Genomic DNA, 65,059 nt, shown 5'->3' with positions numbered 1-65,059 from the left:
AGCTGCCTGGCCCACTCGGGCCCCAGGCTCTCCATGCTGTGGGAGCTCTGGTGCTGGTTGGCTGCCTTGATGAGCTCTTGCCTGTGCCCTGACGGAGGCCGGCACTGGCTGGCGATGCCCCCTGGAGCCGACCCTGGCTGTCATGCGATGCTCCCCGAGGTCTCCCTGCAGTACTCATCCCTGCTTGGGCATCTGCCTCTTAGCAGTTCACCACCCAGGGACCAGCAGCAGCAGAGCCCGGAGCATGTCAGGGGTGCAGCTCGGAGCTGTGCCACGTGCGCTACCTGGGGAGCACCTGTGGTTTGCAGAGGTGGCCGGGCTCGGGGAGCAGGGCAGGGAGGGCTGCCGGGTAGCCAGCCAGTGCCCCGGCTCCCACAGCACAGAGAGGCAATTGCCAGAGTAGGTTGGGTGGCTCCCACCAGCTTCCGACCCGCCAGCTCCTGGGACGCGGCGATGGTTCTCAAACTGTAGGGGGACACGCCAAACACTGTGAAAACCTCTGTGCTAAAGGGATGGCAGAAATCTGGGGGGAGGCATGTGACTCCATGTGCCCCCCATTGCTGTCCCATTTTTCCATCCCTTTGGCTCTGCGCCATAGGAAGCTACCCTGCTTGCCCCGCCCTGGTTATGGCCCTCTTCGGCAGCACTTGTCTCCAGAAGGGGCTCATTGGGGGATTGGTCACATCTATTTTCCACAGATCTAGGGAGGGTGGCGGCAGGAGGCTCTGTCTCTAAAAGCCTGCTCTGGTGTATTCACTCTTCAGGCAGGGTTCAGTCAGAGCAATGGAGGTAGCTGGGGTTGGCCAAGACAGGATGAGGTGAGCCTGGTTCATGGGTTGTCTCCACAGCTCCTAGCATTTCTGGTGATGAGTGAGGGTGGAGTGGGGATGTAGGAACCAGTCCCTACCTTCCATGGGGAGGGGAAAGCGATACGGTCTGATGTGAGGAGGGAATTGGGCTAGTGAATACCAGGGGGATCCAACCCTTTTGCCTTTCTTTGATCCCCCTGCCCATGTAGCCTGGATTTCTGCATTCAATCCTGAGCCACTTCCATTCAGATCAGTGGGGACTGTTAATTCTGGAACCTACAGATGACAATTTGAATAGCAACACTGCTAATATTTTTTACTGTTGCAGAGGATAAGAGGGCTATTACAGGAGAGTGGGTGGAGCGTGGGAACTGTGGGTGGAGCTACTGGCAGTCATTCCCCCAGATACACAGTGAAATATCTGTGTAGAACACCCCCCCACACACACACACACAGAGTAATATCCTTCTCTTCTCTTTCTTCACTCCCTAGGTGCCCAGAGGAGTTGGAATCAGGCAGATAAAACAACCACAGAAAAACACCAGCCTTACCTGCCCTGGGCATGTGGAATGAGAATGAGGTTGGGAGCCAAGACTCCTGGGTCCTTTACCCATCTGTGGGAAGATAGTGGGATCTAGCAGGTTAGAGCAGAGGGAACAAAGTGGTATTATTGGGGTTAGGGATAAGAGTTAAAGTTATCATTGGGTTAGGATTAAGAGTATCATTGGGTGAAGGTTATCATTGGGTTAGGGTTAAGAGTATCATTGGGTGAAGGTTATCATTGGGTTAGGGTTAAGAGTATCATTGGGTGAAGGTTATCATTGGGTTAGGGTTAAGAGTATCATTGGGGTTATGACAAAGTTTGTCATGGGGGTTAGGGTGAGGGTTGAAATATGGGATTTCTTTCTTTCTTTCTTTCTTTCTTTCTTTCTTTCTTTCTTTCTTTCTTTCTTTCTTTCTTTCTTTCTTTCTTTCTTTCTTTTGGCAGAACCAAGACAGGATGAGTTAAAGTTTTACCAAGATGGTTTGTTAATTGGCCAATGTAAATAAGACTCTCTCCCAAACTAAGGTATGTATGTTTATCACCATTTCCATGGAAGCAGCACACAGACCCATCGACCTAAGAAGGGATGGAGGCAAACCTCACCCTGACAAGAGAGGGACAAGACAGCCTGGTGTCTACACCCAGCAGGAGAGAGAAGCTCCGTCTGGAGTTTATTTTTCAGAAGGATCCATTGCAAAGATTTATTGGGTTATAAAGACAGGGGGGCTGAACCTCAAGTGATAAGCAGCTGAATCAACTGATTGCATATGGTATTCCTGCATTAGAAGCGTGTATGGAGAGAGGTCTTTTCTGAGAGCTAATGACATGCCGGTGATTAATGTCTTTGTGAAATGTCTGTAGTAACACTACAGAGGGAATTATGGACACTCATTGATATTATGTTTGAAAGCGTGTGGCCAAGCAAAGGAAGGAGCAGTTCCTGCCGAGAAAAGGAAGTGGGGGGGCGAGCAATTTACCTGTCTCTTAGGTAAATTAAGCCTGGTGGGATGAAAACAATGGAAGCCCCATGTACACACAGGGGGACAGGAAGGCTGCATCTTGCTAGATTAAGTTTTAGATTTTTATATGTGTGTTTTCACTTTTATTTCCTTGTAACCCTTCCTAAGTTTAGTCCTTTTCCATTCCCATCACTTTCCCTCTCTCCTATTGTTAATAAATGTGTTTTAGTTTACCACCCACCAGCTCAGTGCGGTGTTTGCTGGGAAGGGTGTAAATACCCCCCCAGTGAAGTTAATAAGCTGTGATGTGCTTTTGTGTCTTTAAAAGAACAAATGAACCTTACGATTTCTCTGAGCTGTCCAGGAGACGGCTGGACACTTCAGCGTGAGGGAAATTTGGGAGTGGGGTGTGTTGGGGTCACCCTTGCTGCTTGTAACCAAGGCTGGTGGAAAGCAGAGTGGGGCTGTGGGGCTGTAGACAGGCTGCGGAACCCGGGCTGCTTAGCACATGGACATTCAGGGTATGACCTGCCAGCTGAGAGGATGGACGTGAGCAGGCCAAGTTGGGAGTTACAACTGCATCAGAGGTTACAGGCCAGGCAGTGACACAACCCCTCACTGGTCTGGATTTGCACTCCCAAGTCATCTATCCCCCACCTAGACTGGGTTCCCATCCCACACCAACCATTCCTTGCTCTTGCTGTAGATAGACCATGTCACCCCAGTTACCACTGCAACAAATCCCCCCTGAGCACTTGCTATCAGACAGAGGCAAGTTTTTTCTGAGCCTGTGAAGTCCTTTACAGTCAACTGAACAGCATTTCTATTTGGTGTTTGTCTCTTTGTCTGTAACGTGGTAACTTTTGAATGCTGCATCTAATCCATCCCCAGCTCTGGTAGAGGAGTGGAGGCTAATAGTTAGAGTAGGGGGGTCTGGGAGCCAGGATTTCTGGGTTCTAGCCCCAACTCTCGGAAGGGTGTTCTGTACCCCATGGATAACACAGGGCTAATTCTCTGAAGCAGAATACAATGAGTCAAATGGGGATGGGGCCAATGTGCCTGGGTTCACTTGGGAATTCATGGGACTAGCACTTAAAAGAAAAAAAAATCTTTATCATTTTACACCAAGGCAGATTAAACAGCATCAGGAGGCTTCTGGAGCTGATGAGCCGATCCCTTCTCATTTCTGACAATGGCCCGGGGAGAAGTGTGGCCCCCTTGGCCCCAGAGGTTTTGCTAACATTCGGAGCTTTGCCAGATTCTTTCTGTAAGAAGAGGCTGATGCTATGAGTCAGGTCCATTCTTTGGGGCAATCCTTTTTATTCACAAAGGATGCACACACAAAGCCCCGCTCCCCTGAACTCAGTAGGAACAAACCACAGCAGGCAGTTCTGTTGCTCAGAAATTCCTAAGGCTACGTCTCCAGCCAGTCCTGTGCTGGAAGAAGCTCTGTCTCTCTTTCCCCTCATGCTGTCCACCACTTCTCTCACTGTGACTCTTGCCTCTTACACACAGTTTGCCCCTGCTTTTGCAGCCAGTCCCTCAGCCTCCACAGCTTCACTCATGCTTCACCATGTGGCTGGTTGCCTTGGGCAGTGGCTTCTACTGTGTCCAGCTCCCTCACGTCACAAAGAGGCTTGCTTGCAGCTTCCATTCAGCCTGAATAAAAGGTGCTTAGCATACCCATAGCTTAAACCAAGTCTCTCATTGTCCAGTTTTCATTTCATTTCCAGCTTTCTTTCTTTCTTTCTTTCTTTCTTTCTTTCTTTCTTTCTTTCTTTCTTTCTTTCTTTCTTTCTTTCTTTCTTTCTTAATCCCCTTTTATTAAGCTTTTTTTTTAAAAAACAACAACAACAATATAAATCTAGATAACTTTCAAAATAAGCACTGCTTGGAAGTGAAAAATCCAAATGTTTTGTTTGGAATATGTCAAAGAAATGGTTCACTTAAATTGTTTTTTATTTGAAACTATTTGCCATATTCAGTCTGAATTTGTGAAATATTTTCATTGACCCCAAACGACATATTTCAGTGAATAAACTATTCCTTCAAAAACCATCACTCAGCTGTGCTTACTAGCACAAGAAATACACAGCTCTAGAATGTGACATTATAGGATTAAAATATGACCAGGTAGATCATTGTTGCTACCACTATTATATAATTGCAACGAATCTTATACAAATATGACATGTAAGGTGTCAATGGAAAAGTCATGGTTTGCTGAGTCAGATTATCCTATCTGTATGCCTGTATAATTTTTGTGTCTGAAATTATGAATATTGGCCGTATACCTGTGTGATGTTGCACTCCATATGATCTTATGAAAATATGCTACTGAGTGTTAATATAATGTAACTGGAATATGCTTCATGCAAAAGGTCTGTTATAAGGTATTATTACAGATCTTATAATCTACTGAGTGTTTTCATTCCATTTATATGACTGTATCATTCTTGTATCTGAAACTAGAAATATGAAATATAACTCTGAGGTCCTATTGTAATTATGCAAAGTGTGCGTCATTAATGGTGGTTTGGAATCTTGATAGCTCCCATCAACTAGGACAATTGGTTGTAAATGGATCTGTTGACTTGCAAGGCTTCCTGTCAGTCAGGACAGGAAGAATGAAGGCTTGGGAGTCTCACAGGACATGTGACCATGTCACCTGGCACTGGAATCCATCTTAAACCTGGTGCTTTTCCATTTAGAAGGAGGGGTGGGGACCCAGAGAGACAAAAGATTCCCGCCTCATGCCAAAGCTATATAAGGGGATGGAACAGAACAAAGGGGGCTGCAGTCATGTGAAATCCCCTAGCTACTACCTGAGTTGGAACAAGGACTGTACCAGGGGAAAGGATTGGGCCCAGATTAGAAAGGAGACTAGTCTGTGAAAGAAGCTTATTGGAACATCTCTGAGGGTGAGATTTTATCTGCAATCAGTTGTTTAAGGTATCAGGAAGGGAGGGATAGCTCAGTGGCTTGAACATTGGCCTGTTAAACCCAGGGTTGTGAGTTCAATCCTTGAGGGGCCACTTAGGGATCTGGGGCAAAATCAGTACCTGGTCCTGCTAGTGAAAGCAGGGGGCTGGACTCAATCCCTTCCAGTTCTAGGAGATAGGATACCTCCATTAATTAAAAAAAAAATTAGGCTTAGACTCGCATGTTTTGTTTCATTTTGCTTGGTAACTTACTTTGTTCTGTCTGTTATTACTTGGAACCACTTAAATCCTACTTGTTATTCTTAATAAAATCACTTTTGCTTATTAATTGATCCAGAGTCAGTAATTAATGCCTGGGGGAGCAAACAGCTGTGCATATCTCTCTATCAATGTTATAGAGGGCGGACAATTTATGAGTTTACCCTGTATAAGCTTTATACAGAGTAAAATGGATTTATTTGGGTTTGGATCCGTGTCTGGGTGCTAGAGACAGGAGTACCTGCTAAGTGGTTTTCAATTAAAGCCTGCAGCTTTGGGGGACATGGTTCAGACCTGGGTCTGTGTTTGCAGCAGGCTAGTGTGTCTGGCTAGAAAGGCAGGTTCTGAAGTCCCAAGCTTGCAGGGAAAATGGGCTCAGAGGTAATCTCAGCACATCAGGTGGCGGTCCTGTGTGCGCTTCTTCACACAGCGCACAGTCAACCTATGGAACTCCTTGCCTGAGGAGGTTGTGAAGGCTAGGACTATAACAGGGTTTAAAAGAGAACTAGATAAATTTATGGAGGTTAAGTCCATTAATGGCTATTAGCCAGGTTGGGTAAGGAATGGTGTCCCTAGCCTCTGTTTGTCAGATGGTGGAGACGGATGGTAGGAGAGAGATCACTTGATCATTACCTGTTAAGTTAACTCCTTCTGGGGCACCTGGCATTGGCCACTGTCGGTAGACAGGATACTGGGCTGGATGGACCTTTGGTCTGACCCAGTATGGCCATTCTTATGTTCTTATGTTATGTAGTCCCAATCGGGTTTCTGTGACCCATCCCATCAAATCTGTATTTCAGATGTGTTTGCTCCTGGGCAACACTCACAAGGAATTTACATCCAGTCTAGGCAACACATTGTGAAGGGAATATTTAAGTTGACGGCCCATCGATGAACACAATGGGCCATGGAAGAAGCTTATGCATACCTGATAGACTTTCAAGAGAATAAAAGAAGAACAGGAGGACTTGTGGCACCTTAGAGACTAACAAATTTATTAGAGCATAAGCTTTCGTGGACTACAGCCCACTTCTTCGGATGCATATAGAATGGAACATACATTGAGGAGATATATATACACACATACAGAGAGCATAAACAGGTGGGAGTTGTCTTACCACCTCTGAGAGGCCAATTAATTAAGAGAAAAAAAACTTTTGAAGTGATAATCAAGCTAGCCCAGTACTAGCTTGATTATCACTTCAAAAGTTTTTTTTCTCTTAATTAATTGGCCTCTCAGAGGTGGTAAGACAACTCCCACCTGTTTATGCTCTCTGTATGTGTGTATATATATCTCCTCAATATATGTTCCATTCTATATGCATCCGAAGAAGTGGGCTGTAGTCCACGAAAGCTTATGCTCTAATAAATTTGTTAGTCTCTAAGGTGCCACAAGTCCTCCTGTTCTTCTTTTTGCGGATACAGACTAACACGGCTGCTACTCTGAAACCTTTCAAGAGAATGTTTTAATTAGAATCTGGGTAATGGCCCCTGCTATAACTCATTGAACCATTCAAGGGCATGTGACTAGATCATGTGATACTCAAATCCATCTTGTGTGCCTGTACTTTTCCACAAACTGTGCTGAGGGCTTTGCTTGGAACAATGCATTTCCCTCCACATGGGAGAAGCTATAAAAGGCCCTGGAACCATCTCTATTTTGCCTTTTCCCTGCTCTGATCTCTGGCCACCTGATGTACTGGGGTACCACTGAGCCCGCCTGTTCCACCACTCCCTTACACTGTCCTGCTGAGCCAGGCCCTCAAGCCTCCTCCAACACACACACAGGTAGGGACACACCCAGTTGCAGAAAGATACAGACACTGAGATCAGTTCTGTGTGGGAAGACTCAGCTAGGAAATTGTATTGTCTTGCTCTGCATTGAAAACTGTACAGCGTAAACTCATGGAATTCGCCCCCTCCCTCAATGTGGAGGAAGATATGCACAGCTTTTTGCCCCCCCCAGTTATGAATTCCAGAAACTGGTTTTAGAGAAAGCAAAAACAAGTTTATTAACTGCAAAGGATAGATTTTAAGTGATTATAAGGGATAGCAAATAGATCATAGCAGATTACTGAACAAATAAAACAAGCACATAAACTAAGCTTAATACAGTAAAGAAACTGGTTACAAGTAGTAATTTCTCACCCTAAATGTTGTTTTAGGTATTTCTTTCACAGGCCAGACTCCTTTTCCAGCCTGGGCTCGGCTGTTCTTCCTCACTTTTGTCTTTGTTTCTTAAATGTTTCCAGCAGTCATTGTGGGCAAGGATTCAGTGAAGACTGAACACTGATTAAGTCACTCCCCTGTCTTAAATTGGTTTTACATATGGCAGGAACCCTTTGTTTGCCAGTGTGGTTCCCCTCCACCCCCAGTGGAAAAATACTGGTATTCTATCATGGAATCCAGTACCAGATGACTTAATCACATGACCCTGCAGTTGCAAAGCAGCCATGAATCAAAGGTTGTTTCTAGCATCCCAGGAAGCATCTTTAAAGTCCTATTCCTCCCCCTAATGGCCCATCTAGGGTGATTGCATTCTGTCTGGTGGGTGTTCCCCAGGTGTAAACCCACTTGTAATTATTAAATAGTCAATATTCCTAACTTCAGATACATAAATGATACTTGCATACAAATAAGATAATCATATTCAGCGAATCAAAACCTTTCCAATTATATCTCACAAGACCCATCTTGCATAAAATACATCTTCAATATGCTATAATCATATTATAACAATATTTCTATGAAGAATATGGGGTGTAGCATCACAATTTTATTAAAATGTTTATCAATTACCTGGAAGAAAACATGACTGATAAATGTTGCAGATGACACAAAAATTGGGGGAGTGGTAAATAAGGAAGAGGACAGATCACTGATGTGTGTTTCAACGTAGCTAAAGGAAAATGTGTCCATCTAGGAACAACGAGTGTTGGCCATTCTTACAGGATGGGGGACTCACTCCTGGGAAAAAGAGACCGAAAAAGATAACCAGCTGAACGTGAGCTCCCAGTGTGACGCTGTGGCCGAAACAGCTAATGTGATCCTGGGATGCATAAACAGGGGAATCTCGAGTCGGAGCAGAGATTTGATTTTACCTCTGTATTTGGCACTGGTACGACCACTGCTGGAATCCCGTGTCCATTGCTGGCGCCCACAATTCAAGAACAATGTTGATAAATTGGAGAAGGGTCAGAGAAGAGCCATGAGAATGATTAAAGAATTACAAAACCTGCCTGAGAGTGAGAGACTCCAGGAGCTCAGTCTATTTAGCTTAAGAAGGTTAAGGGGTGACTTCACCCCAGTCTATAGATACCTACCGGGGGAACACATATTTAATAATGGGCTCGTCAGTCAGGCAGATCCAATGGCTGCAGGTTGAAGCTAGACAAATGCAGACTGGAAATAAAGTGTACATTTTTAACAGTGAGAGTAATTAAGGTTTGGAACAATTTACTGAGGGTTGTGGTGGGTTCTCCCTCACTGACATTTTTTCAAACAAGACTGGATGTGTTTCTAAAAGCTAGGCCCTAGGAATTACGTGGGGGCAGGTCTCTGGCCTGTGTAATACCAGGGTGCGACTGATCACAGTGGTGCCTTCTCACCTTAGATTCTAGGAACCCTCCATGCTAACCTTACCCCCGTTACAACCTTAGCTCTGCCTGGGCACTGTCCTTGGCCATCTGTTCTTGACACATTGAGTTGCTAACAAAACAGGGAAGTTAAAATCAAAATGGGCCTCCCCACCGTAACCTTGACCAATGCACTTTTTTGTTGGTTTTCCAGGACGCCTATATTGGGGCAATTCCAGGCAGAGCAGAATGAGAATGGCCGCGCCCTGTTTGCATGCAGAATTTAGCAGCCCTTGTTTCCTTGAGTGGCTCATGAGGGGATGGGTCACACCTGTTCTCTCTAGATCTGGGGAGGGCGGAGGCAGGAGCCGTGTCTATAACTACCTTCCCCGGCACATTCGTTCCCCAGCTGGGCTTTGGTCGGAGTGATGGAGCCAGCTGGGTTTAGCCAAGACAGGACCAGGCAAGGCTGGCTCATGGGGCATCTCTGCTCCCTCCTGGCCACAGCACTGCTGGCGACGAGCCTGGTGCAGGGTGAGTGTGGGGTGCAGTGGAGATGGGAGATGGGGCCCTACCTCCCATGGGGAGGGGAGAGAGAAACAGGGTTGTGGGGGAGGAAATTGGGCTAGTGAATAACAGGAGGATCCCACACCTTCACCCTTCATAGATACCCCTTCCCATCTAGCCCCTATTTCTGCATTCACTCCTGAGCCACCCCATTCAGATCAGTGGGGATTGTTAATTCTGGAACCTACAGATGGTGAGTTGAATAACGACACTACTAAGACTTTTAGCTGTTGCTGTGGATAGCAGGGCTGTTTCAGGAGACTGGGTGGAGCCTCAGAACTGTGGGTGAAGCTATTGGCACCCATTCCAACAGACACATTGTGTCAGACACCAGGGATGATTGTATAACCCCCCTTCCCCACAGGCACACAGTAATATCTTTCTTTTCCCTTTGTTTGCTCCATGTGTGCTCCAGTGAGTCAGAATCGGGCAGGTAAGACACCCACAGCAAAATGCTAACCTTACCTGCCCGGGTCCTTTGGAATGAGAATTAGGTTGGGAGCCAGGACTCCTGGGTCCTATCCTGGCTGCGCAAATGGAGTGGGCCCAGTCTCATGTGTTAGAGCAGGGGAACAAGGTGGTATCATAGGGATTAGGAACAAGGGTTAAAGTTAACTTGGGGTTAAGGTTATTGTGACGAAGTGGGAATGTTGTTAATAAAAATAAATAAAATAAAATAAAATTAATGGTGATATCCCATCTCCTAGAACTGGAAGGGACCTTGAAAGGTCATCGAGTCCAGCCCCCTGCCTTCACTAGCAGGACCAAGTACTGATTTTGCCCCAGATCCCTAAGTGGCCCCCTCAAGGATTGAACTCACAACCTTGGCTTTAGCAGGCCAATGCTCAAACCACTGAGCTATCCCTCCCCCTGCTAGCCCTTCTCTGAATACTGTGTGTGTGCCTCAGTTTCCCCTATGCAGTTCTGAAGTATCTAGGTGGTGGGGTAAGGGTGTGTGATTGTTGCAGAGCCTTGTGTGAAGCTGTCTGCACAGAGAATGGCCGACACCCTGTCTCCTGGCAACTGATGGCCTCGGCCCCTCCTCTGCAAAGGTACCAACTGAAGGTGTTGGAGAACAAAGACATCAGGTGACCTCCTGGCCTGGGAAAGAGACAAAGGCCAGAGGAGGGGCTGGAGAGTTTCAGTTTGGAGCTGGCTGGGGAAATGGAGGGAGGCCCAGAGGGGGCTCTGGGCTCCCTGGCCCCCCAAGAGGGACTTGTCTGAGGGGTCCTGTTCTGTACCAACAAGCTCTGTTTTAGACCCTGTTCCTGCCATCTAATAAACCTTCTTTTTACTGGCTGGCTGAGAGTCAGGTATGACTGTGGAATTGTGGTGCAGGGCCCTCTGGTTTCCCCAGGAGTCCCACCTGTGCGAACTAGCTGTGGGAAGTGCATGGTGGAGAAGGGGATGCTGAATGCTCCGAGGTTAGACCCAGGAAGGTGGAAGCTGTGTAAACTTCTTGCCCTGGAGACAATCTGCTCACAGAGAGGAGACTCCCCCAGAGTCCTGACTGGCTTCGTAGGGAGTAGTTCCAGAGCATCGCCCCGTGACACTGTGACAGTTATTATTGGGTTAGGGTTAAGGGTATCATGGGTGAAGCTTTTAATTGCGGTTATAACAAAGTTTATCATGGAGGTTATCATTGTCTAGTTTTCATTTGATTTCATTTCCAATTCTTTCTTTCTTTCTTTCTTTCTTTCTTTCTTTCTTTCTTTCTTTCTTTCTTTCTTTCTTTCTTTCTTTCTTTCTTTCTTTCTTTCTTTCTTTCTTTCTTTCTAGTGGCAGAATGAAGACAGGATGTGTTAACTTTTACTGAGATGGCTTGTGTTAATTTATTTAATTGGCCACTTTTATATTTAAATGACCTTGTCCCCAATCCCATGATATCTTTAACCTAACCTCCATGGTAGCCTGAACCCCAATAATCCCAGTCTTGCCTGCTCTTTCTTCGCTCCCTAAGCGCTTGCAACATAGACTTGCCCAAACTCACCCATCCACATGCTGGCAGGGACATTATATCTATGTCCGACCATGCACACTGAAAGGGCCTCGTGGGGTCTCTGAGGCTCAGCTGATTGTCGATTATTGTGAGATGTTTATGTGGTGAATGAGTTTAGACCTAAGTGACGTAGGCTGTTGTGTTCCAAATCTGATGTGACGTCTGAAAACTGGTAGGGTGACCAGATGTCCCGATTTTATAGGGACAGTCCCGATTTTTGGGTCTCTCTCTTATATATGCTCCTATTACCCCCCACCCCCTGTCCCGATTTTTCACACTTGCTGTCTGGTCACCCTAGAAAACTGGACGCCTGTGGATACAGACTCTGAGTACTGTCAGCATGAGATGCAGGCTGGAGATTCACAAAGGCAATGAACCTGCAGAGTGTGGGGGGTGAAGTCTCAGGAATGGTAGATCCCAGGTTTCTGGGCTGGACAAGGGCTGGGAGAACTAACCGTTGAGTGAGTCACACCCTATCAGACAGGACAGTACCTTGTTAAGAGGTACAGGCTGTAGACTGTGTTTTGTTTTTCTTCCACCTGTAACCTTATGTTTCCTCATCACGTTCCTTGCCTTTATTTTGAATCTCTCCCTCACCCTGTGTTAAAACAACTTCACTTTGGTTTCATTGCAGACAGGTCTGTGACATACTCAGGGCACAATCCAGACTAATGAGTAGCCGAGTCACCCTTGCCCTGTAACCTGGGGTGCCCATTACGATGCCTTGCTGCTGTAGCCTCCAGTCTGGCCTGCTCACAAACAGCCTCCAACTTGCAGGTCGCTCCCAGCTATGTCTGTGTGTGGGCTGCAGCCACACCTGGGCTCTTACCAGCCGTAAAGAGTCCCATCGGGTGACCCCAACATACCCCCAGTCCCAGATTTCCCCCAGAAACATATGTGCTGCCCAGCCCTCTCCTGGGAAGTGCAAACATATTAAGTCTGTTATTCCTTTAAGGGAATACTGTGCTGTGATTGGGTGTACCCGGCCCTGCTGGAGGCCTTACAGTCCTACCACACCCCACCCCAGAGAAGAGGAGTAGAGGTGAATGTATGGGTGGGGAGACAGAGGTTGGGGATGGAAGACAGGATAGAGGCTATGTGCCAGGCAACCAGGAACCAGGACTCCTGGGTTCTAGCCCTGGGTCTTGGAAGGGAGTGGAATCTAATGGGTTAGAGCAGTGGGGCCTGGGAGCCAGGACTCCTGGGTTCTCTCCCCAACTCTGGGAGGGGAGTGGGGTCTAGTGGGTTAGAGCAGCGGTGGCTGGGAGCCAGGACTCCTGGGTTCTATTCACTCTTTTCCCCACCTTTCTCCTCAGCTTGTGAGCAGCCAATGGGATCTCCCCGCATTGTGGGGGGTAATAATGCTGAGAATGGGGCCTGGCCCTGGCAGGTCAGCATCCGTGAAGGCAGCAACCATATCTGCGGAGGGTCCCTCATTGCCGAGAGCTGGGTGGTGTCAGCAGCTCATTGCTTCAATGGGTGAGTAACCCAGGCGGGAGCCATCACTGTGCGGCTGTTCCCCAACTGCCACGTCCCAGAGGCAGCTGCTTCTCAGTGCCAGGTGAACCATCCCCCTGCAGCGTCACTGTACGGCCACTCCCGAGCTGTCCCACCCCAGAGACGACTGCATCTCATTGCCAGGCGAGCCAGCCCTGTGTGGTGTTATGGGCTGCTGTTCCCCAGCTTGTCCCAGAGGCAGCTGCATCTCAGCCTCAGGCTAGCCATCCCCATCAGTTGTACAGCTGGTTCCCAGCTGCCCCACCCCAGAGTTGGCTGCATCTGACTGCTGGGTGAACCCCCTTTCTATTCCTCTTGTATCTAGGAACAAGTCTGCCTATCATGTGAACCTAGGGGAATATCAGCTCCAGAACCCCTCTGAAAATCTAGTATCAGTTTCCATCAAGGAGATTTACCACCATCCCAGCTACACCAATATCAGCTCCAGCGGTGACATCGCGCTGGTGGAGCTGGAACGAGCTGTGAGCTTCAACGAAGTTATCCGCCCCATCTGCCTTCCGGCCTCCTCTGTGGAGTTCCCCGCGGGCATGGAGTGCTGGGTGACCGGCTGGGGTAACACTAAGTATGAAGGTGAGGGGGTGAATGGGGGATTGTGGGGAAATGTTAGGACTTTGGCGGTTAATGGGGGAGGAGGTTCTTGGGGTCCCCCGGATGGTGACTGGAAAACTCGTTATTCTTTGATAGGATAATGAGTCTTGTGGATAAGGGTGAAGCGGTGGATGTGGTATACCTAGACTTTAGTAAGGATTTGATATGGTCTTGCATGATATTCTTATAGATAAACTAGGCAAATTCAATTTAGATGGGGCTACTATAAGGTGGGTGCATAACTGGCTGGATAACCGTACTCAGAGAGTTGTTATTAATGGTTCCCAATCCTGCTGGAAAGGTATAACAAGTGGGGTTCCTCAGGGGTCTGTTTTGGGACCGGCTCTGTCAATATCTTCATCAACGACTTAGATATTGGCATAGAAAGTACGCTTATTAAGTTTGCAGATGATACCAAAATGGGAGGGATTGCAACTGCTTTGGAGGACAGGGTCATAATTCAAAATGATCTGGACAAATTGGAGAAATGGGCTGAGGTAAACAGGATGAAGTTTAACAAAGACAAATGCAAAGTGCTCCACTTAGGATGGAAAAATCAGTTTCACACATACAGAACGGGAAGAGACTGTCTAGGAAGGAGTATGGCAGAAAGGGATCTAGGGGTTATAGTGGACCACAAGCTAAATATGAGTCAACAGTGTGATGCTGTTGCAAAAAAAGCAAACACGATTCTGGGATGTATTAACAGGTGTGTTGTGAGCAAGACACGAGAAGTCATTCTTCCGCTCTACTCTGCGCTGGTTAGGCCTCAACTGGAGTATTGTGTCCAGTTCTGGGCACCACACTTCAAGAAAGATGCGGAGAAATTGGAGCGGGTCCAGAGAAGTGCAACAAGAATGATTAAAGGTCTTGAGAACATGACCTATGAAGGAAGGCTGAAAGAACTGGGTTTGTTTAGTTTGGAAAAGAGAAGACTGAGAGGAAACATGATAGCAGTTTTCAGGTATCTAAAAGGGTGGCATAAGGAGGAGGGAGAAAACTTGTTCACCTTAGCCTCTAAGGATAGAACAAGAAGCAATGGGCTTAAACTGCAGCAAGGAAGGTTTAGGTTGGACATTAGGAAAAACTTCCTGTCAGGGTGGTTAAACACTGGAATAAATTGCCTAGGGAGGTTGTGGAATCTCCATTTCTGGAGATATTTAAGAGTAGGTTAGATAAATATCTATCAGGGATGGTCTAGACAGTATTTGGTCCTGCCATGAGGGCAGGGGACTGGACTCGATGACCTCTCAAGGTCCCTTCCAGTCCTAGAATCTATGAATCTATGAACAGCTTTGGGGCATATTACTACCATAATCTTAACCTTAACCCCTAACCTTACCCCTAATCCCTAATACTCCCCTGAACCCTAATGCTACTTTGAACTGTAACAATAACCCCAAATCAAAATCGAGCACAATGACCCACATATAACCTAAACCCAAAGCAGAACCCTAACCTCCACCCCAACCTAAAACTTAACCCTACATTTAATTTAAATGCTCACCCTACAGCTAAAGCTGAAACTCTATGCTAACCCTAACCTTTAACCTAAACCCTATCTCTATCCCTTAACCCTAACCCTAACCACTAAATCTTAACACTTAACCCTGAATCTAACCCTTAAACTCAACCCTAACCCTTAATTCTCACCCTACACAACCTTAACCTCCACCCGTAACCCTACCCCAACACTAAACCTACCCCTATCCTTCCCCCTGCCAATAACCCTTATCCTTAATATTCAGATTAACAGTTATGATCACCCTACACTTAAAGATAATACCATACTCTAACTCCCACCCCCATCCTAACCTTTATGGTCCCTGATCTAACCTTTAAATGTAACCCTAACCCTTAACCCTTACTTCTAAACCTAACACAACCGTATCTCCAACATAATCCTGAAACCTAACTATTAATCCTTAACTATTAACCATAAAACTTAAGTCTTAACTTTAACCCTCAATCAAACTCTAACATTATAGCACAGAGACATCCTTAAACCAAACGAGAACTGTAGCCCTACTGTCAACTGAAATGCTAGCCCTAAATCAAAATCTAGCATTGTACCCCTGCTATAACATCAATCATAACTATAAACCTAACCTTGCTGTTAACAGCATTGCTAACCGTAAATTAAAATCTAGTGCTATACCCCTGTTATACCCCTAACCCTATCCCTAATCTTATTTTTAACTGCAACACCAACCATAAATCAAAATCTAGCATTATACCCCCACTGTATTCTTAATCCTAACTATAACCATAACCCTACTTTACCTGCAATGCTAATCTAAATAAAAATCTAGCTCTCTACCCCGATATACCCTTAACCCTAAATATATCCCTGACACCAGCCCCAACCATAAAAGTTAACCCTAAATTTAATGTAAATGCTCACCCTACCGCTAAAGGTAAAAGTATACACTAACCCTTACTCCTAACCTTTACCTTAATCTTGTCTCTAGCCCTTAAATTTAACCCTAACTCTAACCACTAATCTTAACTTTCGACACTGAATCTAACCCTTAAACTCAACCCTACCACTGAATTCTCACCCTAATACAACTTTAACCTCGAACAAGTGTTAGGGTAATCTTAACACTTACTCTAGCCTTACCCCCTACTAATAACTCTTTCTTAAACTTCAGGTTAACAGTTATGCTCACCCTACAGCTAAAGATAACACTGTGCCCTAACCCTAACCCCAGTCCTAACCTTTATGGTCCCTGATCACATTTAGGCTTGGCAGAATTTGAGTTTTTTTATAATTTAGATGGACGATATCAATGTTTATTTTTAAGCATTTCCCCCCATTTTATCAATTTAAATGTTCACAGTTGTGGGAAATTGTAGGGGGAGAGTCAGACAATAATTATTTAATTCCAGTAGATCGTAAGATTCAAAAAGTGAAAGCTTTATGATCACTGCATAATTATCTGCAGCACGTGCTCCGGTAATGCAGCACCAGCTGTTTTAGCAGAACTGTAAATACATGCTTTATGTACCATTCATGACCACCTGCTTTATACACATTAAGGTGTGACTACCATACGTTCTCAAGCCGCACTTTTCTTACGTTGCCTATATGTAAATTTCCATTATTATCAGTAGAAATGTTTTGTCTTCAGTTTGTGCGTGCGTGCTGAAATTGACATTCACCAATCAAAACTGAATCCTTCCAAACCTACCTAAATCAAACCTTTACACTTAACCCTAACCCTTAATTCTAACCTTAACACTAACACTTTAACCCTTCCCTATTCACCATGAAACTTAACTGACCTTAACCCTAACACAAACACTAAATCTTGCTGTACCCCACCAATAACCCTCACCCTTGACCTTCAAGTTAACAGTTATGCTCATCCTATACCTAAAGATAACCTATACTCTACCCCCAACCCTAACCTTAACCCTAACCTTTAAAGTCCCTCATCTTGCACTGGGTGAGAGATTGTTTTAGTTTTAAAAAAGCAACAGAGGGTCCTGTGGCACCTTTGAGACTAACAGAAGTACTGGGAGCATAAGCTTTCGTGGGTCAGAACCTCACTTCTTCAGATGCAAGTTTTGTACATCTTCCTGTGGGAAGATAACCTGTTAGTGTGTCTGTTCTGTGCATGAATCCATAGCAGGCTAGCCTGTTGCTAGCCAATTTCCACCCTCATTCCTCTTCGGGCTTTGGACCCTCCCTTCATCCATCCAGTTCCCACCCCTGCTTTACCCCTGTCATGCATTCAGTGTGTCCCTGCGGTATCGTGGCAGATCCTGCTGTGGTGCTGTTCGCATGATCGTTGTACGCATGGATTTGTAGCCATCTAGTGTGCTGCTGGCATACGCCTCCCGTATTTCTACCTCTTGGATATTACCCCCATGGATTCTGCCTTTGGAGAACGGCTGCTTTTGCTTTCAAATGTCGCTCTGCATGTGTACCCTGGAGCTGTGGCGGTCTAGCGCAGTTTGGTTTTCAAACTTTTTTTCTGGCGACCCAGTTGAAGAAAATTGTTGATGCCCAAGACCCAACGGAGCTGGGAATGAGGGGTTTGGGGTGTGGGAGGGGCTGAGGGCTGGGGCAGAAGGTTGGGGTATGGGGGTGATGGCAGCGGGATGGGTCCAGGATTGAGGGGTTCAGGGTGTAGGATGAGGCTTTGGGCTGGGCCAGGGGGTTGGGGTGCGGGAGGGGGTTAGGTCTCTGGGCTGGGGGTGCAGGCTCTGGGGTGCGGCTGGGGATGAGGGGTTTGGGATGCAGGAGGGGGCTCTGGGTTTGGGGGGGCTCAGGGCTGGGGCAGGGGATTGGGGCACAGGATTGGGGTGCAGGTTTACCTCGGGCGGCTCTCGGTCAGCGGCACAGAGGGGGTGCTAAAGCAGGCTTCCTGCCTGTCCTGGCATTGCTTACCGCTCTGTGCCCCGGAAGTGGCCAGCAGCAGGTCTGGCTCCTAGGCGGAGGTGCACAAGCAGCTCTCGCCCGCAGGCACCACCCCCCGATCTCCCATTGGCTGGTTCCCGGGCAACGGGAGTACGGTGCCAGTGCTCGGGGTGGGGGCACCACACGGAGCCCCGCGGCCCCCGCACCTGGAGCCGGACCTGCTGCTGGCTGCTTCCGGGACGCAGCGCGGTGTCAGAACAGGTAGTGACAAAGCCTGGCTTAGCCGGGCAGCATCGCCGACGGGACTTTAAATGGCCCGGTCAGCAGTGCTGATGAGAGCCGCCGGGACCCACTGCCTTCCATTCCATGACCCAGTACTGGGTCACAACCCGCAGTTTGAAAACCACTGATCTAGCAAGTTGCTGGTGGAATTTCCTCTGTCATCCTTCCTTGTCTTTGAACCCTCCAATTTCCACGCCTAGTTTATGGTCCCTGTTTTTGTATTGGGTGAGAGTCTGTGGCAGCTTTGCGCATACTGCTGTGGTGCGGGGTTTTGCTGGTGCCAGGGCTCTGCGGATGGATCTTTAGTGATGCCAGTGTCCTGCGGTTTGATGCCCAAAGCGGGTCCCTCTGCTGATGGGGAGATGGGAGCAACTGAGGTGGTGGCTTTGATCCTGTAGTAATAACAAATCGCTGGCTCGTACCTACTTCTTTCCATCCCGTAGATCTCCAAGCGCTTTACAAAGGAGGTCGGGATCGTTATCCCCATATTACAGATGTGGAAACTGAGGCAGGGAGAGACCTTTTCCATTCCATGATAGCCAGGGGCGGTTCCAGGCACCAGCGCCCCAAGCACGTGCATTGGGTGGCAAGTTGCCATGAGGGCGGCAGAGTCAGGCAGCCTTCGGCGGCATGCCTGCGGGAGGTCCGCTGGTCCCGCAGCTTCGGCGGTAATTCGGTGGCAGGTACGCTGAAGCCACGGGACCGGCGGACCTCCTGCAGGCATGCCACCGAAGGTTGCATGACCACTGTGTTTGGGGCGGCAAAATACATAGAGCCGCCCCGATGACAGCTCTGTGGGAAGGTGGGGAGTTCGGCTGACCCACAGCTTGTGTCCCGTGGAGTGTCAACCTGTGCAAGTGTGAGGGTCAAGGGCTCCCTCTGCTGGTCAGCATGGAGCGGTGCTGGTGCTGGAGTCCCAACAGTGGCTGGGATGAGCTGTCCAGCAATACTCCATCGATTGATCTCTGCAGCTGTGGAATGGCTTGTTTCCATGGGGGTGACTCAGCTCTGTGCGTCTGTCTGTCCTCAGAGAGCCTGGAAGCCCCCCAAACGCTGCAAGAGGTGCAGGTTCCCCTGATAGACAGAGACACCTGCAACAGCCTCTTCAACACCAGCTCATACCCAGACGACCCTCAGGGGATTGATCCCATCAAGCAGGATATGATCTGCGCAGGGTATCCAGAAGGGGGGAAAGATGCGTGTCAGGTGAGACCCTGTATCCTATTCTCTGACTCCCTCCCCCCATACGCCAGTCAATCCCAGAGTGGAGCCGGTGCCCCCCAGAAGGGAACAGGCTCCATGTCCCATTCCCCACCCACCCTGAGCCAGTCAGTTCCCCGCCTGGGGCTGGAGCTGATGCCCCCTAGAGGGGAAAGGTCCCATGTCCCATTCCCTGCCCCCCTGAGCTGGCCACTGCCCTGGGGCCAGTGCCCTGGGGCCGGATCAGAGCCGGTGCCCCCTAGTGGGGAAAGGCCCCATGTCCCATTTCCCATCTCTTTGAACCAGCCAGTCCCTGGCACTGGGGCTGGATCAGAGCCAGCGCCCCCTAGAGGACATACCAGGAATTGACTCCATGGTTCTGCTGTCTGCAGGGTGACTCTGGGGGACCCTTGGTCTGCGAATGGGACAACGCGTGGCTCTTGGCCGGGGTGGTGAGCTGGGGCGTGGAATGCGCGAGCCCCAACCGCCCAGGGGTCTACATCCTGCTGCCCCCCTACGCCGACTGGATCCAGGGCTATCTCCGCACCATACCCGTCACTGTGCCTGGCATGTCTGTCATGCAGCCCAACAGTGCTGGTGCTAGCCTAAGGAATATTTTGGGGGCCTCCCCCACCCACACAACACTAAACCAGGCAAAGTGGATAGGGGGCCCCCTTGGGCTGCTCGGGGCCCTAAGTTATTGCCTAGTCTGCTTATGCCTAGTGCCAGCTCTGCCTGTCATGCTTCTCCTAGCTGCAGCTGTCCCCATGATCCTGTGAGATTCACCCCCCCATGCCCCAGCGCATCCCACCAGGCCCCCATCAAAGCCCCCTCCAGATGGGGGTTCAGTTCATCACTGCCTCTGACGGGTGCACGGCCCGGATCCCAGCTTGTCCTGCGCAAACACTGCTAATGCTAACGAGGATGCAAAGGGTTCTGATTTCCTCCAGCAGGAGGAGCAGGGACACATGCACACACACACATGCACGCACACGCATGCACGCACGCATGCAAGCGGTCAAGCCGTAGCCTCCCTCTCCCATTTGCTTCAATGCCAGATTGTGTCCTTATATCCTTCCATTCTCCACCCCCACCTCTTTATCCCTCTCTTGGGCTCTTTGCCAGCCACCCCACAGGCTCCTTGGAAGCCTCTTTACCCTCCTCTTCTGGCTGCCAAAATATCTCTCTGCTTTCAGGAAGGGGCTGTTATTTCCTTTTCCTTCACTCTCTTTAATTATCTTTCCCTGGCAGCTCCACTTCTCTGCCTGTTTTTCCCTTTCCACATTCTCTGCCTCAGTTTCCCCACCACACACCTGGACACCCTCCAAGACACTGGCATTACATTGGCTTGTGGGGGGACCCCATCCTCATAGCCTCACTACCATGTGTGCTGTTGCATCAGCTGCTGCCCCATTGCCTCATCAAACCTCTGAGGCAATAGGCTTGTGCCTCAGAGAATGAGGAGTGGGTGCTGCATGCACAGATCCTGGGCAAGCCCATGGAGATAGGGGGACAAGATGACTTATCCCTGCAGTGCCCCCATCTGGCTGTGCTGAGAATTGCAGACAGTGACCAACCCAAGCCCCAAGATAATTTAAGTCCCCCTCCATCCCTTAGGGATCTGGGAGGATTTGAACCCATGGCAGGGATGGTGCTAAGAGCACAGCCACAAGGGATCATTGCAGTCCTCCAATCTAGCCTCATGCACGGCACAGCCCAGATGGCCCAACCCAGGCCTCCCTCCCTCCAGCCCATATGTGATGGCTGAGCTAGCACATGACTCTTAGAAAGGGTGTCATAAATATAGAGAGAAGAGCAGCATAAAATCCCTCTTGGCAGCTGTACTGAATCGCCTTACCTGTAAGGGGTTAAGTAGGTTAAATAACCTAATTGGCACCAGACCAGAAGGACCAATGAGGAAAGAAGGTACTTTCAAATCTGGGGGGGGGGGAGGTTTTGTTTGTGCTCTCTCTTTGTTGTTCCCTCTCTGGATGGAGGGAGAAGCCAAGCAGGTACAACATCTCCTGAAAATATACCTGGAATAATCCATGTAAAATCACAGAAATTGGAAGCAAGGCAAGGAAATGCATTACATAATCTTTTGGTTTAGCTTGTGAATTTTCCTATGCTACAGGGGTAGTTTTATTCCTGTTTTTGTAACTGTGAAGCTGAGCCAGAGGGGAATCCTCTGTGTTTTAAATCTTTTAATTACCCTGTAAAGTTACCTTCCATCCTGCTTTTGCAGGTGTGATTCTTTTTATTTTTCTTTATAAATAAAGTTCTTCTTTTAAGAACCTGATTGATTTTCAGTGTCCCGAAAACAAAGGGTCTGGTCTGGGCTCACATAGCTAACTAATTCATTGGTATATTATTCTCAAGCCTCACCAGGAAAGGGGTGAAGGGAGTTGTGGGATATTGATTCCCAGTGACCCGTCCCTGAAATTTTGTGTAAATCACTTGGTGGTGGCAGCAACACCATCCAAGGAGAAGGAAAGGATTTGTGCCTTGGGGAAGTTTTAACCTAAGCTGATAGAAAGAAACTTAGGGGGTCTTTCATGTGGGTCCCCACATCTGTATCCCCAGAGTTCAGAGTGTGGGTGGGGGGACCCTGACAAAGGGAATCCTCCATCCAAGCCCTACCTGCTAGCTGAGCTAGTGTGTGTCTGTTACAAAAAGGAACAGACCACCCCATATCTGATAGCTGTGAGGTCATAGGGGTCTAAGTCCATTAATGGCTATTAGCCAGGATGGGTAAGCAATGGTGTCCCCAGCCTCTGTCTGTCAGAGGGTGGAGATGGATGGCAGGAGAGAGATCACTTGATCATTGCCTGTTAGGTTCACTCCCTCTGGGGCACCTGGCATTGGCCACTGTTGGCAGACAGGACACTGGGCTGGATGGACCTTTGGTCTGACCCAGTACGGCCGTTCTTATGTTCTTATGTCTTGAACCCCAGTCCACAGAGGGTCCAGGAACAATCACACTCCAGTCTTCCACCAAGTAGCTTGCAGAGAGCAGCTAGGACTGGGGGCCATGAACCCTGACTGGGGTACAAGCTCCGCCCCTGCGCTCTCTCAGAGAGATCTCTAAGGCTCCTGATTTGGCTGTGGGTCTCTGAACCTGACCTGGTGTTCTTGGTAATAGACCCTTGATCCCTGTCATTTGGTTTCTCTCTTGATTCTCACTCCTGGCATTCCAGCCTGGCCTGGTTCCTCTGGCCCACGCCCAGTGCTAACTTCTAGCCTGCGCTCTCCCCGGCCTTTACAGCAGCTGGGCTAGCATGGGTCACTTATAAAGGGAATCGAGGGGTTCCCCATCCAGCCCATATCTGATAGTTGAGCTGGCATGTGGTTTTAGAAAGGGAATTCACTCTTAATTTCAATACTCCAAGAGCTAGAGAATCCATGCGCCTCCCCACATAGGAATTTCCCCCAGAGATTAATGCTCCTCCCTTTTAAGGTGTTAATCGAAATGAAAAGATGAAAAAGTATGGAATAAAAAGCACTCTGACCACACAATTTATCTGATGTCTGTATTGCGTTTCTCTGGTACTGATCGACGTGGGGGAGCCCCCCGTCGGGCTGGGTGCTGCAAAGACACATAGGGAGAGACAGTCCCTGGGTACCTGGGGAAAGAGAAGAGCCCAGGGGAGGAGGAGGTATGGGGGGCAGAAGGGTGTGTGGGGATACACCCCTCAGAAATGTCCACCGTCTGTACAAAGATCCCCATCTGGCACCAAGAAGCAGCCACCTCTGGGGTGAGCAGCTGGAGAACAGCCACACAGCGAGGGCTCATGGGAATGGGGCACCGAGCACTGAGCCAGAGCCAGGGACTCAAAGTATGAATGAGTGAGTCACAGTTTGGCCCGGACACCGGGGTTCAAGCCCTGGCTCCCGGGAAAAGCGCCAGGGGATTTACAGCTATTTTATATCTTGAGAACAGGTTTTAAAAAACCAAAGACTAAAAAGGAAAGGCCGTGCAGAAAGAAAGAAAGACAGAAAGAAAGAAAGATATATACACAGATTTTGCACATTCAACAATGTTGGTTCAGAAATAGATCTGGTTGAATTGGTAGAGTCCCCCTACCGTGAAAGTATTTATAATGCCACAATGGTGTTCTGGGAGTGGGAGTGAGATCTAGTGGTTAGAGAGAGAGAGAGAGGATGCTGGGAGTCAGAACTCCTGGGTTCTATCCCCAGCTCAGGGAAGAGAGGTTTCCCACATGTTTGGAAGAGAAACTGAAAAAGACTTTTCCATCCTAGGGCTAATTCTGGGAGGTGGAATGCAATGATTCAAACTGGAGGTAGTGGGACTTGGTGAGTGGTGCGTTTGGCCCATCTGTGTGTTGTTTGACAGTTTGTTCATTCTCTGTGTATGGGCTGGGGAGCTGGGCTGTGAGACCCTGACTAAGCCCTGGGAGTTTTCATCAGCCCAGCTGTTTGAAGCCCCCTGAGTGGCCAATCGCTCCCTGGAGACGAGGGGCAGCGCTGAGCTGAGCGAAGTGGGGCCACTTGGTATAAAACGTCACTTGCTAGGTGAACTCGAGAGCCGTAAACAGAGGCAACTCACAGGGAAGTTTGGAGCGGGAGTGAAAGAGCTTTCCTTCCAGTTGCAGCACTCCGTGTGATATCAAGACAGCCAGCAATGGGACAGCAGAGGTGACCGGCAACGGACATCCATGTTCCCTTCCCTGCCTGAAGCCCAAAGAGATTTCTTGTGCATGTTGGTGGCTGTGCTGGGGGGGAGGGAAAAGTTCTTTGATTATAGGGGAAATTGATAATGGAAGCCAAGGGACACAAGGAGAAATCTATGGCCAGCAGAATTAAGGACAATAAGAAGGAGTTTTTAAAATGTTTTAGGAGCAATAAGAATCCTGACAATGGTATTGGTCCATTACTAGATGAAAATGGTAGAATTATACATAATAATGCAGAAAAGCCTGAAGTATTTGTCATCAGACGCTACTGGTGTGGTGCTCTGCTCTGTTCCATGATGATAACACTCAGCTGTGTGCGTGTGTTCCCTTTTTGTGCTACTCTGGCTTTGCACAGATCGCTGACACAGGAGACCCCGAGAGAACCCCCAATGACCACAGACTCCGATAAGGGACGAAGGCCCCCGGCCAGGTTTATTGTCAAATGAAGCACAGTAATAGTTCCCTGCAGACTCTACAGGACATACTACGAATATGTGCCCCTGACAATGGACTGGCTCAGTCAGTGTCAGGACTCTCCACTGCCCCCTAGGCCAGACAAAGACGTCCACTCAGGGATACATTCTTATACACAGGTACAAACAAGTTACACATCACTCCTGACGTATTGAGGTACAACCCCTCTATACATTAGGGTGCTGCCTCGCCCCTGGTACAGGTTAGTTCGAACAAACAAGTCTATCAATCGTATTGTTCTTCTGACCTTGTCTTTAGGATGGGTCTGCCTGTTCCTTGTTATATCTGTGGAATGTGTTCATACTGGGATGTTCTGGTGCCACCCTGGCACACGTTCATCTGATTAGTGCTTATATGTGTATTTATGCTTTTAGCAGCCTTCTTGCCAACTTCTGTGGGCAGGGCCCGCCTCTGGCTCACAGCTTAATGTTGCTTTATTTTAGCAAAGTCTTGACCATGACTTCAGTTCAGGCCTCAGACCGGACCTCTGATACCAAAGGTTTATGTTTCACGGCCTCATCTTACTACAGTATTCAATAAATATTTCTGTTCTGCATTTGGGTGGGAAAACAGCTGATATAGTCTCGTCGTAGGGCAATGACATCACTCTTTCCATTCCTCTATTATCTCTGGAGGATGTTAAACAGAAACTACAAAAGTTAGAAACTGGGTACAAGCAATCGCTGTGAATGTCAACACGGCTAAATGTCAATATATCCATCTCTGAATAATGAATGTCGGCCACACTGAAAGGATGGAGGAATCTCCTGTGAAGTGGCGACCCTGAAAAAGATTTGGGGCTCATGGTGGATAATCAGGTGAACATGAGCTCCCAGTACAACGCTGTGGCCAAAACAACTAATGTAATCCTCAAAACAAACAGGAGTACTTGTGGCACCTTAGAGACTAACACATTTATTGTAGCTTAAGCTCTAATAATGTAGTCCTGGGATGTATAAACAGGGGAATCTCCAGTAAGAGCAGAGAGGTTATTTTATCTCTGTATTTGGCACTGGTCTGACCACTGCTGAACTACTGTGCCCACAATTCCAGAATTATGTTGATATATTGGAGAAGATTCATAGAGGAGTCATGAGAAAGATGGAAGGATTAGAAACCCTACCGTTAAGCCCTGGTCTACACTGGGGGGGATCAACCTAAGATACGCCGACTTCACCTACGCTATTCGCGTAGCTGAAGTCGGCATATCTTAGGTCAACTTACCTGCCCGTGAGGACGGCGGTGAGTCGACTTCTGCTGCTCCCGTCGACTCCGCTTCCGCCTCTCGCGAGCTGGAGTTCCAGAGTCGATGGGGAGCGCGTTTGGGGATCAATTTATCGCATCTAGACAAGACGCGATAAATCGATCCCCGATAGATCGATCACTACCCGCCGATCCAGCGGGTAGTGAAGCCCTGCCCATAGTGATGGACTCAAAGAGCTCCATCTATGTAGCTTAAGAAAGAGAAGGTTAAGGGGTCTCTTGGTCACCGTCTATAAATACCTACACGGGGAACAAATATTTAATAATGGGCTCTTCAGTGGAGCAGATCCAATGGCTGCAAGTTGAAGCGAGACGAATGCAGACTGGAAATAACACATACATTTTTCACAGTGAGAGTAATTAACCATTGGAACAATTCACTGAGGGTCGTGGTGGATTCTCCACCCCACTGGCAATTTTTAAAGCAAGACTGGCAGTTTTTCTGAAAGCTCTCCTCTAGGATTTCAGAGTAGCAGCCGTGTTAGTCTGTATCCGCAAAAAGAACAGGAGTACTTCTTTTTGCGGATACATAACACAGCTGCTACTCTGAAATCTGTCATTATGCAAGGCACTGCATTTAGCCGTATGGAGTGGAAATCCATCAACTTCATGAAAAAACTCGTACAGATACAGACAGACATCATCTTCTTCTCCTCTAGGAGTTATCTGGGGGCAGGTCTCTGCCCTGTGTTATACAAGGGGTTGGACTAGATTATTACAGTGCTGCCTTCTCACTTTAGAATCTATGAACTACCCGATAACCATACCCCCATTACAACCTGAGCTTTGCCGGGGCACTGTCCTTGGCCATCTGTTCTTGGCACATTCCGCTGCTAACAAAACAGAGAAATGAAAATCACTCTGGGCATCCCCCCCCGTAACCTGGGAGGTTGCACTCTTTTATTTGGTTTTATAGGGTGCCTGCACTGGGACAATTCCAGGCAGAGCAGAATGAGAACGGTCTCGCCCTACTCATGTGCTGAATTTGGAAGCAGAGCCGTAACTAGGCATTGCAATGCCCGGGGTGAGCAAGTATATTTGCGCCCCTGTAGTGGGGTGGTCACCCGCTCCTGCCCTGAAGGGCTTGAAGCCAGCCCTGGGAGAGGGCTGGGAGCTAAAGGCTCGCTGACTGGGGAAGCAGCCGCAGCTGGGCCATGCCCCAATCAGACTGCAGCTGGCCCTATAAAAGCCAGTGAAGCCAGGAGCTAAGAGGACTCTCCCTCTAGCTCTTGAGGGAGAAGGGCCTGGCTGCCTGGGAGCTGAGCAGGGTACCTAAAGTGGAGCAGGGCTGGGGGAAGGCCAGAGGAGCTGGGAGAGCTCCAGCCTGGAAACCCCCCAGGCTGCAGGCCTTGTGAAAGGCTGGAAAGGTACTGGGGTTGCAGGGGGCAGCCCAAGGGAAGGCAGAGGCACCAGGTTCAACCCCCCCTTGCTGATGATGCGTGGCCATTATACTGCAGTCCGCCCCAGTGAATGGGAGCTAGATGGTGACTGGCAGTAGCCAAAGACTGAGGCGAGGTGGGGATAAGGGGTTGAGGGTTCCCCGGGAAGGGGAGACCCAGCGAGACTGCAGGGTACTGCAGGGGGCAGCACCCCGGCCTGAAAGGGGCACCAGGAGGTCCAAGAGGGACTCGGGACCCAGCAGGAACCGGGACACCGACCTGCAAAGGGCGTGCCTGGGTTGAAGAGCTAATTCCCAGGACGACCGACAGGAGGCGCCGCAGGGGTGAGTCGCCGCCCCGTGACAGCCCCCAAGAGGCAACACATGGAGGGGACCAAATTTCTGCCTTCCATTTAGCACAGAGGTTTTCAAATTTCTGCCAGCAGATCACAGGCTGGTGGGAGCTGCCCGGCCCACTTGGGCCCCAGGCTCTCCATGCTGCGGGAGCTCTGGTGCTGGTTGGCTGCCTTGATGAGCTCTTGCCTCTGCCCTGACGGAGGCCGGCACTGGCTGGCGATGCCCCCTGGAGCCGACCCTGGCTGTCATGCGATGCTCCCCGAGGTCTCCCTGCAGTACTCATCCCTGCTTGGGCATCTGCCTCTCAGCAGCTCACCGCCCAGGGACCAGCAGCAGCAGAGCCCGGAGCATGTCAGGGGTGCAGCTCGGAGCTGTGGCACGTGCGCTACCTGGGGAGCACCTGTGCTTTGCAGAGGTGGCCGGGCTCGGGGAGCAGGGCAGGGAGGGCTGCCGGGTAGCCAGCCAGTGCCCCGGCTCCCACAGCACAGAGAGGCAATTGCCAGAGTAGGTTGGGTGGCTCCCACCAGCTTCCGACCCGCCAGCTCCTGGGACATGGTGACGGTTCTCAAACTGTAGGGGGACACGCCAAACACTGAAAACCTCTGTGCTAAAGGGAAGGCCGAGATCTGGGGGGAGGCATGTGACTCCATGTTCCCCCCCCAACACTGTTCCGTTTTTCCAGCCCTGTGGCGCTGCACCCTAGGAGGCTACCCCGCTAGCCCTGCCCCGGTTATGGCCCTGTTTGGCAGACATTGTTTCCAGGAGTGGCTCATTCAGGGATTGGTCACATCTATTTTCCACAGATCTAGGGAGGGTGGCGGCAGGAGGCTCTGTCTCTAAAAGCCTGCTCCGGTGCATTCACTCTTCAGGCAGGGTTCAGTCAGAGCAATGGAGGCAGCTGGGGTTGGCCAAGGCAGGATGAGGTGAGCCTGGTTCATGGGTTGTCTCCACTGCTCCTAGCATTTCTGGTGATGAGTCTGGTGCAGCGTGAGGGTGGAGTGGGGATGTAGGAACCGGCCCCTACCTTCCATGGGGAGGGGGGAAAGATACAGTCTGATGGGAGAAGGGAATTGGGCTAATGAATACCAGGGGGATCCAACCCTTTCACCATTCATAGACCCGCCCCGCCCATGCAGCCTGGATTTCTGCATTCAATCCTGAGCCACCTCCATTCAGATCAGTGGGGAATGTTAACTCTGGAACCTACAAATGACAAGTTGAATAACTGCTAAGATTTTTAACTGTTGCTGAGCATAGCAGGGCTGTTTCAGGAGAGTGGATGGAGCTTGGGAACTGTGGGTGGAGCTACTGGCACCCATTCCCCCACATACACCATGCAGTGATTGTGTATAACACCCCCCCACACACACACATTATTATCTTTCCCTTCTCTTTCTTCACCCCCCAGCTGCCCAGGGGAGTTTGAATCAAGCAGGTAAGACGCCCACAGCAAAACACCAGCCTTACCTGTCCTGTGCATGTGGAATGAGAACGAGGCTGGGAGCCAGGACTCCTGGGTCCTATACCCAGCTGTGGGAAGGGAGTGGGATCTAGCGGGTTAGAGCAGAGGGAACAAGGTGGTATCATTGGGGTTAGGGATAAAGGTTAAGGTTAGCATTGTGTTAGGGTTAAGGGTATCATAGGGTGAAGGTTATCATTGGCATTATGACAAAGTCTGTCATTGGGGTTAGGGTGAAGTTTAAAATATCGGATTGGCTTCTTTCTTTCTTTCTTTTGGCAGAACCAAGGCAGGATGAGTTAAAGTTTTACCAAGACGGCTTGTGTTAATTTAATTGGCCTATGTAAATAATTATTTTACCTTTAAGCACCCTGGGGCTGTGCCAATGAATTACAAGGGAACTCAGGTGTTTCCAGCATCATGGCATTCCGCCTCCCAGAATTAGCCTTGTGATTTCAATGGGACGCACGATTCTCTCTTTTCATTTTCTGGTCCCCCTTGACACCACCTGAGCCCTAATCCTGATGATAACCCTATACCCATGATAACCTTAACCTAACCTCCATGGTAGCCTCAACCCCATAATAATCCCAGCGCTGCCTGCTCTTTCTTCACTCCCTAAGCACTTGCAACACAGACATGTCCAAACTCTCCCACTCATGTGCTAGAAGAACTAATATTGGGTGAGAAACACCCTAATATACAGGACAGTACCTTGCTAACAGGTACAGGCTGTAGACTGTGTTTTATGTTTTTCTGCTACCTGTAACCTTCTGTTTCCTCATCACATTCCTTGCCTTTATTTTGAATCTCTCCCTTACCCTCTGCTAAACCAACTCCACTTTGGCTTTATTATGGACAAATCGGTGACAAACCCAAACGAATATCCCCAATTCAGCTGTGTCACCCCTGCCTTTACAATGTCTTGCATCTGTAGCTTCCAGCCTGGACTGTTCCCAAACAGCATCCAGAAATCAAGTCACTCCCTGCCATGGGTGTGTGTGTGCTGTAGGCACACCCGGGATTTTACCAGCCCTAAAGATTATCACGGGGCAACCCCAACACACCCCTAGTCCCAATTCCCCCTCCCCCCCGAAATGTGTGTCCTATCCTGCCTAGCCCTCTCCATGATAGTGCAAATATATTAAGTCTTATTCCCTTAAGGGAATAATATGCACACAACTTGTTACCCCAAAGGAGTTATGAACACACTGGATTAGATAAAGCAATAAAACAAGTTTATTAGATAGAGCCCTGTGATTACAGGTGAGTACAGATTAAGTGAGTACAACTAATGAGGCATAAAAGTCAGACATGGTTTAAAGATAAATAAACATAAAACGCAAATAATGCCCAATTTAACAGAGTATGTCAAGTTCAAAGCAAAGTTTTTCCCACCACATACTGACTCAGCCTTTAAAGACATATTAGTAGATGTTTGTCTTTTTGAGCATTTACATATATATTGTTAGATTTTAACAATTCATAGATTCATAGATTATAGGACTGGAAGGGACCTCGAGAGGTCATCGAGTCCAGTCCCCTGCCCGCATGGCAGGACCAAATACTGTCTAGACCATCCCTGATAGACATTTATCTAACCTACTCTTAAATATCTCCAGAGACGGAGATTCCACAACCTCCCTAGGCAATTTGTTCCAGTGTTTAGCCACCCTGACAGTTAGGAACTTTTTCCTGATGTCCAACCTAGACCTCCCTTGCTGCAGTTTAAACCCATTGTTTCTGGTTTTATCCTTGGAGGCTAAGGTGAACAAGTTCTCTCCCTCCTCCTTATGACATCCTTTTAGATACCTGAAAACTGCTATCATGTCCCCTCCCAGTCTTCTCTTTTCCAAACTAAACAAACCCAGTTCTTTCAGCCTTCCTTCATAGGTCATGTTCTCAAGACCTTTAATCATTCTTGTTGCTCTTCTTTGGACCCTTTCCAATTTCTCCACATCTTTTTTAAAATGCGGCGCCCAGAACTGGACACAATACTCCAGCTGAGGCCTAACCAGAGCAGAGTAGAGTGGAAGAATGACTTCTCGTGTCTTGCTCACAACACACCTGTTAATGCATCCCAGAATCATGTTTGCTTTTTTTGCAACAGCATCACACTGTTGACTCATATTTAGCTTGTGGTCCACTATAACCCCTAGATCCCTTTCTGCCGTACTCCTTCCTAGACAGTCTTTTCCCAATGCAACCAAACAGTTCCTGTCTATCACTGTATTCCGTTAATTCAGAGATCAAAAGGAGATGTTAGCATTTAAATGAACTGTACATGTAGTGATATCACTGTCTTCATTTCTCTTTGAAGTATGTGGCAAACTACCTGTAAATGGTGGGAGATAGGCAATAGCCTTATGTTAATCCCTGTAGCTAATAATTGGAGATACTTGGGAAATAGGAGGTTACTTCAAAGACCTTATTCTTCACCCAAAGAACAAGAGGCTCACAATAGCCTGCCAGGGATCTATAAAAAATTATTGGGCCCTGATCCCTTCATCTCAGATCTGCTTAAGCTTCATCAGGGGAAGTTTGAGTCACAAGACTGAGCTCTCCAGTTCCATTCTGGATCACTGTGATATTGGCTAGTTGGGCATTGGACTATAACCTAATGAACTGATTCTTGAAAGGACTCTTTGGAACTTTAAAGCACACCATCTTACAATATCCAAGACATCCTCAGGACGGATGACAATCTGAGCTCAAATCCCCGTTAACCTTCTGCGACGGACATTGCAGCATCTTATCCCAAATACATGCTATAGCCAATCCTTATTAACTAAGCTAAAATTTATTAAAAAAGAAGAGAGAGCGTGTTGGTTAAAAGATCAATATACAGACAGACTTGAATTCAATTCTTGAGGTTCAGATACATAGCAGAGATGAGCTTGTAGTTGCCAAAAGTCCTTTTAGAAATAGTCCATAGGTTATAGCCCAGGGTGACACCAATCAATGACTGGGCATCTCAATCCTTATGGTTCAGGGTTTCCCTGTCTTGAAATCCAAAGCAGATCTGAGATGAAGAAGGATCATGTCCCAGGGTTTTTATAAATTTCCAGCAGCCTTTTGGCCTGAGAAAACAATAGGCTTAACTTTCCTTCTCCCAAACACCATGGCAATTAGCACAGGGTAATTTATCCATTAAACAGTTCAGATACAGGTTACCACAACCTTCAAAGAGACACATAGACAATAATACTATTTCACTCCAATGTCTTCCTAAATATTAATACTCCTTTTTTGATCTTTGAATCAAAGCCATGGTAATAGACAAGACTTGTTTGCGTACATCACAAGACCTGAGCAAACATCTACCCTTCTATATCTAACAATGGAGGCTTGCATTTCAAATCTCTATTCATTTACATATCTTCCTAACCAGTCTCTAAAGTTTGGCCATGGGTCAGGTCAGTCTGTGAGTTAATTAATTCTTTCTGGTCCTGTCATCTTTCAATGAGATATTATATTACACTTATGTCACACCTGCCTCTTCCCACCCCACTCCTCCCCCTCCTCCCCAGAACCTCCGGCATGCCGTTGAACAGTTGATCACAGCGAGCGGCAGGCACTGGGAGAGAGGAGGAGGTGCTCATCCGTGAGGCTGCTGGTGGGTGCTAAGCACCCACTATTTTTTTCTGTGGGTGCTCCAGCCCCGGAGCACCCACTGAGTCAGTGCCTATGGCTCCATAAACGTAATCATTTGTGTGGGCCCTCTCTGGTCCTTTTCCAATTCTAATATATATTTTTTGCAATGTGGCGATCAGAACTGCACACAGCATTCAATGAGTGGGTATGTAATGGACTGATATGGTGGCATTATGATATTTTCTGGTGTATTATCTCTCATTTTCCTAATGGCTCCAACATTATTTTTTGACTGCCGCTGCACATTAAGTGGATATTTTTAGAGATCGATCCACGATGACTCCAAGATCTCTTTCTTGAGTGGTAACAGTTACTTTAGATACCATCATTTTGTGTTTATAGTTAGAATTATGTTTTCCAATGTGCATTACTTTTAATTTATCAACATTTTTTGACAGGTTACCCCCCACTCCGGAGTGCCACCTGATGAACTGGGGTACAACTGAGCCCACCTGTTCCACCACTCCCTTACACTGTCCTGCTGAGCGAGGCCCTCAAGCCTCCTCCAACGCACACACAGGTAGGGACACACCCAGCTGCAGAAAGATACAGACACTGAGATCAGTTCTGCGTGGGAAGACTCGGCTAGGAAATTGTATTGTCTTGCTCTGCACAGAGAACTGTACAGCGTAAACCAGGGGTAGGCAACCTATGGCATGCGTGCCGAAGGTGGCACACAAGTTGATTTTCAGTGGCACTCACACTGCCCGGGTCCTGGCCACTGGTCCGGGGGGCTCTGCATTTTAATTTAATTTTAAATAAAGCTTCTTAAACATGTTTAAAATCTTATTTACTTTACATACAACAATAGTTTAGTTATATATTATAGACTTATAGAAAGAGATCTTCTAAAAACGTTAAAATTTATTACTGGCACACGAAACATTAAATTAGAGTGAATAAATGAAGACTCAGCACACCACTGCTGAAAGGTTGCTGACCCCTGGTGTAAGCTCATGGAATTTGCCCCCTCCCTCAATGTGGAGGAAGATATGCACAGCTTTTTGCCCCCCCAGTTATGAATTCCATAAACTGGTTTTAGAGAAAGCAAAAACAAGTTTATTAACTACAAAGGATAGATTTTAAGTGATTATAAGGGATAGCAAACAGATCAAAGCAGATTACTGAACAAATAAAACAAACACATAAACTAAGCATAATACACTAAAGAAATGGGTTACATATAGAAATTTCTCATCCTAAATGTTGTTTTAGGTATTTCTTTCACAGGCCAGATACCTTTTCCAGCCTGGGCTTGGCTGTTCTCCCCCCCATTTTGTCTTTGTTTCTTAGATGTTTCCAGCAGTCATCGTGGGCGGGGATTCAGTGAAGAGTGAAGACTGATTAAATCACTCCCCTGTCTTAAATAGGTTTTACATATGGCGGGAACCCTTTGTTTGCCAGTGTGGATCCCCCCGACCCCCAGTGGAAAAATACTCGTATTCTATCATGGAATCCAGTACCAGGTGACTTAATCACATGACCCTGCGGTTGCAAAGCAGCCATGAGTCAAAGGTTGTTTCTAGCATCCCAGGAAGCTTCTCAAGAAGGTGGGAGATTAGCATCTTCAAAGTCCTATTGCTCCCTCTAATGGCCCATCCAGGCTGATTGCATTCTGTCTGGTGGGCATTCCTCAGGTGTAAACCCACTTATAATTGTTACATAGTCAATATTCCTAACTTCAGATACAGAAATGATACTTGCATATAAATAGAATAATCATATTCAGCAAATAGTAATTTTTCCAATGACGTCTCACAAGACCCATCTTGCATAAAATACATCTTCGATATGCTATAATCATATTATAACAATTTTTCTATGAAGACTATGGAGTGTAGCATCAAAATTTTATTAACATTTTTATCAATTACCTGGAAGAAAAAATGATTGATAAAGGTCGCAGATGACACAAATTTGAGGGAGTGGTAAATAAGGAAGAGGATTGATCACTGATTCAGATGGATGTGGATTACATAGTAAACTGGGTGCAAGCAAACACTATGAGAATGATTAAAGGATTAGAAAACCTGCCTGAGCGTGAAAGGGGGGTTCCAAAGAGGATGGATCTAGACTGTTCTCAGTGGTGGCGGATGACAGAACAAGGAGTAATGGTCTCAAGTTGCAGTGGAAGAGGTTTAGGTTGGATATTAGGAAAAACTTTTTCACTAGGAGGGTGGTGAAGCACTGGACTGGGTTACCTAGGGAGGTGGTGGAATCTCCTTCCTTAGAGGTTTTTAAAGTCAGGCTTGACAAAGCCCTGGCTGGGATGATTTAGTTGAGGATTGGTCCTGCTTTGAGCAGGGGGTTGGACTAGATACCTCCTGAGGTCCCTTCCAACCCTGATATTCTATGAATCAAGGAGCTCAGTCTATTTAGCTTAAGAAGGTTAAGGGGTGACTTCACCCCAGTCTATAAATACCTACATGGGGAACACATATTTAATAATGGGCTCTTCAGTTAGGTGGATTCAATTGCTGCAAGTTGATGCTAGACAAATTCAGATTGGAAATAAATTGTACATTTTTCACAGTGACAGTAATTAACTTTTGGAACAACATACCAAGGGTTGTGGTGGGTTCTCCCTCACTGACATTTTTTAAAGCAAGACTGGCAGTTTTTCTGAAAGCTCTGCTCTATAAGTTATTTGGGAGCAGTTCTCTGGCCTGTGTTATACCAGGGGTGCGACTGATCACAGTGGTGCCTGCTCACCTTAGAATCTATAAACCCTCCATGCTAATCTTCTCCCCATTACAACCTTAGCTCTGCCAGGACACTGTCCTTGGCTAGCTGTTCTTGGCACATTCGTTTGCTAATAAAACAGTGAAATGAAGATCGTATCAGGTAACCTTGATCGTTGCACTTTTTTGTTGGTTTCCAGGATGTCCATATTGGGGAAATTCCAGATAGGTCGCACCCTGTTTGCATGCAGAATTTAGCCGCACTTAGTTCCTTGAGTAGCTCATTGTAGGATCAATCACATCTGTTCTCTCTAGATCTGGGGAGGGTGGAGGCAGAAGTCTTGTCTATAAAAATCTGTCTTGCTACATTCGTTCCCCATCCGGGCTTTGGTCGGAGTGATGGATCCAGCTGGGTTTGGCCAAGACAGGACCAGGCGAGGATGGATCATGGGGCATGTTTGCTCCCTCCTGGCCATGGCACTGCTGACGATGAGCCTGGTGCAGGGTGAGTGTGGGGTGGAGTGGAGATGGGAGATGGGGCCCTACCTCCCATGAGGAGGGGAGAGAGATACCACCTTGGGGAGAAGGGAATTGGGCTAGTGAATAACAGGAGGATCAAACACCTTCCCCCTTCATAGATACCCCTCCCCATCTAGCCCCTATTTCTGCATTCACTCCTGAGCCACCCCATTCAGATCAGCTGGGATTGTTAATTCTGGAACCTACAGATGGTGAGTTGAATAACGACACTACTAAGACTTCTAGCTGTTGCTGTGGATAGCAGGGCTGTTTCAGGAAAGTGGGTGTGTAGTAGTAGGATTTTATGTTTGTATGTTACCCTTTTTAAATAGCAGAAAGGAATGGCCTAATGTGCCATTGGTAAAAATTAATGAGCCAGAATTTGTGTCTGGGATGTTTTCAAGGCAGTGACAGACCTTTTAGGCTCACCACTTTGTTGTAGGCTTAGCATTTTAAAATAAGTAAAGGAATTGAATGATTGTTGTTGGTTTTTTGCATTGCAACTTCATGTTTTTGTATAAAATTTTGTGTAAATTAGTTTTGTTTTGTGTGTGAATGAGGAATGCGTGTGTTAAGAAATAAGTATAAAGGCCATTACCGGACCAAATGTTCTAGGAAAGCACCAAAAACAGATGCAAGGGTGCCAGGAGGCTGCAACACACCCGTATTGAAATGTCAAAAAAGGGCAAATTAACAACGCTAAAGATGAGACAGGCACCAATCAATGGGGACAAAATAGCTGTAATCAAAACCAGAATGGAATAATTCCCTAAAAATCTTTATTAAAAAATAATTAAAAAAAAAACAATTTAAAAAAACAAGCACTCGTCAAACAACTGTTGATGATAGCATCACGGTGCAAAACTCACTGGTCCCAATGAAGAAAAATCACTGTATAAACAGGGGGCCTTGCCGTGAAACTTTGGGTTCCTTCTGCCAAGACTTCCCCGGAGCATCATGTTGTGACTGACAGAACCCGGCTCCTCCCTACCCGTGATCAACCTAGCTGGCCACTAGATTGATCCGGACTCTAAACAGGTAACTATAACGTGACTGGTGGGATAGCGTGTGTGTGTGTGTGTGTGGTGTGATTGAATGCACATGCTAATTGTTGTATCTTCAATAAATGCGGTGTATTGCCTTTTCCCCTGAAAAAGATCCGGTGTGCCTCTTACAAGCATAACATTTTTGGTGGAGAATTATGAAAGGGGGAAGACATGCACTGTAATTGTTGAAAATACTGCTAAATATAGCTAAAAGGTATACCATCCGTATAAAGTGATGGATCACTCAGGTGTGCACACCCCTGATCGCAGAAATGCCGGGCAATAGGGGGAGAATTAGAGTCCTCACTCCAACCCGTCTATCAGGGAAAACTATACAAATAAGATATATACAAACTGTCTAGGTATATACAGCCCCGGTCGCAGAGGTGCTGGGCCCTAAGGGGGAGAATTAGAGCCCTCGCTCCTACCCATCTGTCGGGGAAAAATTGCATAGGTGAATATACCCTGAGTCGTAGCAGAATTGAGCCCAAAAGGTAGGGGGCTTAGCGTTCCCCCCTCTGGCTCTGTCAGGCAGAGTTGTTAGTGGGTATAGACTGTTTGTGTTATGTAAGTCCCAACACAAGCATGGGCAAATAAGGAGTAGATTTCTGTAAGACCTCACTCTGAAGGATATAGAAGTGTGGGATACTGTTGTGATTTCACAATTTAAAAAAAAATGTTTAAGAAAAGGGACGAGGAGGTGTGGGGGCTAGTTTAGGAGCCCACCCTCCTTGCTAAATTGGTAGTGGAACAAAGCCTGGGTCCATGAAAAGGGACGGTTCAGCGAGGAAAGCAGGATCGGGCCCAGACAAGCAGGAAGGCAACAAATTATGAGATTGGAAAACTTGCTGGGAGCCCCGAGGGCATAATGGCAAGATTAAGAAAAGGAGTAAGTGCAGGCATGTGAAATTCAGATCCCTGAAACAATACTTGGAATGGTAATAGCTGAATCAACAAAGGTGTCACTTTAAAAAATAAGCAAGTAATAAAAAAGAAAGTAAGAAGTTAACTCTGCAGAGGCTGGAAGGAATTAAGAAGTTGAACTTTGTAAAAATATTTTTAAAGAAAAGTATTATAAAAAAAATTCTTGGTTTCTTTGCAGCCCATTCTGAAGGGAAAATAGGCCCTTTCCCAAAGGAATGTCTGTAAATAAGCCAGGCAAAAAGACAATCTGATTTAAATAATTGGACTATGAACAATTTAGTCAAATTTGCTAAAAAAAACATAAGGGGTTTCTATTGGAACTGAACTGCCCCCAAATGTATACAAATGTGATCTAGGTACAGCTGTGTATAAATATGTTGTGTAAATATGTGGAGTGTTTAGAACCTAAACCAACACTCCTGGCTTGTAAAACTCCGTTTTGTATATTTAAAATAAATGGGTTTTTGTTTTGTTTTTAAATAATACCACTAATGAATTCACCCTTTAACTCCCGGCCAACCCTGGTGTTTCACAATTGATTATAGAAGACTCAATAAGGGCATAAGAACATAAGAACATAAAAACACCTCCCTATGGCCCCTATTGTGGCTGATATGACACAGGTCATAAAAAAGGGGCAAGCCACATCTAAATATTTCTCAGTTATTGATTTGGCCAACTGTTTCTTTGCCGTCCCCCTACATCCGGACTCACAAGATCGGTTTGCCTTTATAATAAAGGAGTAGCAGTGGACCTTTTGTCGGTTGCCCCAGGGATATCACAACAGCCCAGCTATTGCCCACTGGCACGTTGTGGATATGCTAGACCAGCTGAGTCCACAAGAAAGGCCTTTTGTGTTTTCATATGTAGATGACATTTTAATATTTGGGGAAAATAAGGCGCAAACTCAAACACTAATGGAAAACGCTTTGGCACTAGTTCAGGAAACGGGCTCAGACAAGACTCAGTTGGTGCTACCTCATGTTACATAACTGAGCATTATTGTTAAACAAAAAAAAACCCAACAAAAAAATCAAAGGAAGGTAAGGGGACTGGTAAAAACGCCAGCCCCTACTGACGGCCACTCTTTAAAACTTCCGCTAAAGGAATTCCATTTTTTTAGACCACACAGTTATAAATACGCTGCCATTAACTTAGAAGAGGAAGTCATTCAGGGACATTTAGACCATGGATCGGCCCAGCATGCCGAGCTCCACACAATTTATCAGGTTTTAAGGCAATATGAAAATTCCCCACGGCCCGTGTATATTTATGCTAACTGTGATTTTTGTCTGAAGGGGATACAGTTTTGGATACATGATTGGTATAGGATGGGTAAAAAGCAGCAAATAAAAAGAATATTGTATATTCAAAGGAGTGGAAATAAATTTACTAGTGGGTAACAAAGAACCCTAAACAATTAAAGGTGCGACATGTAAAGGCACACAGTAAAGGAATGGGTATGGAGGCCACCTGGAATAATGGGGTAGATACAATAACCCGTCAGCATGACATAGCAGTTGTAACCAAATACACACCTCTACCCTGCTATAACACTGTCCTTGGGAGCCAAAAAATCTTACTGTGTTATAGGTGAAACCGTGTAATATTGAACTTGCTTTGATCCGCTGGAGCGCGCAGCCCCGCCCCCCCGGAGCGCTGCTTTACCGCGTTATATCCGAATTCGTGTTATATCGGGGTAGAGGTGTATGTGTATATCTGTGCTAACACATCTAAGCCAACAAAAAGCACTACAGACCGCCCTAACCAAGTTAAAAAAAAATAGAAAATCAGGAGTTACTTAATATAGCCCATCAGCTTATGCATAAAAAATGGAAGGGACTTTAAAAAGGCTAAAGCAAGTAGCAAAATAAAAGTGTATAAAAATAATGTTAAAACATGGGTGTGAAATTGCGTGCGGTGCGCACAGGACAAGGCTCATCCTGGCAACACACGATGCACCAATGAAGGCTTGGGCCGTGGCACGGGGTTCAAATTAATTTTATTAATAAATTGCCAAAAAGTAAGGAAGAATTCCAGAATTTATTGGTAATAATTAATTCCTTTTCAGGATGGGCGGAGGCAGTTCCTACTAAAAACAACAGCACCAGGGTGGTGGCCAAAATGTTCTTTAATAAGCTAGTATGTAAATATGACACCCCTGAAATAATAAACTCTGACAATGGGGGGAAAAAATCTTTACAATCATAATACACGTTTTGGGAATTAAACAAAAGCTCCATATACCAGACGGGCCTCAGGCCACGTAGAGCGCATGAATCGCGCTATGAAGGAAGGTAGTAAATCCCACACACGAAAACCTGGCTGCATAAACTGCCTCTGATTTTGGTTGACATCCGCAGCAGTAATAAACTAAAAACTAAAATTCAACCCTTTCAAATTCTGTTTGGACATCCAGCGGGCCTAATAATTAATCCTAGTTACCTGGTACAGAGTCAAAAAATAAAGGCAACTGTAATATAACCCAGCACAATTATTTTCAATGGCTCAACCAGTTACAGAAAAATAAAACCACCCTCCAGCATAGGGTTAATCAGACACCTCAACAATAACATTCAGAAACAAAAGCCCACAAAAGCAGCCCTGTAAAAAACAGGGAACCAAGTCATGTACCTTAAAATAAAAAAAAAAAAAAAAAAGGGTCACTCACTGGAATCAAAATGGAGAGGCCCTTACTCCATAGTGGACCGCCTTAGCCCATTGGTATACCCTATTCAAAACAAAAATGGGTCCATGTTTCACAAATTACATTGTTTGCATAAATAATAACGTTTACATTCTTTGCAGAAAAGGACATCCCAGAACCCGGGCACGAGGCGCTGCTTAACCACCACCATTTTAATCCACAGAAAACGAGACTCCAGTGTAAGGTCTGGCTTTACCTGCTTCTGGGAACTTTTAGTGCCCAGATAATTAGAAAAATCATGGGAGAAGATGCAGCCCTCCTTATAAGCCAATATTTAAGGAATAATTCACTCCCCACCAACCAATCATGGATTCCTACCCGTAACCAGGTAATCCTCATGGAATGGTGTAATAAAAACACTAGCCAAATCTTTCTTAAAACCCTTAAAAAATACCAATATGTATGAAAAAAAAAACCTTAAAGTTCACCTTATAAACACCACAAAAATACCAAACCACTAAAAAATAGGGTTTAAAATAAAAGGTCCCTATCGGAATACCATCTGGAATTCTAGCTACCCACAATTACCATATCAGTAAAATAAGCCTGTTAAAACAGAAACAACACTAACAGTAATTTTGGGGTACTGTCCAATACCCCGTCGTGAATTGAACCTGCGGTTCCCGGACACATGCACCAGAACCTGAACCAAAAAAAAAAAGCATGTCATTCAAATATTACATGCAAATAAAGATGTGCTAAATCTAAAAAAAAAACATTATCAGCCTATCACTGGTACGATGTTTTTACAGGCTGGTCCCGGACCTCTAAGGGCATATTGTCTATTATGTTTCACCCATTACTAGTTGTGTTTGTGTTTGCTTGTTAGAAATGTGTTGTCTGTGCTGTTAAACAAAAAAAAGTTTGTTAAATTACAACAACAAGCTCAAATTGCCTCTCAGTATATTGCTATAAAACAGTTTAATAAGATATAACCCACTCAAGAATTGTTCTTGAGGGGTCAAAAGGGGGATATGTAGTAGTAGGATTTTATGTTTGTATTTTACCCTCTTTAAATAGCAGAAAGGAATGGCCTAATGTGCTATTGGTAAAAATGAATCAACCGGAATTTGTGTCTGGGATGATTTCAAGGCAGTAACAGACGTTTTAGGGTCACCACTTTGTAATAGGCTTAGCATTTTAAAATAAGTAAAAGAATGGAATGATTGTTGTTTTTTTGCATTGCAACTTGATGTTTTTGTTTAAAATGTTGTGCAAATTAGTTTTTGTTAGTGTGTGAATAAGGAATGTGTGTGCAAAGAAAGGCGATCACCAGATCAGATGTTCTAGGAAGGAACCAAAAAACAGACGCAGGGGCGCCAGGAGGCTGAAAGATGCCCCTATTGAAATGCCAAAAAAGGGCAAATTAACAACTCTAAAAATGAGACAGGCACCTATCAATGGGAACAAAATAGCTGTAATCAAAACCAGCATAAAATAACTCCCTAAAAAATGTAATAATAAAACAAACAAACAAAATTTAAAAAAACAAGCACTCATCAAACAACACTTGATTACAGCATAATGGTGCAAAACGCATCGGTCCCAATGAAGGAAAATCACTATGTAAACAGGGGGCCTTGCCATAAAACTTTGGGTTCCTCCTGGCAAGACTTCCCTGGAGCATCGTGTCACGACTGAAAGATCCCGGCTCCTCCCTATCCGTGATCAACCTAGCTGGCCACTAGATTGATCCGGACTCTGGACTGGTAATGATAACATCGACTGGTGGGACTGTGTGTGTGTGTGTGTGGTGTAATTAAAGGCATATGCAAATTGTTGTATCTTCAAAAAACAATGCTGTTGTAGATTGAAGGCAGGGTACCTTGCCAGCTGGGTCCGGGAAGGGCCAGTCCACTCGTTCGTCTCTGGACTTTGCTTGCTGTGTATGTGGGAGAAATCAATGAGGCCTGCACTCAGATGGAGCTGCAAATAGTCACTCAGTCTAGACTCTGGCTCAGGGCGGGGCAGCAAGCACTGTCACTTGGCTCGGGACTGCATGCAGGTGGAGCAGCACATAGGAACGTAGCCCAGACTCTGGTTCAGGGCCAGGTGGGAAACAAAGTCGCTCAGCTCCAGCCTGCACTCAAAGTCAGTTAACTCAGGCTTTCGTTCAGCTAGCCTGTGGGCGGGGGAGACTGTCACCCACAGCTTGGGTGGCAGAGGGGATGCAGGCCCTCCCACTCCACTACGTCCCGGCCCAGGGCCCTAAGGGTGGCGGAGGGGTCTGCCACCGTGTCAGCGGGGATCCAGGCTGCAACACGCTGACTCCCCCTCTGCCGGCGTTGCAGCCAAACAGGGGTCTACTACCCCTGGGCCACTTCCACACTCCCCCTCCAAGGGTAACTGTAGGGTTACCATATTTCAACAATCAAAAAAGAGGATGGGAGGAGCCCCGCCCTAGCCCCGCCCCTGTCCTGCCCTAGCCCCGCCCCTGCCCCTTCCACTCCCTCCCACTTCCTGCCCCCTCAGAACCCCCAACCCTCCCCCCCACGCCTTGTCCCCTGACTGCCCCCTCCTGGGACCCCTGCCCCTAACTGCCCCCCAGGACTCCACCCCCTACCTAAGCCTCCCTGCTCCTTGTCCCCTGACTGCCCCCTCCTGAGACCTTCCCCACATCCTAACTGGCCCCCTAGGACTCTACCCCCTACCTGTCCCCTGACTGCCCCAACCCTTATCCACACCCCCACCCCCAGACAGACCCCTGGGACTCCCACGCCCCATCCAATCACTCCCCACCCCTTGACAGCCCCCCCAAAAACTCCCGACCCATCTAAACCCCTCTGCTCCCTGTCCCCTGACTGCTCCGATCCCTCTCCCCACTCCTGCCCCCTGACAGCCCCCCCCAGAACTCCCAAACACCCCCCCCCCTGCTCCTTGTCCCCTGACTGCCCCCTCCTGGGACCCCTGCTCCTAACTGCCCTCCAGAACCCCACCCCCTACCTAAGCCTCCCTGCTCCTTATCCCCTAACTGCCCCCTCCTGAGACCCCCACACCTGTACTCTGACTGCCCAAAACCTTACACCCCCAACCCCCAGACAGCCCCCCCCCGAACTCCTGACCCATCTAACCCTCCCCCTGCTCCCTGTCTCTTGACTACCCCCCCCCAGAACCTCCCTGCCGCTTCTCTGGCCCCCGGCCCCCTTACTGTGCTGCAGAGCGGTGCGCTCGGCAGGGGGAGGGGAGCAGGGTCGGAGCTCCAGACTGCCGGAGGCCGAGGCGACCGGCGATCTGTGAATGCAGGGTGGGGGGAGGGAGGGAGAGGAGGGGAGTGGTCTCAAGTTGCAGGAGAGAGGAGGGGGGAAGTGAAGGAGGGGCTCTGGCTGCCGGAGCCCCGTGTGAGTGGCACCATCCGGCCGGCTGCCCTGTAAGCCCCGCACGCTCTGCATGGGGGGGGGGGAGGGGAAGTCCGGACATTGACAAATTCCCCCCGGACGCTATTTTTAACTGAAAAAAGCCGGACATGTCCGGGGGAATCTGGACGAATGGTAACCCTAGGTAACTGCTGATCAGGTGAGGTAAGGTGATCAGTGAGGGCCTCAGTTGCTAGCAGTAGCTCTGCTGGGGTTGGGCCAGCTGGTGGTCTGGGCCAGTCGTCTCTCTCCTGCGGGGCCGGGTCGTCCAGAGGTCTGGGTGGTCCGGGCCAGTCGTCTGCTTCCCCGGGGCTGGGTTGTCCAGGGGTCTGGGTGGTCCAGGCCAGTCGTCTGCACTCTGCAGGCCTGCTGCCACCTCCCAGCATGAGATCTCAGGGGAAGCATCTGTTCCCTCCAGTGGCTGGCCCCCGACTGAGCATCCGGGTCCTGCCTTTATACTTCCGGCCCCCACTTGGCTTCCAGGGGGTGGAGCTAGGGGGTAGGGCTCCACCCTCGAGGGGGAGGAGCCACCCTCTTCCTTTGTGTTTGGGGCAGGACAGTCCACCTCACTACAGTGGAGTATTGCCTTTTCCCCTGAAAAAATCCCGTGTGCTTCTTATAAGCATAACAGGTGGCGCCTCAGAAATAGGTGAAGCTATTGGCACCCATTCCCCCAGATACATCATGTCAGACACCAGGAATGACTGTATAGCCCCTCTCCCCCACAGACACACAGTAATAGCTTCCTTTTCTCTTTGTTTGCTCCATAGGTGCTCCAGCAAGTCAGAATCAGGCAGGTAAGACACCCACGGCAAAATGAGAGACTTACCTGCCCTGGTCATTTGGAATAAGAATTAGGTTGGGAGCCAGGACTCCTGGATCCTATCCTGGATGTGCAAACGGAGCGGGGTCTCGTGTGTTCGAGCAGGGGGGCAAGGTGGTATCATTGGGATTAGGGACAAGGGTTAAGGTTATTTTATGATTAAGATTATCATTGGGTTAGGGTTAAGGGTATCATTGGGTGAAGGTTATCATTGGGGTTATAACAAAGTTTATCACGGAGGTTAGAGTTAGCATTGAAATATGCTCTTTCTTTCTTTCTTTCTTTCCACCTAGTAGCAGAATGAAGACAGGATGAGTTAAAGTTTTACTGAGATGGCTTGTTAATTTAATTGGAGTATGTAAATAACACTTTTATATTTAAGTGACCTTGTCCCTAATCCCATTATATCTTTAATGTAACCTCCATGGTAGCCTCAACCCCCAATAATCCCAGCTCTGCCTGCTCTTTCTTCACTCCCTAAGCGCTTGCAACATAGACTTGCCCAAACTCACCGAGCCACATGTTGGCAGGGACATTATATCTCTGTCCGACCATGCTCACTGGAAGGGACTTGTGGGGTCTCTGAGGCTCAGCTGATTGTCGAATTATTGTGAGATGTTTATGTGGGGAATGAGTTTAGAGCTAAGTGACGTAGGATGTTGTGTTCCAAATCTGATGGGGAGTCTGAAAACTGGACGCCTGTGGAGACAGCCTCTGTTTACTGTCTGGATGAGATGCAGGCTGGAGATTCACAAAGACAAATGAACCTGCAGAGTGTGGGGGGCGAGGTCTCAGGAATGGTAGATCCCAGGTTTATGGGCTGGACAAGGGCTGGAAGAACTAACCATTGAGTGAGTAACACCCAGGAGCGCCACTAGCTTTTTTGCCACCCTACGCGGCGGAAGGTCCTGCCCCCGAAATGCCAACGACGACCGGGGCAGCCAAAGATTCGGCTGCTGCGGTCGCTGCCCCCAAAACTTTAGTGCTCTAGGCGACCGCCTAGGTTGCCTAATGGGTTGCGCCGGCCCTGGTAACACCTTATCAGACAGGACAGTACCTTGCTAAGAAGCTGTAGACTGTGTTCTATGTTTTTCTTCCACCTGTAACCTTATGTTTCCTCATCACGTTCCTTGCCTTTATTTTGAATCTCTCCCTTACCCTGTGTTAAAACAACTTCACTTTGGTTTTATTGTAGACAGGTCTGTGACATACTCAGGGCACAATCCAGACTAATGAGTAGCCGAGTCACCCTTGCCCTGTAACCTGGGGTGCCCATTACGATGCCTTGCTGCTGTAGCCTCCAGTCTGGCCTGCTCACAAACAGCCTCCAACTTGCAGGTCGCTCCCAGCTATGTCTGTGTGTGGGCTGCAGCCACACCTGGGCTCTTACCAGCCGTAAAGAGTCCCATAGGACGACCCCAACATACCCCCAGTCCCAGATTTCCCCCAGAAACATATGTTCTGTGCTGCCCAGGCCTCTCCTGGGAAGTGCAAACATATTAAGTCTGTTATTCCTTTAAGGGAATACTGTGCTGTGATTGGGTGTACCCGGCCCTGCTGGAGGCCTTACAGTCCTACCACACCCCACCCCAGAGAAGAGGAGTAGAGGTGAATCCTCCAAGCGGCCTAGAGAGGCTCTGGGGAAGCAGCCAATCAGAGAGAGGCTGCAGGGAGCTGCCAACCTGATCCAGGAGGCTCCTATAAAAAGGAGCTGTTGGACAAAGCAGAGCTGTTTCTCACTCGAGCCTGAGCACAAGGATGGTGCTCCTGGCTGGCTGCAGGGCTGGACAGAGCCGTGCTGGCTGGAGCCAGGCGGCAAGGAAGGTCCTGGGGCTAAGAAGGGAAGTGGGCCAGGGAAATGCAGCAGCAAATAGTTAAAGGTAAGCAGCTGGTGGCTGCTAATTATAGGGTCCCTGGGTCGAGAACTGGAGTATTAGGCAGGCCCAGGTCCATCTCTCCCACAGAGCCACAGTCCTAGTGGCTAACACCCTGAGCAAGGGACTAGCCCAGAGAGGGGGCTGTAGACCTGGAAGAAGGTCAGTAATTGTGGGACTTCTTAACCCCCAGAAAGGGGCTGAACTATAGACAGTGACCCTCGGGACAGGGCTGCAGGCTGACACCAGTGAGGGTCCTGTGATAGGCCCTATTGGGCTAGAACTGAGCCCAGGGACAGGGCTGAGGGTCAGAGACCAATGGAGGGTGCTGTGATAGTCCCTGTTACACGGTGTACCCTGGCAGTGGTCTGTTTTGTGTTCATTCCACATACAGACTGTGAGTGACTCGGCCGGAGGGTGAGTCACTGAAAAACCTGCCTATGATGGTTCACTGCCAGCAAGGGGTTACTGCGAGCAATGTAGCAGAGAGAGTGCTGGCACATACACCCTGAGTGGGAGGCTTTCTGGAGACACAAGAGGATCCCAGCACATACACACACATGTTACCCCAAATGGAGTTACCCAGACATTTCAACTTAGACACACTGGATTAGATAAAACAAACACCCCGCCCCCCAAGTCTATTAGCTACAAAGATAGAGTTTTTAAGTGAGTACAAGTAAAAAGTCATAAAAGTCTGAAATGGTTACAAGAAAAATAAAGATAAAAGTACTTTATCAGATTATGTTAAATGTGAAGAAAAGTTTTTCTCACCACATGCTCTCAACAGCCTTATTGGCCAAACAATTTTGGCTAGGACCCCTGCCTCTGTTTCATGGCTGCCTCCTTTGTCCCTTCTCGTTCAGTGATTAAATGGACAGAAAGAGGGGGGAAAGGAAGGGTATCTGGGGGTGTCTGCCACTTCTTTTTATAGTCCTGTCCCCCTTCTGAGAAGCAGTCAGCTGGGAGAAGGGCAACAGGCATTCTGTGTAGACGGGAACTCCAGGCTGTTTCTTTGCTAAGATAAAGATTTTTCACCTGTCCCTTTAACTGCCAAAGAACGGCCACTTACCAGGCAATGGCCCATTGGCCTTGCATACACCTCGATGACGTGTCAGGTTGCCTGTTGTCTCTGAGGAGCTGGTTTGGCCACTCCCCAGACTTGGAAATGTTTTAGTAACAGCAGACAGGGAAATCTTATCACTTCACATGCAAAGTGGCCACACCCATTTTACCAGGACAATACCGACCAGCAAATTATGAGTTTTCGAATGATACCTCACAGGGCAAACTCTGTGCAGCGATTATTACAATAGCAGATCGAGGGGTATATTCTGTCACACCGTCTAAGTGCCAGTGATTAATGAGAGGTGTGTGAGGGGAAAGCAGTGAGCTGGGGAGCTCTGTTTCCGCAGAGGCAGCGGATCACTGGGCATTGCGGGTGTGCAGAAGACAGGGGACTGGACACTGGAGTGTAACTGGGTCAGGTGTGTAAATTGCTGCCCGCAGAGGGATAGAGCAGGGCTCACAGAGCCCCTGAGATGCCAGCAGCTGGTGGCTGGGAGAGTTTTCCCTCGTGGGCACAGCAAGGGCTCCATCCCACTGGAAGCAAGGGGTAGTGGTGCAACCGGGACACTGGATCACCCCGAAAAGCGTCACAGTGCTCGTGGGAGTTGGAATGACACAGGTAAGGTCCCACAGCAAAACACCAGTGTTCCCTGCCCTGGATATGGGGAAACAGAATGTGGCTGGGAGCCAAGACTCCTGTGTTCTCTCCTGGCTCTGGGGTCTGGTAGGTCAGAGCAGGGGGGGTCTGGGATATAGGACTCCTGGGTTCTTTCCCTGGCTCTGGGAAGGGAAGGATTTGCTCTCTTCTCTTCAGGTCATACTAATAATTATTTACCCTCTCCCCACTTTAGCTCCCTTGCCCAGCAATAATATATTTCCCCGCTTTTCTTCCCAGTCTCTGGCAAGCACTTGGTCTCAGGGCGCATCTTCAGTGGTCAAGATGCCAAGGACGGGGCCTGGCCCTGGCAGGTCAGCGTGCAGAGAAATGGCTTCCACCTCTGCGGCGGTACACTCATCTCTGAGAGCTGGGTGGTGTCAGCCGCTCATTGCTTCAATCCGTGAGTACCCCAGGCAGGGCAGAGACAGTGACTGCAGCTGTTCTGGAGAAATTCCCTTTTCCAATCCACTGGCTTTCTGTTGCACAGCGTGGCTATGTGGCTGTTCCCCAGCCGCTCCACCCCAGAGCTGGCTGTATCTCCGCGCCAGGCGACCTGTCCCTCTGAGCCATTGCTGGACGGCTTTTCCCTAATCAGATTTTTTTTGCATCCAGGTCTGTAGCTAGTTCATCGTATCGGGTGCAGGTGGGGGAAAATCGGATTTTTGGTCAGAACCGCATCCACTCGTTCTCATTGGTGAAGCGGATCATCCTCCATCCCAGTTATGACAATGTCACTTCTGAGGCGGACATCGCCCTGGTGGAGCTGAAGAATCCGATTGCATTCACGGCCACCATCAGCCCCGTGGGTCTCCTTGACGCCTCCGTCCGTGTGCCTGCTGGGGAGACCTGCTGGGTGACTGGTTGGGGGAACACTTCCCCACAAAGTGAGTAAGACTTGTAGCTCTTAAGAGGGAGGGAAGGATATGAAAAGGACCCAGCACCAAATGAAGGTTACAGGCTGGGAGAAGGCAGTCTCATATGTTCACAGATGGACTGTGAGTTACAGGGTTACATGGTTAAACAGTCACCGTTACAGCTATATCGTTATTCAGCCATGGTTTTATGGTTGTACAATTACGCAATTACAGGTCTATGGTGCAGATACGATGGAGACCTGTGATGCGCTTCCCTCTCTGCTTGTGGTGCCTCCTGCTGGTCACTCTGGGGATTAGCTCAGTCTTTCAGCTACTCCCTGCTCCGCAGTCTCTGCACTCATCTTCTGTCCGTATGCGGCCTCTCTCAGGACTGCTGCTTCCAGTCCGTGGCTTTGCCCTACGGCCAGGTCACGGAGTCTCTCCACCTTCGAGGGAAATCAGTCTTTCTGCACCAGCTGTCTGTCTGGCATCTCCAGTGCCCTGAGTCACAGTCCTACCAGCTGCTCCCCTCTCTTGCTAGCTACCTACCTGGCTTTCTACAGGCCCAGCCTCTTCCTGTCCAGGATATCCTGTTCCTCATCAATTACATAACAGCGGCCATACTGAGTCAGACCAAAAGTCCATCTAGCCCACTGTCCTGTCTTCTCACAGGTGCTTCAGAGGGAATGAACAGAACAGGTAATCAAGTGATCCATCCCCTGTTTCTCATTCCCAGCTTCTGGCAAACAGAGGCTAGGGACACCATCCCTGCCCATCCTGACTAACAGCCATTGATGGACCTATCCTCCATGAAATTATCCAGTTCTTTTTCGAACCCTGTTATAGTCTTGGACTTCACAGCATCTTCCGGCAAAGAGTTCCACAGGTTGACTGCATTGTGTGAAGAAATACTTCCTTTTGTTTGTTTTAAACCTGCTGCCTGTTCATTTCATTTTGTGATCCCTAGTTCTTGTGTTATGAGGAGTAAAAAACACTTCTGAATTTACTTTCTCTACACCAGTCATGATTTTATAAACCTCTATCATATCCCCCCTTAGTTGTCTCTTTTCCAAGCTGAAAAGTTTGTCTTATTAATCTCTCCTCACACAGCAGCTGTTCCATACCTCTAATCATTTTTTGTTGTCCTTTTCTGAAACTTTTCCAATTCCAAAATATTTTTTTTAAGATGGGCGACCACATGTGCATGCAGTATTCAAGATGTGGGCATACCATGGATTTATATAGAGGCAATAAATTATCTCTCCCTTTTCTAATGGTGCCCAATATTCTGTTCATTTTTTTTCACTCCCGCTGAACATTGAGTGGTTGTTTTCAGAGAACTATCCACAATGGTTCCAAGATCTTTCTTGAGTGGTAACAGCCAATTTAGACCCCATCATTTTATATTTATAGTTGGGATTATGTTTTCCAATATGCATTACTTTGCATTTGTTAATATTGAATTTCATCTGCCATTTTGTTGCCCAGTCATCCAGTTTTGTGAGATCCCTTTGTAACTCTTTGCAGTCTGCTTTGGACTTAACTATCTTGAGTAGTTTTGTATCATCTGCAAATTTTGTCACCTCACTGTTTACCCCCTTTTCCAGATCATTTATGAGTATGTTTAATAAGATTGGTCCCAGTACAGATCCCTGGGGGACACCACTATTGACCTCTCCCCATTTTGAAAACGTACCATTTATTACTACCCTTTGTTTCCCCCTCTTATCTCATGACAGTTTACTTTTCTTAAGAGCTTTTGGTGAGGGACCTTGTCAAAGGCTTTCTGAAAATATAAGTACATTATAACTACTGGATCACCCTTGTCCACATGCTTGTTGACCCCTTTGCAGAAGTCTAGTAGATTGGTGAGGTATGATTTCCCTTTTCAAAAACCATGTTGACTCTTCCTCAACAAATTGTGATTATCTATCTGTCTGACAATTCTATTCTTTACTGTAGTTTCAGCCAATTTGCTTAGTGCTGACGTTAGGCTTATCAACCTGTAATTGTCAGGATCGCCTCTGGAGTCTTTTTTTTAAAAAAAAATGGCATCACATTAGCTATCCTCCAGTCATCTGGTACAGAAGCTGATTTAAATGATAGGTTACATACCACAGTCAATAGTTTTGCAATTTGACATTTGAGTTCCTTCAGAACTTTTGGGTAAATTCCATCTGGTCCTGGTGACTTATTACTTTTTAATTTGTAATTAGCTCCTGGCTTGTAGCCTAATTGGTAGCATGGGCCCATCTGTCGCTCCCCAGCTTTTGCCGGGCCAGTGTGGGGTTCACGCCCATCACACAACCTCTCCCTCAAACTTGTAATCTTCAGGGGTAGAGATGCCTCCTACTCTGCATCTACTCCTTTCAAGGAAAAACACATTTTCCTTGTTCTGCCGAGCATACCAGACCTGGTCCCTCTGGAACTCGAAGTCCCCTTCTGCAGCTTGCAGGGTCTGTTTGGCCACTTCCAGTTTCTCCAGCAGCTCCCTCACCTGCTCCTTGAACTCCAGCCAACCTTTTTTCCTTCAGGGTTTGGGTCTCCACAGTAGCCTGTTTTATCTCTGTGGTCATTCCCTTGTCAATCTGGGCTCTTTCTGTTCCAAACATTGTATCTTCCATTTCCTTATTACCCCCAGTCAAGTGCATGGATTGAACACCTACCCTTTCCCCCACATTCTCAATACAGCATTAGTATTATGGGCTTCATGTTCCCCCTTCCTGGGAACCTTACCTTTCTCTGAGCCATTCCTATTTTTTAATTTTTGGGGCAATTCCATTTTATGTGTTCCACCTCCCCACATGAATAACAGCGCCCTCCTCTACCTACCCTCTTAGCTGATGTGACACTTTTGGGTCCCCTTACAACTCCCACTGCCTGGGGAACTTCTTTTTCACAACATAAATAGGGGCACTCCCTTTTTAGGTGTCCCCTCTGGCCACAGGCATAACAGAGTTTCGGCTAGGGCTCTGGCCGCCTGGCCTTGGACCTCCCCTCTCGCTCCCAGTCCCTCCGGCCTTTCCCTGTCTTCTCTCTCCGACATTTAAATAAGTAATGCTGCCGCTCCAAAATATTCAGCAAGTATTTCTGCAGGCACAAGTTTGCCTCCCTCAGTCTTTCTTGGTTCTCAAGAACCTGCTTCAGTAGGGCCTGGATCTGCCCTTGCCATTTGTCTATCCCCTTCTTTGGGTTTACTGTTCTGGGGCCCATCCTGGAAGGGTATTGTTGCCGTCTGCAAAGAAGGCCTCTGTCCAAGGTGACTCCATTATCTTTTCTCTTATCCCCTCACCTCAGGGGTATCCTGTGCTGCACTGGCCCACACACTCCAATTGTATTGAGGTGACCGTGCTACAGTGTCTTTTGGTCCCTTTACATCAGGGCCTGCCATCACCTACAGCCCTGCAGCCTATGTTCAGTCCTCTGAATTGTCCCTTTACCTCAGAGGAGACCGAGTGCCCGCATTCTCCGCCACTTGTGATGGGGTTCCCTCTGCTCATCGTGCCTCTTGCTGGTTGCTCTGGGGATTAGCTCAGTCTTTCAGCTGCACCCTGCTCTGCAGTCTCTCTGCCCATCTTCTCTCTGTATGTGGCTTCTCTTGCTCTTGGTGCTGCTGCTTCTGGTGCATCGTCACTAAGTCCCTCCGCTTCTGGGAAAAGAGTATTTCCAGACTGACTGTCTGGCTGGTGTCTCCAGTGCCCTGAGCCACTGCCCAGTGGCTGGTAGGGGAACCCAGGCCCGCCCTCTACACTGGATTCCATCCCAGAGACCCTATAACATGCAATCTAGGCCTGTATTGCCTTAGACCTTGTTACTGTTTCCCATGGCTTTTTTCCTACCTAGCTGGCTCCCCCTTTCTCTGGGTTCACCAGCTTCTCCACTCCCTCCTCTCAAGGAATCTATGCAGCCTGCCTTCCTGCAGCCACAAACACTCCTCCCTCTTTCCAGGGAGTGACTGCCCTTCCCAGCAGCTGCTCCCATCTTTTGCCAGCTACCTGGCTTTCGACAGGCCCTATCTGTTCCTGTCCAGGTGAGCCTGTTCCTCATCAAGTTAACTCCCTGGCTTTCAGCCTAATTAGTAGCTTAGGCCCATTTGGCCACCCCGAGCTCTTGCCGGGCAAGTGTGGCATGCACACCCCATCACAAAGTCTATAAATTCATGAATGGTGTGGAGAAAGTGAATGGGGAAGTGCTACTTACCCCTTCACATAACACAAGAACCAGGGATCACCCAATGAAGTTAATAGGCATCAGGTTAAAAAGAAACAGGAAATACTTCTTCACACACCACACAATTCAGCAGCGGAACTCAACCCTAGAAGCTGGGACTGGACAAAAGGCATGGATCACTCAATAATTTGCCCTGCTCTGTTCATTTCTTCTGAATGCCACTGGCCACTGTTGGAAGACAAGATACTGGGCTAGATGGACCATTGGTCTGACCCAGTATGGCCGTGCTTATGGTTAAACAGCCACAGTTTTACTGTTCTACAGTTATATAGTTATAGCTTGTTACTTTGGGGTACGCTCATTTATTAGGGTTACTCTCCTGGGGGGGCGGTGTTCTGTAATTCTATTAATGTACTGCTTGTGTCACTTGTGTGTTCATATGGAGCGCTACTTCTCCCTTCTGCAAGTCCCCTCCCAATGGGGCTATCCTGCAGGACCTAGGTTCCCCAGGGCTAGGTTCTTCCAGCCCCAGAATCAGATGAGCGAGCGCGCACACACACACACACACACCCCAAGCCTGAGTGGACCGGGTCAATCACCACTCTCAAACTGCCCACCTTAGATGTCCCTGGACTCAATGGGCTGGGTCTAGCAACACTTTCAAACTGCCACCTTATGTGCCACAGGTTCAGCACGTCCCTATCCCACTTGATGAGCCAACCCCACAGTATTTTGGGGCGCTACAGGGATCTTGAGCTTAGGTACGAGGAGCGTTGCTGCAGAGTAAATGGGGGAAGCTAAAAACACAAAAGAGTAAAGTGCAGAGAGAGAGAGAGAAGCAACCAGCTTAACCATACAAGTTATTTATTGAATAATAATGATAACTACACAAGGAGAGCCTAAACCAACATAACAGTTAAATTATTATTAAAATTAAAGGTTAATACATGAGGTAGAAAGGAAAACAGAGAGAGAGAAAGAGAGGGGGGGATCTCACCCACTCCATGAGGCTTGAACTGGTCGGGGGTCCCAGGTGATGGTGGTAGCTCAGGGTCCGGAGGGCAGGAGACAGGCAGCGCCCCCAGCACGATCAGTCAGGAGATGATGGAGTTCCAGTGGAACTGATGCATAGTTTGGATCCAAGCATCAGAACACTGACTTGGGCAGAGGTTGGGATTTTTGTAGAGAAATGACAATGGTTGAAGGGAGAACACTAGATTTGTTTATGGGTAAACTGATGACTCAAGGGTTTGCTTTAGGCTGGACAATAGGAGCTGATCACTCTTTGCTATGGGTGGTGGTTTCTTCCAGGGAGCTGAAAATGAAACTAGGCTGCTTCTGTATTTTGGATATCAATCAAGGATTCATGACTAGAATTGGTCTGATAACTGCTGAGCTAGGTGGGGGCAGGCGTAGGTTCATTAACATCTGGAGCAGAGATCCCCCCATGATGCAGTGCTTCCCTGCTTTTCTGGTCCCAGAGTTCAGTGTAGTTCTCTGTTCTACATTCTGTATGCTAATGGAGATGCCTTAATCTTGTCATCCTTGTCAAGAGGGGTCTAAGTGTGTCTCCCAACACTCTTCACTGCTCTCTGCAAGTCTTTTCTCTGATCGGTTTTGGTTCAAGCAGAGGCTGGTGGCGGGGGGAAGGTCTTTCATGAGTCAGACAGGCTGGATACTGTGCCCTGGTTCCCCAAGAACACAGAGCTGACTGGTATCAAGCTGAACAGTTATACAGGCATCATTATACACAGGTCTTGAATGATTAGTTTATAAGTCAATGTTGATTTCACCGTACATACACAAACCAACAAAAAAATTCTATTGGTAATAATCGAAATTAATAGATAGGCAAAGAATAATGAGGTTTGAGAACTTATTAGAGTTCGATTTAAGGCCATTTACTTTGTATTTTTTGACACGGGATATTGATAATTTGTGTTTTAATGGTTATAAATCTTTAATTCTTTGACTCTCAACCACTGCTGGCATTAAATAATTATTGCCTGAGCGCCCCCCCCCCCGCCCATAATAAATAAAAATGAAAAAAAGCTTAACCCCATAATTTTGCACAACTGTGAACATTTTAATTGATGAAAATCAAAAAGTTCTTAACAATCATTATAATTTGATGGATAATATTTTTATTTATGTTATGGGGGATTTAATTCCTGGCACAATGAATGGATGTGCATGTTTGAGGTGTGTGTGTGTGTGTGTGTCCTAATATGGGTTTCAAACCACTCCTCTTGGTTTAGTTTGCACCTATATATTTACTGATGCCGGCTGAAGACCACCAGGAAGCAGTGTCCAAGTCAGCCAAGCAGCTGGCACCCAGCAGTTTCAAATCACACACTTAGTTGGAGCACTGGCCTGGAAATCAGTAGCATCCACTCAGATTTAAACCCATTGAACCAAATCAGGGCAAATTGGTGTGTAAACAAAGGGCAGAATTTTCAGGCCACGGTGTCAAAGGGATTTAGGCACCTAAAGCGCAGACAGGCTCCTAATGGGGTATTCAAGCATAGCCATGCAGCTAAGGTGCCTAATTCCCTTTGATGTTCCATTAGAGTTTTGTTGCAAAGTGCCAGCTTTTGTAGTTGCATCGGAGCTTTTCAGAGTCCCACGAGGTGCCTTCCTGTGTCCATAGGTGCCCAACTCCCTTTGATAATCTGGCCCCAAGTGTCTAAAATAAGACTTAAGCTCCTAAATCAGTTCAGGGATGAAAAGATGAGCAGAGCAACCCTAAAATACTTTTAAAATCTGGGTTGTTGCCCCCCACAACCCACTCGATCCCACTCTACTCCCAGTCTGGGGATAGAACCCAGGAGACCTGGATCCCAGCCCCCTGCTCTAACCACCTGGACCCCACTCCTCTCTCAGATCTGAGAACTTCTTATAGACCTTAATGTGACAGCTTTTTATGTGACTTCCACTCATGCCACATGATCACCCAGCCCTTGGGCCTTTCGTTGCAGTGAATTCTTCCCTAGCGGAGACACTGCAGGAGCTGGAGGTGCTCACCGTAGACTCTACACTCTGCAATGATCACTTCCGGGAAGCATTACAACAGCCTGAGGGCGATAACCCCATCAAAGCTGACATGATATGCGCCGGGTCAAAAGAAGGCTATAAAGGCTTTGCTTGGGTGAGATTCGCTAGACTCTGACTGAGATTGGGAGACCCCCTTTGTGCTGGGCAATACACAGACCCACCAAATAGATCAGGGTTCCCTTTCTGCTGGGTGGTGCCCAAACCCCCACCAGTAGTGATGACCCTATTCTTCCTGGCCCATTGTCCCTGTTGGTTCAGTGTTGTGTGTCAGGGGGACCCACCAAACAGTGGGCCTAGATGGAGGGACTGAACCCTGACTTCACTCCCCAGTGTTTAGACAAGACAGACACATCTTGGCTTGAGGATGTGACCATAGAGTATAAAGTCAGCAGGGTCCATCAGCCTATCCAGTCTGACCTCCTGGATACCCCGGACCACAACTGCACCCAGTTACCCCTTCACTGAGCCCAAAGACTTTTGTCTGGATAAAGCCTCTTCCGGAAAGGCAGCCAGTGGGAATATGAAGCCATCGAGAGATGGAGAATCCACCATCGCCCTTGTGGACGATGGAGACAGGTCCTCTCCCCTCCAACTGCATTTCTTTTCCACTCTCTAGGGTGATGGCGGGGGACCCCTGGTGTGTAAGAAGGACAGGACCTGGTACCTTGCTGGGATTGCGAGCTGGTTCCTGACGACGACAGTGAATGGGGTAACCAGAGTTGTCCCTGGTTATCCTGGGGTCTACAACCGCCTGAATTCCCACAACGATTGGATCAAGGCGAACGTGCCTGGTGTGACTTTCATTCCAAACAGTGCTCCTCCAACAGGGACCGATCCCTCTGCCACCATCCTCAGGGTCCTTCTCCTCACCATGTTTCTGCAGCTGACCCTGTGATCCCCCCTTCCTAGATTGGGTCCCCATCCCACACCAGCCCTTCCTCGCCCTGGGTGCAGATAGACCATGTCATCTGTGACACTAGACCCCAGTAATCACACCCTACACACTATTGTAACAATGTTTGTGCAAAATACTCCTTGTGAGGTATCATTTGAAAACTAAAAATTCTCTGCTCTTTCATATCCTTGTGTGATGTATGTACGCAAGTAGTATTAATGGTCACTAAAATGTGTTCAAAGCAGGTGTAGCAGGGGTTATTAAATAGGTCTATCTCAAAGAAAGGACTGTGTGTTTACCTCCATTTCCATATAAGCAGCACGCAGACCCAGCAAATTAACAAGGGGTGGAGGCAAACCTCACACTGACAAGTAGGGGAGAAGACAGCCTGGGGTCTGGCTAGGTTTTACTTTTCCAAAGAATCATTTGCAAAGATTTACTGGGCTATAAAAATGGGGGTGGACTCAGATAAGCAACTGAGTAAACTGATTGCATATGCTATTCCTGCATTAGGAGCATGTACGGAGTGAGGTCTTTTCTGCGAGCTAATGACATGCTGGTGATGAATGTCACTGTGAAATGTCTGTAGTAACACTATGGGGGAATTATGGACACGCATTGATACTGTCTTCGAAAATGTGTGGCCAGACAAAGGAAGGAGCAGTTCCTGCCCAGATGAAGGTGGGAGCTATTTACCTTTCCCTTAGGTAAATTAAGCCTGTTGGGATGAAAATAATGCAGCAGGGGGATGGGAAGCCCTAGGAAGGTAGAACACCCTGAGGCCGTCCTGCCTCTTCAAACAAGCTCGTTGAACTTTGGGAGGGATAAGCCAGGTGAGAAGCCATCTTTGGCCTCCATCACTACATGCTGTGGCAGGGCCCCTCCTCCCTCTGGCCGGGGTCAGCACTTCCCCCTGCAGTATATCAGCCCCTCTCTGCACAGTGTGTGTCTGCCCCCTTGGTGGCTGTTGATCAATCGTCTCTGGCTAGGCCTGGGGCAGGCCCAAGCAGCGTCCTCCACCAGACAAAAGAAACAAATTCACAAACACAAAATAAAGGGGGAACCCCTTTCCCTGCCCTTGGCTGGGTTTTTTTTTGTCCTTTCTTTGGCCCTGGGGTGCCAGTCCTTCCCCTAGACAGGCACTCAGTTTGGTGGTTTCCCTTGCTGGGAGGAGAGCAGCCTCTCACCCTGGAGGAGCCGATCTCCCAGCCGCCACTGGTGTCCCTAGCTGAGCCGAGGTAACTCCTTCTCAGCTTATAGGGAAAAGGGCCTTTATCATTCTAGGGCTAACATACCTGCCATCCACCAGCCTCCTGCTGGGCTGAGTCCCTGGGGAGCGGGGTCCTCCCTCTGTCATGCAGGTGAGCTGTGCTCGCCTTGCTACCCAAGAAGGGGGACCGCCGCGACCTTCAGAACTGGCATCTCGTCTTGTTCCTCAGCTCAGATTACGAAGTCATAGCGAAGGGCATCTCGCTGCACCTGGGGTCCATGCTGGTAGATGTGGTCCATCCAGACCAGACGTACACCGTCCCGGGCTGTTCCATCTTTAATAATCTTTATTTGGTCTGGGTCCTCTTGGAGCTTGGGTGTAAGGATGGTCTGTCATTCACCCTCCTGTCCCTGGACCAGGAGAAGGTGTTCGACAGGATGGATCACAGGTATCTCCTGGGCACTCTGTGGGTGTTTGGCTTCAGGTTCCAGTTTGTGGGTTTTCTCCAGGTGCTGTACACCTCCATGGAGTGTTTGGTCAGGCTCAACAGGACCCTGATTGAGCTGGTCAGCTTCAGGAAAGGAGTACAGCACGGCTGTCCACTGTCAGGCCAACTGTATTCTCTGGCAATCAAGCCCTTCCTCTGTCTCCTCTGTCGGAGGCTGACGGGCTTGGTGCTCTGTGAGCTGGAGTTGTGGCTAGACCTGTCAGTGTCCCCTGACGACATGCTCCTCGTGGTCCAGGACCCGGGTGACCTGGTGCGGGTGGAGGCCTACCAAGCGATCTATTCGGAGTTCTCCTCCGCCCGGGTCAACTGGGTCAAGAGCTCTGGCCTGACAGTCGGGGCAGGGTGGCAGACAAGCTCCCTCCCACCCACGCTTCAAGCCATTCGGTGGAGCGCGGGTCTGCTGCTCTATCTTGGTATTTACCTTTCCGGCACGCATCCTTCTCTACCGGAGAACTGGCAGGATTTGGAGGGCAGGGTGTCAGAACAGCTGCGGAGGTGGACAGGACTGCTCCGGTGCCTTTCCCTGTGGGGGAGTGCACTGGTGTTGAACCAACTGGTGCTGTCCATGCTCTGGCACTGGCTCAACCCCCTGAACCCAGCCCCGGGGATCCTGGCCTACCTTCAGAAGATAGTTCTGGAGTTCTTTGAGCCAGGACTGCACTGGGTCTCTGAGGGGGTTCTGAGTCTTCCCCTGGAGGAGGGAGGACAGGGCCTGGTCTGCCTCCACAGCTAGGTCCATGTCTTCCACTTCCAGGCCCTGCAGAGACTCCTTTATGGTGCAGGCAGTCCGGCGTGGAGCACATTGGCACACGCCTTCCTCTGCCGTCTCCGAGGGCTCCGATACAACCAGCAGCTCTTCTTTCTCCACCTGTGGGGTCTTCTGTGACCCCTATCAGAACTGCTGGTCTTCTACCGGGACATCCTCCAGACCTGGAAGCTGCTATCAGCAACGAAGTCCATGGCAGCCACCGAGGGGGCGGATCTCCTCATGGAGCCTCTGCTACGCAACCCCCGACTCGGTGTGCAGGTGGCGGAGTCCCTCTCGGTGCACTAGAGCTTGGTCCTGGCAGGAGTCACCAGAATCGGAGGCCTCCTGGACTATGACCTGGGAGCCTGGGTGGAGCCCCTGATGCTTGCTCAGCGCATGGTGATCTCCATCCTTCATAGGCCCCGGAGCATACTTCAGGAGGTGATGGCAGCCTTACTGCCCACTGTTCAGGTTTACCTCGAGCGGGTCCTGCGGAAGGGTGCTCCCTCCCTACCCCAAACATGGGCTCTCTGGATCTCTTCATAGGGCCGTGCCCCATGAGCCCCCCTCCCTCCGGATATCCCACCCACATTCCTCGGGCTGGCTGTGTGACCTGCAGACAGTTTGCCTTCGAACAAAGGGCACATCTGTACATGCTTGAGATCCATATTCTCCATTTCCTCACCCTAGTGTCCTGCCCCGATGCTAATTGGTGGGACCTATTGCCCCTTATTGAGGGTGAGGAATCCTGGTGGACCATTCTTGGCCCCACAGCCCACCAGGCATATTGGTTGACGGCTCCTTCATGGAGCCATGAATATGGGTGTGTACCTGCTGCGGTTCACCCCTGTCCCTAATGCCTGTCCCTTTTGCGGTGTGATTCCTACATTGAGTGTGCCAGGTTGCAGCCCCTTTTCCGGCTCCTCCTAGACCTACTGTTGCATTTTTGGCTGCACTTCTCCCTGCACCTTCTCATATACTCACACCCTATCCATGGCCCCACAAAGTCATGGGACCTCCTCGTCAACCTTCTCCCAATGATGGCCAAGGTGGTGTGGCGCAGCGCGGCGCTCGGAGGGGGAGTGGGGGCTGGCGCGGCACGGCGCTCGGACGGGGGCAGGGGCTTGGTGTGGTGCTGGGGGGGCGGAGGCGGGGGCTGGCGCGGCACAGCGCTCGGAGGGGGGGCGGGGGCTTCGGACCGTACGGCGCTTGGAGGGGGCGGGGCTTCGGGTGGCTCGGCGCTCGGGGGGCAGGACTTCGGGCGGCGTGGTGCTCGGGGGCGGGGATTTAGGCGGCGCTGGGGCGGGGGTATGGCGGTGTGGTGCTCACGGTGGGGGGGTGGCACCCCCTCTTTTTTGCCTGGGGCAGCAAAAAAGTTAGAGCCGGCCCTGGTAAGTGGGTACATAGGTAGGTGGGTGGGTATGTACAGGGGGTGGATGGATGGATAGATGGGTGGATAGATGGGAGTTAGGTGGGTATATAAGGAGGTGGGTGGGTATGTACAGGGGATGGATGGATAGATGGGTGGATAGATGAGAGGTGGGTGGGTGTGACGCTCTGTACCTCTGGGGTATACCCAGACCCCCCATGATCATCCTTGTAAAATGATGGTGCGGCATCCAATGCAAAGTTTTTCATGTTGGGTGTCTTCGGAAGGCTCATGATGCACTGAGCATTGCTGTCACCGGATCGATGGACTACCAAGATAGTAATTGTTACAGTAAGGTTATAGTAAAGTTATAGGTTATAATTTCATGTATATAGTTATGAGGCTGAAAATGTATCCTCATGGCTAAGAGAAGCCCATGCAAAAACTCTCTGTGATCGGCGTCAGCCCACCTACCCGCTAGGGGGCGGTGGGGAGCTACGAGGTCACTGGCCGGCCTGGGTCACGCCTCCGTCAGCGGGGAATTAGCGGCGGGGCGGCCGCCAGCCAGAGTCTGTAGCGCGCCCCTCAGGCAGGGGAGCGCCGGCAAAGGTCAATAGCGCGCCCCTCAGGCAGGGGAGCGCCGGCAAAGGTCAGTAGCGCGCCCCTCAGGCAGGGGAGCGCCGGCAAAAGGTCAGTAGCGTGCCCCTCAGGCAGGGGAGCGCCGGCTAAGGCCAGTGGCGCGCCCCTCAGGCAGGGGAGCGCCGGCAAAGGTCAGTAGCGCGCCCCTCAGGCAGGGGAGCGCCGGCTAAGGTCCCGCCGTTGCTCGGACGGGTAGGGGAACGCAGGCCCACCCTACACCACTGCGTTCCAGCCCAGGGTCCTGACAGTGGCAGGACGAGGGTCCTGCCACTGGATCAGCGGGGTCTTTCCGCAATATAGACTCACCACTGTGCAGCTCTGTCCCTGGGCTACTTCCTACCCGATCGCTCGTCCGAATCCCTCTGGTCCCGCCGGTGCGTCGGGGTAGTCCGCTGCTGGCAGCTCCAGCTCCCCCTCAGGCTCAGGCTCCTCCAGCTCCTCTGGGTACTCGGCGGCTGGCAGCTCCATCTCCCTCTCCGGCTCCTCCAGTTCCTCTGGGTACTCGGCCACGGGCAGTCCTGGCAGCCCCAGTCCGTCCTCCAGGTGAGGTCTCCACTGGTCCAGGGCCTCCCCTGCTGTGGCAGCAGGCTCTGAAGGGAGCAGCCCGCGGTCTGCGTCTGCCTCCCTCCCTGGTGCTGCCCTAACTGAGCTAAGGGCCCCGCCCTTTATACTTCCTGTTCCACCCCTCCCCTTCCGGGGGGTGGAGCAAGCTTGGGCTGGCCCCGCCCACTCAGGCTGAGGGAAAGGCCCTTTACCCTCAGGTTCGGAGGGCAGCCACCCTGTCTCCCTACACTCTCCAAGAACAGAGAGACAGTTCACACCTCGTCAGGGAACGGATGGGACAAACCCAGCCCAGCCTCCCAGGAACAATGGACACTGGCTAATGCAGCAACAAAAGAACCTGTTATACCAGGGGTGGGCAAACTTTTTGGCCTGAGGGTGACCTCAGGGTTCTGAAACTGTATGGAGGGCCGGGTAGGGAAGGCTGTGCCTCCCTAAACAGCCTGGACCCCGCCCCTATCTTACCGGGTGACTCCTCAAGCCAAAACTGCTATAGAACAGGAGATCCAGGACATGCTACAGATGGGTGTAATCCACCCCTCTAACAGTGCATGGGCATCTCCTGTGGTTCTAGTTCCCAAACCGGATAGGGAGATATGCTTTTCCGTAAGCTAAATGCTGTAACTTGCCCAGATAACTATCCAATGCCATGCACAGACGAGCTATTGGAGAAACTGGAATGTGCACAGTTCATCTCTACCTTTCACTTAACCAAGGGGTACTAGCAAGTACCGCTAGATGAATCCGTCAAGGAAAGGTCAGCCTTTGTCACTCATGTAGGGCTGTATAAATTTAATGTGTTCCCTTTCGGGCTGCAAAATGCACCCGCCACCTTCCATAAATTTGTGGATAGTCTCCTAGCAGGATTGGGAGAATCTGCAGTTGTCTACCTTGATGATGTGGCCATATTTTATGATTCATTGGCAGAAAACCTGGAGCATCTACATGTAAACTTCTGCCCGTCTGAGTTGGCAGCAACAAGGACTGGGTTCAGTATCTAGGGGTTCTGTTTCAATAACACAATGCAAAACCGGCTCAAGTCCCCACCCAGTGACCTGGGACAATTACATACCACCCCCCGGGTGCTTCTAAGAGGCAATACTTCCCCTCTCGCAAGCACGGAGTCGGAGTGTAGCAAAATCCTTTTAAAAAGGAGGGAAACAATGCGGCATTATGTTGGGGAAACATCACAAACCGGATTCATAACACAAACCATGAGCAAAAGACCTCCCCCCAAATAAGTTTGGCAGCATCCTTTCCCCCTCAGGGTTTTAAGTCCAGCAACCCAAAAAATCACCCCAAAGTCCAACACCCCCAAAAGTCTCTGTCCCTGGTCAGTGCAGCCCCAGAGTTCAAAAGTTTATCTGCAGAGTTTTACCTCCCAGCCGGGTGGCAGGGGGACAGCAGTGTTAAGGGGCACATTACGTAGTCCAAGGCCGACTGCCCCACCTCTCCATGTGGTTCTGCTGCAGCCTTCACTGTGAGCCACTCCACCAGCCGCTCCACTCCACCAGCCGTCCCATGAGCCGCTCCAGCCATTCCGCCAACTGCTCTGCTCTACCAGCTGCTCTGCTCCACCAGATGTCCCAGAAGCTCCTCTGCTCTGCCCGCTGCTCAGCAACATATCTTCACCCCCCCCCCCCAGCAGTGATTTCAGCTTGTAGTAGGGGAGCCTCAGTGCTGGTGCACCACTGGCCCAAAGTAAATTCAGCTCAGCAGCCTGTAACTAGACTCCTAATGGAATTAAAATTAGCTCTGATATTCCACAGTAGAGCAAGAAGGTGCAATTGGTATTTCAGGCCCTCAAAAGGGGCCCATACCATCAGGTATAAATACCCATCCCCAGCCTTTCTCAATTCACTGGGTTTTGGAACCCATGTCCCTTGTCTAGCGAGTGCTACTTAGTTGATGACGAGTCCCTCTGTAAAACAGTTCCACTGTTCTGGATTCACATAATCAGGGTAACAACACTTTATTCTTCCTGCCCCAATAACAGAGAAACTGGGGATCCTACAGCAGCCAAAGTGACCATTTGGGCTCGTGCTAGGCGGGGTATGTGTGCGTATGCAAACAAGATCAGCCCCTGAAGTTCTTTTCCACAACTCGCCACAATTCACCACCAGATGTCAGGGTAGAGCTCATCCTGACTCTGCTTACATACAAAAAGTCTTCAAGCGGATAAGGAAGGCAGGGCTAACTGTTAAGTCTAAAAAGTGTCAAATGAGCCTAAACAAAGTGACTTACCTTGGACACCATGTTGGTGAAGGAACTATCAACCCCCTACAGGCTAAAGTGAATGCTATCCAAAAGTGACCTGTCCCAAAGTCAAAGAAACAGGTCCAATCCTTCTTAGGCTTGGCCGGATATTACAGGCAATTTGTACCGCACTACAGCCAAATCACTGCCCCACTAACAGACCTAACCAAAAAGAAACAGCCAAATGCAGTTCAGTAAACTAAAAGGTGTCAGAAGGCCTTTAACCAGCTTAAAGAGACACTCATGTCTGACC

The 65,059-nt window shown here is 48.6% G+C and overlaps 2 protein-coding genes across 2 annotated transcripts; both read left to right on the top strand.

Annotated features, from left to right (window-relative positions):
* The first annotated feature begins 9,502 nt into the window (after positions 1-9,502).
* LOC135982846 (serine protease 27-like) lies at positions 9,503-22,544 on the top strand. Its single transcript, XM_065591188.1, has 5 exons — positions 9,503-9,621; positions 12,970-13,132; positions 13,476-13,741; positions 19,441-19,616; positions 20,003-22,544. The coding sequence occupies exons 1-5, from the start codon at positions 9,516-9,518 to the stop codon at positions 20,387-20,389; spliced, it is 1,098 nt and encodes a 365-aa protein (XP_065447260.1). The 5' UTR covers positions 9,503-9,515; the 3' UTR covers positions 20,390-22,544.
* Positions 22,545-35,823: 13,279 nt separating this feature from the next.
* Positions 35,824-57,698, top strand: LOC101934690 (serine protease 27-like). Its single transcript, XM_024100817.3, has 6 exons — positions 35,824-36,075; positions 44,890-44,916; positions 48,780-48,942; positions 49,155-49,426; positions 56,545-56,714; positions 57,237-57,698. Exons 1-6 carry the CDS (start codon positions 35,970-35,972, stop codon positions 57,513-57,515), a joined length of 1,017 nt encoding a protein of 338 aa, XP_023956585.3. The 5' UTR covers positions 35,824-35,969; the 3' UTR covers positions 57,516-57,698.
* The last annotated feature ends 7,361 nt before the right edge of the window (positions 57,699-65,059 follow it).

Source organism: Chrysemys picta, chromosome 4 (genome assembly GCF_011386835.1).
Source record: "Chrysemys picta bellii isolate R12L10 chromosome 4, ASM1138683v2, whole genome shotgun sequence".
Lineage (NCBI taxonomy): Eukaryota > Metazoa > Chordata > Testudines > Emydidae > Chrysemys > Chrysemys picta.
This window is presented reverse-complemented; position numbering and strand designations above follow the sequence as displayed.

Coding starts and splice junctions, on each gene's coding strand:
- LOC135982846 (XM_065591188.1), top strand. CDS start 9,516: ATGGAGCCAGCTGGGTTTAGCCAAGACAGGACCAGGCAAGGCTGGCTC. Junction 9,622..12,969: donor GGCGACGAGCCTGGTGCAGG/GTGAGTGTGGGG, acceptor CTTTCTCCTCAG/CTTGTGAGCAGCCAATGGGA. Junction 19,617..20,002: donor GGGGGAAAGATGCGTGTCAG/GTGAGACCCTGT, acceptor TGCTGTCTGCAG/GGTGACTCTGGGGGACCCTT.
- LOC101934690 (XM_024100817.3), top strand. CDS start 35,970: ATGGATCCAGCTGGGTTTGGCCAAGACAGGACCAGGCGAGGATGGATC. Junction 44,917..48,779: donor AGCAAGTCAGAATCAGGCAG/GTAAGACACCCA, acceptor TTTTCTTCCCAG/TCTCTGGCAAGCACTTGGTC. Junction 56,715..57,236: donor GCTATAAAGGCTTTGCTTGG/GTGAGATTCGCT, acceptor TCCACTCTCTAG/GGTGATGGCGGGGGACCCCT.